At 34.2% G+C, this 72089-nt stretch overlaps 3 protein-coding genes across 4 annotated transcripts in view; all 3 read left to right on the top strand.

Moving 5' to 3' along the window:
- Positions 1-36833: 36833 nt before the first annotated feature.
- Positions 36834-45524, top strand: LOC114262803 (phosphoglycerate mutase-like protein AT74). The gene is made up of 2 exons (XM_028203210.2): positions 36834-37593; positions 44986-45524. The coding sequence occupies exons 1-2, from the start codon at positions 37119-37121 to the stop codon at positions 45381-45383; spliced, it is 873 nt and encodes a 290-aa protein (XP_028059011.2). The 5' UTR covers positions 36834-37118; the 3' UTR covers positions 45384-45524.
- A 16142-nt stretch (positions 45525-61666) lies between these two features.
- Positions 61667-64362, top strand: LOC145815439 (PKS-NRPS hybrid synthetase cheA-like). The gene is made up of 3 exons (XM_082912132.1): positions 61667-62739; positions 62819-64037; positions 64123-64362. The coding sequence occupies exons 1-3, from the start codon at positions 61667-61669 to the stop codon at positions 64297-64299; spliced, it is 2469 nt and encodes an 822-aa protein (XP_082768258.1). The 3' UTR covers positions 64300-64362.
- A 7641-nt stretch (positions 64363-72003) lies between these two features.
- The window catches only part of LOC114272563 (uncharacterized), a 7546-nt gene continuing 7460 nt past the window's right edge, over positions 72004-72089 (top strand). Inside the window, exon 1 of one of the 2 annotated variants that reach the window (XM_082915058.1) lies at positions 72004-72089. This exon is cut by the window's right edge and continues 554 nt beyond it. The gene's annotated coding sequence lies outside the window, so the exon portion shown is untranslated. The other variant, XM_028214285.2, reaches the window with a different exon arrangement.

Raw genomic sequence — 72089 nt, 5'->3', positions numbered from 1 at the left:
ACATTGTTCTTCATTTTTTAAAATTGGTGATCCAATTCTTCAGATTTATGGACAATTAAAGATAAGTTAATTTGATTTGCTCAAACTTGTGCTATTAGGGACCTTAATGACAAAGTTATTTCCTATATGAAATAGTAACCCTCGTCCACTTTTTAGAGGTCATAGAGGCTTTATTATGAAATTCAAACAAAAAGCTCATTTTCGCTCGTTCAATACCCATTTCAAAAACTTTTTCAAATTTTCTTAAGTTTTGTGAGGAAATTTTAATTTCTACTATAATGCTATTATATGGATTACATATTCAGCTCATTAAATTTTTTAAAATTTCCATTACAAGATTATAAAATTAAATGTTAGTATTTTATGATGAAATGTCTTCAAATTATTCTAATATTAAAGTTAATATTTTTTATAAAAATTATTAATTTTATTGAATGTATATTAAAAATAATACATGATATAGCGATTTGGTTTGATTTTTTTAATTATTTTTTGATTTTTTTTAAAAAATATAAATAAATTTGACAAAAATAAATTGTTTGCTTTGATTTTCCAAGTGATTGTAGAAGAATGTGGCACCTCCCAAAATTCAGTTTTTTTTGTTGGTTAGCTTGGAGGGGGCAGAGTGCAATCCAGTCTAACATACAATTTACAACTGCTTATGTGCTTATATGCAGACACCTACAATAAGCTATATCCTAAAGTATGGATTTAGATAGTTAACAACTAAGTGGAAACCTTTAGCAAAACCCAAATGAAAATAAATCCTAAGAATTTTTTATAATATTTTGGGTGTCTGCCCTCAAATACAGTGAAATAAACCGAACGAAACTAAACCAAACAAAGCTTTATGTCCCAATCAAGTGGGCTACGATACGTGAATCCTTTTTTCGTCATTTCGTACTATTAAAAGTTATATGCTCGGTTAAATTAAATAAATTCATTTAATTTTTTTACTATCACATCCCAAGTCAATTTACGTCTTCCCCTAACATTTCCTTTTACGGTGATCCTATCACATTCTTTTCTACCATTTCATCTGCTAGTCTATATTGTACATACGAAACCATCTTAGTTTGTTCCTCTCAACATATTTTCAATTGGTGCTACTCCTACCATTTAATGTATATTCATTTCTATTTCTCTCTGTCCAAAACTTACCAAACACCCACCTAGGCATCCTCATCTTAACTACACTCATTTCATAAGCTTGTTGTTTCTTAATTGTCCAATATTATGTGAACTGCAAAGTATCACTGGTCTTACAATTGTTTTATAAATTAATGTCAATTTTGTTAGCATCATTGATCACATAATATGCCAAAGGCACTCCACTTGAACCTACTTTGATTCTATTACAGGTGGGAATTTCTAACACAGCATGAATCGTAAACGAAATTAGGGGTTAGGGTTGAACATTTTCAACACAAACACAAATATGACACTATATAATAACATGATAAATAAATAGGGTTATGTCAAACCTGCATAATATGAAATTGACACAGATAACCCATTTAATAGATAATTAGTTACAAATTTTACTGTTATTTTCATTAAAGGATGTCAGAAATGTTTAAATCTCTTATGTAACCTACACAATTAAATAAAGAAAATACGTAAAATAGTATTTTCGGGTTAATATAGTCATTTTGTTTTTTATTTGAGAGAACATGATCTTTTCATTTATTATTTTGAAGTCAATAATTTTTTTTTTTGAATAAAATAGAGTCAAAATTAAATTTTTTTTTTTGAATAATTTCATTTAGTAGAGATTAGTTTCATGAAATTTAACTTAGGAAAAAACGTTAATCTTTCCATACACTTAGTATTTTTAATTGAAATTCATATTATGAAATACATATTTGTCATTTTTTTAAAAGATAAAATTGACTTTAACCCCCTTTGCTTTACTCCATGTGTGATTTACCTCTGATATTTGAAAATAAAAACATAACCCCCTTATGACCTAGCACATGTTTCACACTTGATGTTAACTTGGATTGAACGCCTGATGGTATACTTCATTTAGTCTACAAACCACAAGAACATTATAGTTATTTGCAAATTATATGGGTAGTTTACACATGCACATTGAAGTGAAATTTGACCTTTATTAAATATGCACAATGTTTTGAATTGAATAAATACACCTAGAGGGTAAAATAGTATAGTGAAATAAATCAGGTGACAAATACCATTTCTCATATAGTATAATAGACGGCAGATTCAAGTATACAGCCCCATCTTGATATTACCAAGTGAAATACTGAATAAAGTTGTATATATATCTAGTACTATTATAAAGAGAAGTCTTCTCTGGGTGTTTATGTCTCATATTTTGGGTTTTTCAAAAATACCCCTATATCAGTCATATAGGCAGTTATGCACTAAATTCATTTTTTTTTTTCAAATCTCTCAACTTTTGAATTTTTCAGATTCATTTCAATTTTCAGATTTTAAATTCAATCATACAGTTTACAGTCTTATTTTCTGAAACAAAATGATCATATATATGTAAGCATGTGGACCTCGAATTGAAATTGCCAGTCCACCTTAATTCTCAATTCATGAATTTCATAATATGAATTTCAATTCTCAATTAACAAGCAAAAAATAAGAAGCAAAATATGAATTACATATTATGAATTTCAATTCTCAATTCTCATAATATGAATTAGGGTTTTGAATTCACAATATGAATTTCATAATATGAATTTCAAATCTCAATTCTCAATTAGGGTTTTTAATTTCATAATATGAATTTCAATTCTCAATTCTCAATTCTCAATTCCTTTTATTAACAAGCAAAAAATATAATTTCCAATTCAAAATTCACAATTCAAAATTGCAAACCCTAATTTCAAAAAATATAGACAGGATTTACAATGCAAAATGCAAAAAATATAGACACGATTCAAAATTCAAAACCCTTATTTCTGAAACCACAAGCATAATTTCTGATTTCACAATTCAAAACCCTAACATTTTATGATTTCATAATTTCATAACCACACATTTAAAACCCTAACGCATTTCATAATTCCAAACCCAAACACATTTAACCACATATTTCATAATTCAAAACCCTAACACATTTATGATCATAACCCTAATTTCTAATTTCATAATTTATGATTTCACATTCAATTGAAAACCCTACAAAATTTTCACAATTCAAAACCACAACATTTTTTTCCAATTCAAAACCACACATTCACATTTTCACAAACACAATAAACATATAAAATAGAAATGAGACAGAGAGAAATAGATGCTATACCACGGACAGAGAGAGAGCAGAGACAAAGAGTGAGAGCAGAGGGAGAGCGAGAGTGAGAGTCTGAGAGCAGAGGGAGAGCGAGAGCAAGAGTGTGAGAGCAGAGCAGAGGGGAGAGCGATAGTGAGAGTCTGAGAGCGATAGTTTGAGAGCGAGAGTCGAAAAAAACGTAAGTGCAAAAAACGTGATTGCAAATGAGGGGGCTTGGAGGTCTTATATGAGTTGTAAAAGCGTGGTTTCAATCTACGCTTTCATTTATCAACAGTGAAAGCGTGATTGTGAATCACGTTTTCTTAACAAAACAAATATGCACAGTGAAAGCGTGATTCCGAATCATGTTTTCTTAAGAAAACAATATGCACAGTGAAAGCGTGGTTTGGAACCACGTTTTCTTCAGAAAACAAAATTAAACAATATGCACAGTGAAAGCGTGGTTTGGAACCACGTTTTCTTCAGAAAATAAATTTATGTTAAAAGCGTGGTTTGTAACCATACTTTCTTAATTAAAAGCGTAGTTTATAATAGCGCTTTTACTGTTCATCAAATTTTCTGCTCCAAACAGTGAAAGCGTGATTTGTAATAGCGCTTTAGCCTAGTTTGGGAATTCTGTCCAAACTAAGCCTAGTTTGGGAATTAAGATAGTAATTTGGCTTAATATGGAAAAAGCCTCAGCTTATTAATATATATAATTTTCTAATGGTAACAGTAAATTAAACAGTTCAACCAGTCTAAGTAATTCAATTCAAAAATATTAAAGTCAAATTAATTTTTTTATCTATTTTTATCCCTAGGATAAGCAATTGGTTAACAAACTTATTTATGTCAAAAATATTTCTCTATATGTTTAGACAATATTTATAAATTTATATTTTGGGAAAACATCGAAAAAGTAAAAAAAAAAACAATTTCAAATTCATGAAGGTATAAATAATTTATGCACTAAATTTGTGCAAATGAGTGTTGTACTTCATGAAATTGCTATTATTTTTCTTACTATTCACCTTTATATATATATATATATATATATATATATTTCCCCTTATATTTTTACTTATGTATAGATTGATTTCTCTCTCTCTCTTTTCAAAAATTATAGTGAGAATATTTAAATTAATTTATTTTCAAACTTCAAAGTAAAATGTATTGACTTGTATTGTTGGATTGGAGAAAGAAAATGGCATTAGATTGAATTGGGCCAAGACAAGTTGGCACAAATGTTGTACTATTCCGTTTGTGACCAACTAAAGTTATACTTGACCTTGGGTTTATATTTTAAGATAATTGCATATCAATGGGGCAAAAAAAATTTTTTTAAAAAAAAAATCAATATACATTCGGATAATTTTGATGTAAGTCTTACACAAAAATAATTTACATTAAACACAATAAATGGCTTGCATCAAATATAAGACAGATTTACATCCCGTGAAAATAATTTTTTTTTTATTCATTTTCCAATTGGTTTGAGATTTTCCCTAAATATTTTTAATAGTCAACTTAATTTTAAATTACAAGATATTTTATAAATTACATAGATCTTCTTTCAAGATAAACCAATAGATAATATTATTTACAAGAGATTATTTTAGTTAACGAGAATATAGATCATAGAATATAGTCGGTATAGACTCTAACAAAGTCCAATTAAAGGTTGACTGTAGGGTTGGAAATTATAAGGGTAGTTAGGGAAGGAAACTAAAAAAAAATGTGGCTAAGAAATGAATCTAGCAACGGGAATTACAAGTGATTAACAAATAACAAAATGAGTGAAATAATTTAAACGTGGAGCTTAATGCGAGTTAGAGAGGACTTTATTTGAGATGCTTGGGAAAAGAGATCAATGCTATACTCTCTATAAAAAAAAAAAAAAATTATTTCATTCACTAATTTATTTTCAATTTTAATAAATTTTAAATGAATTTCATTATGTAATTATAAATTATAAATTTTAGCTGTTATGTCCTTCAAAAAAAAAAAAAAAAAATCTAATATAAAAGTATATAATTGTCTTTTATGCTAAATGTAATAATTCACTGAATTTTTTGTTCATGTATATACACATATTTATTAGTTACATGACTTTAGTAGAATTTAAATGAAAACAAAAATTAGGGCACTTGGTTTATAAATTTAAATTTTGTTTGATCAAAAATTCACAAGCTAAAATACTGGGAGCTTCTATTTGCACACACTCATTCCACTCTATGCACATACTAAATGATACTTATTTTTTTTTACAATTTTATCCCTAAGTGAAATTATTATTATGGGCATCCACACACAATTCAAATAAACACAAGTTCTCAATGCACATCTACATCTCAGACTCACGTTGAACCTCTACATCCACATCTCAGACTCACGTTGAGCTTCCATACCCAATTTGCTAAACCTCCACATTCCATCATTATCCTTTCAAACCCTTCATTGTTAGTTTCCATTCATTAGTTTACACACTAAACACCCTCATTCTTGATTCTTAGCTTTTCATTAGTTTACACACTAAACCTCATCCTTATTCATCATTGTTATGGAAGATTTCCCTTATGAACATTCAGATTTTCAGAAGCAGATAAATATTTGTGAGAAAGATAGCCAAGGAAATGTGAGTTTTGCTATGTAAAAGTCTTTCTTTCTTTTTTTTTCCCAACGTTTTTCGAAAAAATCAGGGTTGAAATATATCAATTTATTCGATAGTCTACTACCGAAATAATTAGTTCATTTCGAAAGTTGTCTTCTGATATGAGTAAAAGTTTTCAGCATTCAACTTCTGAACTGTTAAAAATAATTTAGACTACTACATTCGAACAGTAGCATTTTTTTCGACATTATACTTCCAAATGAAGTAAAAAAAAAATTTCATTTTATATTCCAAATTTGTAAATTTCATAATAAATTTGTAGTTTCAAATTGCAAACTTGTCTTTATAATGCCAGTTCAAATTTGTAATGTTATACAAAACTTGCAGGAATATGTCTCAACTCAAGAAAGTCAGGTTTGCTCCGATAGTGTATTGGATTACACTACTCAATTCACAACTGAACAGGTTCACTCTACGAAATTATAATGATTGTGTTTTGAATTGCTCAACAAATGTAAATGTTTGATAATATTTATTTGACTTTGTAGGTATTCAAAAGTACGGATGAATTGCTCAACTGGGTACGTGAAGTTAGAAAGAGAAATAGTTTGGTCATTGTAATAAAAACATCAGACTATGTTAGAGGGAAAAAAAAGACCCAGAATGTATCTTGCTTGTGAGAGGAGTGGCCAATATAGAGCAACAAAGAAGTTAAAACATGATGGCAACAATACGTCAAAAATAACCAGTATGAAGAAGTGTGGTTGTCCTTTTGATATGATGGCTCATAAGTTGACCACAAATGATGAATGGACATTGACCGTAGTATGCTGATTGTATAACCATCCACATACGGAACACCTTGAGGGACATTCATATGCGGGAAGGCTGTCAAAAGATGAGAAACCATTATTAATGGATATGTCAAAGAGTATGGTTAGGCCAAAAGAGATCCTAGTAACCTTGAAACAATGAGATGCCCTCAATGTAAGCACACTTAAAACCATTTACAATGTACGCCATCGAAACAGGGTGGTAGAGAGAGCTAGAAGATCACAGATACAATACTTATGGGGTGAATTGGCCAAGTATAATTACATTGAGCGCCATCAATGCGAAGAGTCCATGATGACTGTGACAGACTTGTTTTGGGCACATCGTACCAGTTTGGACTTATTTCGATCTTTTCCATGTATATTGATTATGGATTGCACATATAAAACCAACAGATATCGTCTTCCTCTTCTTGAAATTGTGGGAGTGACATCAACTAAAATGGCTTTCTTGGTAGCTTTCGCATGCTTACAATTTGAGAAGGTCGATAACTATGCGGAAGTGTTAGCTACATTACATGATGTTATGGATGGTTTTGTTTTGCCGGTAATTATTGTCACTAACAGAGAGCTAGCTTTGATAAATGCCATACATAAGATATTCCCGAGTGGCAGACATTTATTATGTCGTTGGCATATCAGTAAGAATGTATTGACCAAATGCAAGAAAATGTTTGAGACAAAGTAGAAATGAGAGAAGTTCAACCATGAGTGGAACTCTTTAATGTATTCATCTTCTGAAATTCAATACAATGAGCGTCTTCAATCATTACATAAGGAATTCAATAGTTATCCCGATGCAGTCAACTACGTTATGAATACTTGGTTGGTTCCTTACAAGGAGAAATTTGTGGCGACATGGACAGACACGTGTATGCATTGTGGCAATGTTATAACCAACCGGTAAGATTACTTTTGTTCAATAAGTTTTTAATAAGTGCCATGTACTTGATTTTTATTTGACTTACATTGAATTGAACAGGGCTGAGAGTGCATATGCTGTAACAACTCGAAAATTTAAGTTGTCCCTTAAATTTTATAATAGTATTATTTAATTATAAATAATTTCAAAAAAAAATATTTTAAAAATTTATATTATTATTCAATATTATTTTCTGAGTATTATGATATTTTTATTATATTTTTCTCTATATTTTTTCTAAACCAAAATACACTGAAATATAACAATTTCGATACAACTACGATTCGTGCCCCTCAATTCACTTGTGCCGCACGCCTTCTCTTGCCTATATATATAGATGGTAAGCATCACCATTTTCCCCAACACTCTTAGTCTCTCCCTCCTCTCTCTCTCTCTCTCTCTCTCTCTCTCTCTCTCTCTCTCTCTCTCTCTCTCTCTCTCTCTCTCTCTCTACCTAATTGTTTGATTTATATATAAAACTTTTAGTTTAGTTTGGAGTTTTTAGTGGATCGGAGTGAGCGAAAGGTAAAAGTTGGAATTAAAGTTAAGGTGAGTTATATTATACCTTGAGTTACCATTATATGTTTTATGTATATTTTGAGTTACCATAATTTATTTTACGTAAATTGTATTTTATAAATTATATTAACATTTTTAATTTATGAACCTTATTTTATATAATAAAGAAAATCCATGGATATAATTGTTTATTAAAATGTGTTTCGAGTAATTATTTTATAAGTACCACCACGGAGGTCCCATGCCTTGGGAGACTTAAATAACCATTGGCTCTCTGATTAGTCACGTTATGACCCTCTGTCTATCATGGATCCACTGACACTCTGATTTCTGGTGTGGAGAAAAGTGCTGTACGGAGCTAAGTGCTACACTATTGTAGGAGCCACCTCTAAAGTTCGTACGAGACACCTTTTGAGCAAATACATCTGTTTTGTTCTGTATTGTGGTTATGATTTCTGGTGTGGAGCAAAGTGTTGTACAGAGCTAAGTGCTACATTATGGTGGGAGCCACCTCTAGAGTTTGTACGAGCCATCTCTTGAGTCCATACATCTGTTCTATTCTGTTCTGTACCGTGGTTATGATTATTCTATTTATATGATTTCTGTATTATATGTCAAATGAATTCCGTATTATATATTCTGTATTTTAATATCAAATTCTGTTTAGCCAATAATTATCCATGGTGAATTTTATGCCCTTATACTCTTAGTATAATAGTTCTCACTCTGCCATGTGCTTATAGCTGTTTACCAATTTTCATGAAACAATACAATTCAGAAGAGTCTTAGACACGGGACGGTGGAATAGACACACACAGCACTTTTATGGTATTTTTATATGTAAATATCGGCCTTTTTGGTCTATAAATTATGTTATAAAAATAGAAGCTCCTATGATTATTTTGGTACCCTTACTTAAATATTTTTTCACTCGCGTTTAGTAATTTGTTTAAGAATTTGCCGGAGTTAATTTCGATGCTTAACCCTTGGGTAAGGGGAGCCGGTTGTCACGACCCAAACCCGCCCCTATGGGTTTAGCACCGTAATCTGAGATTACCAAAGGCCTGCTTAACAGTCAAACAGAATTACAGAGTACAGGGGCTGGCGAAAGCCAATACAGTAATTAAAATATGTCCAATGAGCTGTGACAATCTGTATGCAAAAAGACTTTTCATATATATACAAACATTGAGGACAGGGACTTAATCCCTATTAGGATAGTACAATACAAAAACATTCAGTCTATACAGTAATTACAAAAACAGATACAAAAAGGAGAAAACTAAAACACCCCAAAAGCACTAGCTTGAAGGACTTGGAACCTCGCAGTGAGGCATAGTGGTTGGCTTTGACAAAAGGGAGTCTAACCCACGCTCCTAGCTCCGGTCTGGTGCCTGAACACCCACATATATATATGAGCAGTGAGCTAAAGCCTATTGAATAACATAATACGTAAAGAGGTTAAGAATGAATGTCCTTTCAGTATAGAAAACAGTCGATTGATTCAGTATATCAGTCATTCAGTCATAACAGTCATATGTGGTACATCCAATAGCAGAACAGTACAGTAAACAGTAGGTCTAGAAAGACCGAACAGTCAATGATAGCCATCATAGCAGTAAACAGAAGTTCCAAAATAGGAACTGACAGAGATCTCTGTAACAGTAACAGTAACAGTAACAGTAGTTGCTAAGGATGCCACAATACAGTTCAGAATAGAGGACAAACATTCATTCAGTTAGCAGTAAACAGTTCAGAAAACAGTTCAGTTGATCATTCAGAAAATATTCATTTTCGAACATATCTTTACAACATTGTTACTCACAGAGTTCTGGGCTACAGATAAGCTAATACGCGTCTCCGGATGCCAACCCTACACAGTTACAGAGTGAACACACACTAAGCTACACAGTCGGGAAACAATAACTTAATCCTTATCTAGACTCGATATGGTTCTATATCAATATCCTCATTAAGATGCCTTAAACTAGGCCTAGGAATGCCTAGAATGGAATGAGGATGCAAAGATGCACTTTAAAAACATTTTCAGAAAACAGGGGTCTTGCTTGAGCATGGGTTTACCCGCTCGAGCGTACAGGCAAAAAAAATACTCCGCTCGAGCGCGAGTTATAACGCTCGAGCGGACTGTAAAACATGCCAAAAGTATTGGATGTGCGAAAATCACACTCGATTGGGCGCTCGATACCCCCTCGAGCGTGTGAAACAAGTCCTCGCTCGAGCGTCCAATACCCCGCTCGAGCGGACTATAAAACAGTGTAAAGTGTTGGATGCACGAATTTCATGCTCGAGCGCTAGTCACTCCGCTCGAGCATGAGTCCAAAATCTGGAATTTTCAGATTTGAACCTCAAGCTCAAAAACAAGTTTCAAAATACCAAATTCGATCCATTTGGGCTAATTTTCTGGAAAACACTTCAAAATTCATAATATAACATGTTTCAAAGATCAATTTGAGAAATCAAAGCCCAAAGGTAGTTCAATTAAATCCAATTTCAAACAAATTTTCATGAACATAACTCAAACATGACATGCATGAGTTTAAACCAATTCAAAACTTCAATTACATGCTCTAATGAGCCAATTTCTTCCAAAACATGGTAAAATCATGAACTATGATCAAAAGATGAACATGCATGAAGCAATCTCATGAACAATAATTTCAAAATTCAATAATGGCAACATGCATGCATGATTTGAGCTACAATTCAACATGCTAGAACCAATTCATGACTTAGCTCTTCAATATGACATGAACCATGCAAGAACCAACTTAAAGACACAATTAAGAGGTTGAATTTCTTACCTAAGTCTTCAATTTAAGGTATGGAAGTTCTATTCTTGCAATCTTCCTACAATTTCTCCAAGTCTCCAAGCAAATATGAGATGAAATCAAGCTCTCTCTCCTATCACTCTCTCTCTAGTCGGCTATAGCAAGGAAAAAGGTTGAGCAAATGTGTGTCTAAGTGTAATCAAGTCTCAATATGTTTGGTGTAGTGGCCCACTAGGATGGCATATTGGTAATGAAGCCAACTATTGCAATTTATCCTTATTTAATCTAATTAAATCATACCAAATCACATTTCAAATAAATATGCCATAAAATCACATTAATTCTAATTATCATAAATCATTAATCAATTTTAGATTCGGCCGCCGATAAGGCCTTCAATTTGCAGTTTAAAGCATACAACATAAACAGATAATTTTAACAGTCAATAGATAGGTATGCACTTAAACAGATACACTTAATCAATCAGTTCAGTATTTCAATTAGTTCAATGACTATTTATAATCAGTCTCAGTTTAGTAATAATCAGTGGTTAATCAGTAAACAGTGGTGAGGGTTGTCACAATCTCCCCTCCTTATAAAGAGTTTGGTCCTCCAAACTCGAATTACCTTCGTTCTGGAAGAAAACAGGATTCAACGGGAACAATTCAGGATATCTCTTGGCCATGTCATCTTCCCTTTCCCAAGTGGCATACACGCCACCATGGTTTTGCCAGTCAACTTTTACTAACGGAATCTCTTTGTTTCTCAACTTCTTGATCCGTCTGTTTACAATCTGAATGGGCCGCTCTTCGTAATTGTAGTCATCACTTAGCACTACATGGGTAGGCTCAATCACATGGAAGGGATCCCGAAGGTATTCCCTTAACATTGAAATATGGAAGACGTTATGCATATGCTCCATTTCAGGAGGAAGCACTATTTGATACGCCACCGGATTGATTTTCTCAATAATCTCATACGGTCCGACATATCGCGGCACTAACTTGCCTTTAACTCCAAAACGAGTCTTGCCCTTGATCGGTGTCACTTTTACAAAAACGTGATCACCTACTTCGTATTCTCTGTCTCGCCTTCTAACATCCACATAACTTTTCTGTCAGCTCTATGTGGTTTTCAGTCTCTATTGGATCAGTTTTACTTTCTCAGTCGTTTCATATACAATCTCGGGCCCAAGCAATGGCCCATCTCCAACTTCTGCCCAGCAAATCGGAGATCTACATTTTCTGCCATACAAAGCCTCAAAAGGCGCCATACCAATACTTGAATGAAAGCTGTTATTGTAGGCAAATTCAGCCAACAGTAAATGACTTTCCCAATTTTCCTAGAAATCAAGAACACACATCCGCAGTAAATCCTCTAGAGTCTGGATGGTTCTTTCTGACTGACCATTTGTTTGAGGATGGTAGGCACTACTCAGTCTCAGTTCAGTACCCAATGCAGTTTGCAGACTTTGCCAGAATCTCTATGTAAACTTCGAGTCCCTATCAGAAATAATGGACACATGCACTCCATGCAATCTAACAATCTCATCAATATAGAGTATAGCCAATTTGTTCGCATTATAAATTGTTTTGATAGGTAAGAAGTGAGCAGATTTAGTCAATCTATTAACAATGACCCAAATTGAATCCATACCTTTATTGGAGCGAGGTAAACCAACGATGAAATCCATGGTAATATGTTCCCATTTCTACTTCGGTATAGGTAAGGGTCGCAGTAAACCTGCGGGTCGTTGATGTTCGGCTTTAACTTGTTGGCAATGAAGACATTTTGACACAAAATCAGCAATTTCTTTCTTCATTCCCGGCCATCAGAAATTTAATTTCAAGTCTTGATACATTTTCGTATTTCCTGGATGGATAGACAATTATGAATTATGGCCCTCTTGCAGAATTCTTCTTTTCAGTTCAGAATTATTCGGTACACACAATCTTCCCTTGAATTTCAACACATTATTCTCAAACTTGAAATCCGACCTCGGTTTGGATTCCCGTTCATCGATGATCTTCTTCAAGAAGTTATCCTGTTGCTGTTTCTCTTTAATTTCTTCAATCAGTGCAGGTTGAGCAGAAATAGCAGCTATTGTTCCACCTTGTTCTCGCAAAACAATCTCAATTTCAGATTTCTCAAGGTTACAAAGCAACTCTTTCTGTCCGATGAGTAAACAGGCTAAGTTTCCAATCGATTTCTGACTCAGTGCATCGGCAACGATGTTAGCTTTCCCCGAATGATACAAAATCTGTAGATCATAATCTTTTATCAGTTCTAACCACCTCCGCTGCCTCATATTCAGTTCTTTCTGTGTGAAAAAGTATTTCAAACTCTTGTGGTCTGTATACACCTCACATGTCGCCCCATAAAGGTAGTGACACCAAATTTTCAGTACAAACACTACTGCAGCAAGTTCTAAATCATGGATCGGGTAGTTCCTTTCATGCGGTCTCAGTTGTCGGGAAGCATAGGCAATAACTCTCCCATTCTGCATTAAAACACATCCCAAACCCTTATGAGAAGCATCACTAAAAATGGTAAAACCATCCGTACCTGAAAGTAGGGTAAGAACCGATGCAGTCACAAGTCGAGTTTTCAAGTCTTGGAATGCTGATTCTCTTTGGTCAGTCCAGTCAAATGATATCCCCTTCCGAGTCAACTGTGTTAGTGGTAAGGAAATTTTGGAGAAGTCTTTGACAAATCTTCTATAATACTCGACTAACCCCAAAAAGCTTCGGACTTCTGTAACATTTGTTGGTCTAGGCCAATTTACCACCGTTTTAACTTTCTGTGGGTCAACTGAAATGCCATCTCTACTAATAACATGTCCCAAAAATATAACATGATCAAGCCAAAATTCATATTTAGACAGTTTAGCATACAGTTTCTGTTCTCTTAGGGTCTGTAGGGCAAGTCTCAGATGATGTTCATGTTCTTCTCTACTTTTAGAATAAATCAGAATGTCGTCTATAAATACAACAATAAAGTCATCGAGGAATGGTTTAAAAGTTCTGTTCATAAGGTCCATAAATGCAACAGGTGCATTGGTAACTCCGAAAGGCATAACTAGGAATTCGTAATGTCCATACCTCGTTCGAAAAGCAGTTTTGTCAATGTCCTCTGGTTTAACTTTCAGCTGATGATATCCGGATCTGAGATCAATCTTAGAGAACACTTGAGCACCCTGTAACTGATCAAATAAGTCATCAATACGCGGCAATGGATATTTATTTTTCACAGTTACCTTGTTCAGTTCACGGTAGTCAATACAAAGTCTCAGTGAGCCGTCTTTCTTTTTCACAAACAAGACAGGTGCGCCCCATGGTGAAGTACTGGGCCTGATGAACTTCTTATCTAACAGTTCCTGCAGCTAAACTTTTAGTTCTTTCAATTCGGTAGATGCCATTCTGTACGGAGCTTTAGATACTGGCTGTGTACTCGGAATCACATCAACGGTGAACTCAGTCTCCCTATCAATCAAATCCCCTAGAAGATCATCTGGAAAAACATCTGGGAATTCTCTGACTATAGGAATACTGTCTACATTAGCGTTAACATCAGTAGATACAGTCAATACAGAATAGAAATACCCTTTACACCCCTTTCTAATCAATTTAAAGGCTTTCATGGAGGAAATCAGATACGGGTGAGGTACTACTCCAACTTCATTAAACACAAATTCAGGTAAACCAAGTGGACAGAAAACTACTTGTTTCGTTACACAGTCTATGGTAGCATGATATTTCGTTAACCAGTCCATCCCTAATATTACATCGAAATGGTCAATATTCAATGGCAGTAAATCAATATACAGATGTATATCCCCAACAATAATTTCACATGCAGGGTACATATAAGAACAAGTCACAGATCCCCCAACAGGTGAAAATACAGCTAACAGATAGTTCATGGGTTCTAATAGTCTATTCAATTTTCGTGAAAAAGCATGCGAGACATATGAATGTGTAGACCCCGAATCAATCAGAACATATGCGTTTTGAGTACAAATTGAGAGTATACCTGACACGACGGTCTCGATATTTTGTACGTCTCCCGGTACGAGTGCAAACACTCGGCCTTGCCTCATAGGCTCTTTCCCAGTAGCTTTGGGGTTGGGTTTTGGTGGAGCAGTTGATGCTGCTACGCTTAGTGCAGCTTTACTATTGCCCTGAGAAGTGGAAGGGCAATCTTTGACCATGTGACCCACCTTGCCACACCTGTAACAAGCACCAGAAAGTTTATAACAAACCCATTTGTGTTTCTTACCACATTCAGAACAGGGCGCTATGGAACCACTTCCCTGACTGGAGCTGGTTGTTGACCCTGAGTTTTGCTTTTTGTTCAGTGGGTTGTTTCTACCTTTCTTGAATTTAAAACCCCGTTTCTTATTGCGCCATTCAGTTGCCGGTAAGTCAGTCTGTTTCAGTGCTTCAATATTTGATTCGGCCATAATGGCTGGGTCAAGAACATCCACATATTTCAGTAACTTTAGCTCATTGATTCTGTCTAGTATTTCTACATTGAGGCCACCTTCAAACTTCCTGGCCTTCTTGTAGTCGGTGTCCACCATGTGTGGTGCATATCTAGCAAGTTCGGTGAACTTTGTTTCATACTCTCCTACGGACATGGTACCTTGTTTCAGTTGTTCAAATTCAGTCACCTTTCTGTCACTGACACACTGAGGGAAGTACTTTTCAAAGAAAGACTCCTTAAATTGAGCCCAGGTCATGATAGTATTTGTATCGCGGATCAACATCTACCACCTTCTAGCTTCTTCTTGTAAGGCGAAGGTAGCTAGCAACACTTTGTGTGCTTCAGAACATGGAAAAACTTCAAATAACTTTTCAGTCTCAAGAACCCAAGCTTCAGCTTTTAGCGGCTCGACGCCTCCCTAAAAGGATGGCGGTTTCATCTTATAAAATTTCTGTGTCAGAGCTATGATATCATCATTCATAGGTGGCTCTGGTTGTACTGGAGGAGGTGGGGGCTGTTGGTTCTGTTGTTGTTCTAGTCTTTCAATTAGTAGTTCCACCATTCTCTATAACCTTGCCATTCTTGCCTCAGAGGATTCAGTTTCATCAACATTTCTTGCGTTGTCCATCTCATTATAGACAGTTATAACAATTATGAACATAGGCAGTTGCATACTTAGACAGATTATCACATTAACAGTTATATTCATGTCTTAGCCACACACACTTATCATGCTCATGTAATGCCCTAATCACTTTTCTAGGACATCCTATAGCTCATTTGGACACGTGTGTGCGGTATAACTCGTGATTAAGTATCGCTCTGATACCACTCTGTCACGACTCAAACCCCTCCTATGGGTTTAGCACCGTAACCGGCTAGTAATCCGAGATTACCGAAGGCCTGCTTAACAGTCAAACTGAATTACAGAGTACAGGGGCTGGCGGAAGCCAATACAGTAATTAAAATATGTCCAATGAGCTGTGACAGTCTGTATGCAAAAAGACTTTTCATATATATACACGCATTCAGGACAGGGACTTAATCCCTATTAGGACAGTACAGTACAAAAACATTCAGTCTATACAGTAATTACAAAAATAGATACAAAAATGGGGAAACTAAAACACCCCAAAAGCCCTAGCTTGAAGGACTTGGAACCTCGCAGTGAGGCATAGTGGTTGGCTTTGACAAAAGGGAGTCTAACCCACGCTCCTAGCTCCGGTCTGGTGCCTGAACACCTACATATATAAATGAGCAGTGAGCTAAAGCCCAGTGAATAACATAATGCGTAAAGAGGTTAAGAATGAATGTCCTTTCAGTATAGAAAACAGTCGATTGATTCAGTATATCAGTCATTCAGTCATAACAGTCATATATGGTATATCCAATAGCAGAATAGTACAGTAAGCACTAGGTCTAGAAAGACCGAACAGTCAATGATGGCCATCATAGCAGTAAACAGAAGTTCCAAAATAGGAACTGACAGAGATCTCTGTAACAGTAGCAGTAACAGTAATAGTAGTTGCTAAGGATGCCACAATACAGTTCAGAATAGAGGACAAACATTCATTCAGTTAACAGTAAACAATTCAGAAAACAGTTCAGTTGATCATTCAGAAAATATTCATTTTCGAACATATCTTTACAACATTGTTACTCACAGAGTTCTGGGCTACAGATAAGCTAGTACACATCTCCGGATGCCAACCCTACACAGTTACAGAGTGAACACGCACTAAGCTACACAGTCGAGAAACAATAACTTAATTCCTATCCAGACTCGGTGTGGTTCTATATCAATATCCTCATTAAGATGCCTTAAACTAGGCCTAGGAATGCCTAGAATGGAATGGGGATGCAAAGATGCACTTTAAAAATATTTTCAGAAAACAGGGGTCTCGCTCAAGCGTGAGTTTACCCGCTCGAGCGTACAGGCAAACAAAATACTCCGCTCGAGCGCGAGTTATAACGCTCGAGCGGACTGTAAAACATGCCAAAAGTATTGGATGTGCGAAAATCACACTCGATTGGGCACTCGATACCCCCTCGAGCGTGTGAAACAAGTCCTCGCTTGAGCGTCCAATACCCCGCTCGAGCGGACTATAAAACAGTGTAAAGTGCTGGATGCATGAATTTCACGCTCGAGCGCCAGTCACTTCGCTCAAGCGTGAGTCCAAAATTTGGAATTTTCATATTTGAACCTCAAGCTCAAAAACAAGTTTCAAAATACCAAATTCGATCCATTTGGGCTAATTTTCTGAAAAACACTTCAAGACTCATAATATAACATGTTTCAAAGATCAATTTGAGAAATCAAAGCCCAAAGGTAGTTCAATTAAATCCAATTTCAAACAAATTTTCATGAACATAACTCAAACATGACATGCATGAGTTTAAACCAATTCAAAGCTTCAATTACATGCTCTAATGAGCCAATTTCTTCCAAAACATGGTAAAATCATGAACTATGATCAAAAGATGAACATGTATGAAGCAATCTCATGAACAATAACTTCAAAACTCAAGAATAGCAACATGCATGCATGATTTGAGCTACAATTCAACATGCTAGAACCAATTCATGACTTAACTCTTCAATATGACATGAACCATGCAAGAACCAACTTAAAGACACAATTAAGAGGTTGAATTTCTTACCTAAGTCTTCAATTTAAGGTATGGAAGTTCTATTCTTGCAATTTTCCTACAATTTCTCCAAGTCTCCAAGCAAATATGAGATGAAATCAAGCTCTCTCTTCTATCACTCTCTCTCTAGTCGGCTATAGAAAGAAAAAGGTTGAGCAAATGTGTGTTTAAGTGTAATCAAGTCTCAATATGTTTGGTGTAGTGGCCCACTAGGATGGCATGTTGGTAATTAAGCCAACTATTGCAATTTATCCTTATTTAATCTAATTAAATCATACCAAATCACATTTCAAATAAAATATGCCATAAAATTACATTAATTCTAATTATCATAAATCATCAATCAATTTCAGATTCGGTCGCCGATAAGGCTTCAATTTACAATTTAAAGCATACAACATAAACAGATAATTTTAACAGTCAACAGATAGGTATGCACTTAAACAGATACACTTAATCAATCAGTTCAGTATTTCAATCAGTTCAATGACTATTTATAATCAGTCTCAGTTTAGCAATAATCAGTGGTTAATCAGTAAACAGTAGTGAGGGTTGTCACACGGGTCGTGACACATGCAAAACTTAAAAAAATACATAGTCTACTTGAGTTGCAACACACTGATATCAAGGTTTCGTTTAAGAAAAGTCTAACTGTTGTGCAACATTAATTCAAGCCTTATTAGTTCAGAGAGCTACGGGGTAATGTGTCTATTTTTGTATTAGAGTATTTGCAACTCTGGTATGGATCCCAAATAACCTGTAAACGTAAAGTGTTTTTGAATTAAAGCATATAAAGGGTAAGATAAATAGAAAGTGTTAAAATTATCTCAAGACGAGTAAACATACATCAGTAACTACCAAACTGTCAAGCTCTGCTCGAAAAGATTTCAAATAATCAGTGGAGGAACCCGCTTCTCTCCTAGATATCTAATGGTACATGTGTGACATGTTTTCATTATAGCCCATGTTCTGGTGAGGTCGGAATGCTCGGAAGTGCTCATAAATCCATGCCTCTAGAAGAGTTATCTAACCATCGATCTGCTTAACACCAGACCGGCTAGCATACCTCAACTGTCTGTATAAAAATGCTAATACAGTAACACCCCAGGCGTAAGTATGAATGGATTTCAAATCCATCAATAAGCCAAGGTAAACAACAAGAACCCTGGTACCACTTTTGTCACTGAAGAGCGTACTTCCCAACAGAAACAACAATAAGCTCTAACAGCGCACTCTATGGCCTCCTTTAGGTTTGAATCTATGATACCAGCAAACTGACTTCGCAACCACTCAAGCCTGACTGAATTCTCACCAGCAGTAGAAACCTTGTCATGTGCTACACGTTCAGTAATCCCCAAGCCAGAAACCAGTAGTGTAACTCCATGAAGATTTGTCACATCTGGTACGCTGACTAATCTGCCTATAATGGAAAGGCTAAAAATAGTGTCAATATCATCCAAGGTCAAGGTCATCTCACCAACTATCATATGAAATGTGTTCATCTTAGGTTGCCATCTCTCAACGAAATTGGAGATTAGAAGCTTGTTGATAAACCGATAAGTGCAACGAGTTAACAGTGACAGCCCAGACCACTCAATAATGGCTTTGAATTTGGTGTTATTGTCTATTGACCACCATGTCCATGCAAGGATCTTCGAAGAGTGATTATGACACTTTAGGGGCCCTCGTTCCTATAAAACAAATTAATATCTCATTAGAAACTACCATATAACACCATAAAAAATCATATACAAATGAATTTAACTTCTACTCAGGAATGTTTACTTCTCTTTGCCAAACAACTGCAGCGACATGACTATTGATACTCCGCAGTATTGATGGATCAGTCGGTCCACCTAGAAAATCATGAGTAAGGTCCTCTTCCTGGACAGTATGAGAATCGGGTAAAGGAGCATCCTCCACGGCAATGTCAAGCATATCATCACCTTCAACTTGTCTTCGACTTCGGCTACGACTTTGGCTGGCACTGGGGATATCATATTCTATCGGAACCGGATCATGACCTGGACCCCGACCCCGATCTCGACCTCGACCTTGACCTCGTCCTCGCCCACCCTCCCGTCCCCGTTCATGGTCAACATCCAATTCACGACGTCTTTTATTTGAAGCAAAAGGTGTGACACATTGTTGACGTTTAGAATCCATATTAATTGCAAAAATTAATATATTTAATGAATATACAATTGTAAAAAGAATACACAAAAGAAGGGGGAAAAAATACCGTTCAGAAGTTGAAAATCGAAAATATCTATTTTGTTCGGAAGTTGAAAACCGAAAAAACACATTACTTTTGGAAGTTGAATGTCAAAACAAATAAAAAAATTCGAAATGCTACTATCGAAATAAATGATAATTTTCAGAATTCTACTTCTGAACAAGTAGTTTATTTTCTGAAAACCAGTTCTGAATGAGGAACAGAGTGCTCAATTACGGTGGGCTATGCGTTCGTTTCGAAGATGGTAAAAACAAACCCTACATTACAAATGAAATAGGAATAATGATTAAAATAAGTAAACTAACCTAAGTTCTCCAAATATGAAGAATTCCTTCAATGATTCACTTGAGATGTCTTCAATGCTTCACTGAGATGTTTTCAATAGATGGATACAGCTTTTGGGGACAAAAGGTAGAGTGTGAGAGATGTGTGTGTGTGTGTGAGAGACGAGTCTGGGGGTCAGAGGGGTTTGTGTGTGACAAATAGGTCTAGGTATGTATGTGTGTGTGTGTGTGATTTACATTTGGGGGTAGATATGAAATAAAAAGTGTGTGGAGTGAGCAAACTAAATTGGGATTAATTTTTTAAGTGTGTGCATTGAGAAGAATGTATACAGAGAGGAATCAATGTGTGCAAATAGAAGCTCCCTAAAATACTTTATCTATAAGGACATGGTTAGACAAAATAACCAAAATACCTAGGTATATATATATATATCACCATTATTTTGATTTATTCCCAAACTCTCTCTCTCTCTCTTTTGCTCTCTACTTTGATCTAAACCCTAGCCACCATCGTCTCTGCTATCTCTCCACCGCCACCTTTAACGTTAGTGACTCATTGCTCATATGTTTGTCTCTCTCTCACAGCTCCGAAGACCCTAGGTTGAGGAGGATGCAGAATATAGGTGGTGGTGGTGGGGGATTCGCTGCTGTTGCAAATCGATCCAAGAGATCTATATAGATCAACACCACCAATTTGGCTCTCTCTCTCACTTAGGGGCCTTTAGCGTCGTCGCCACCATAATCACCACTACTAATGTTCTTGTAACAACCCCGACCAATGATTAACGTTAATCCATGCTTAATTATGCCTAATAAATAATTAAAGTGAAATGCTGCAACATATGTTGCCTTATATGTATTTATATCTGTTTAACGTAAAAAGATCTGTTTATGTTCCCGTTTCGGTTTGCGAATTGAAGGCCTTATTGGCATCCGATTCAGAAATTGACTTGATTTATGTTAATTTGAATTTTTAGAATTTTGTGGTAGGTTTAATTGAAATTTGATTTGGAACGATTAAATTATATTAATTTAATGCCTATTTGATTGGCTTTAATGAACCACCACTAGGTAAGCCTATATAAGGCCACCCTCATCACCTTTTTTATACTTTATACTCTCATTCACTCATATCTTTGAACTCAAACGTAGGGGAGAGAGAGAGAGAGAGAGAGAGAGAGAGAGAGAGAGAGATGGGGAAGGAATTGAAATCAAGAGCTTGAAAAGAGAGATTTGCTATGAATTGTTGAAGAATAGGAGTGAATCTGGAGATTGAAGCTTTTACACTTATGAATCTAACGCTCTAGATAAGAATTCTAGTCTTTGACCTTGTAAAGTAGTTGATTAATGCATGGAAACAAGTGAATTAGGTGAATTCATAGGGGAATTGTGCTAGAATTGAAGAAAGTTAAGTCATTCCATACATGCATGCATATATCATAGCATTTTGAGTTTGAATTTCAAACAAATCCTCTATGCATATGTCTATCTTGATTTTGTTTTGAGAATTTATCACATTTCTTACCATTTAACCTTAATTGATCATATTTTGAAAAGCCTTAGTTCAAGAAATTTACATGCATGTCATATCTATATTATGTTTTCATAATTCAAGTTTGAGTTTACTCAATTGTCAAGCTTAGGGGCCTTGATTTCATGAAATGATCCTTAATTCTTAATATTTTTAAAGTCTAGACATGTTTCCTTGAGTTTTGGCCCAAAATAATAAGATTTGTGGTTTTGAAATTGAGTTTTAAAGCTTGAAAGCAATTCTGAAAATTCTAGAATTCTACTCCTACGCTCGAGTGAAGGAATCCATGCTAGAGTGACCATTCTGAGTGCATGCACTTCCGCTCGAGCAACTAGAAGTCCGTTCGAGCGTGAAATGTATGCTCCCAGAAGTTCTTATGTTTTGCAGACTGCTCGAGCGACAAAAGTTAAGCTCAAGCGAGGGCATGTCTCTCACGCTCAAACGAGCGTCGAATGAGAATCGAGCGAAAAAATTAAGCAACCAGCACTTTTACAAAAGTTTGCAGACCGCTCGAGCGAGATCTTGTGCTCGAGCGACCACTCACATTTTGCATGTCCACTCGAGCATAGGAAGTTACGCTCGATCGAGGACCCTGTTTTCAACAATTTTTGTTAAGTGTTTTCAAGTGCATTTTTGCATCCTCTTTCTATCCTAGGCATTCCTAGGCCAAGTTTAAGACACCATAATGAGGATAGAAAAGTAGAAACACACCAAGACAAGAAAGAACTAAGTTAATGATTCCGGGTATGTAATTCAGTACGTATTCATCCTGTATCTGTGTAGATCACGTGCCATGAGATATCTAAATTACCTACTTTGCTCGTTTACTAGGAGCCATCTGTTATTTGTGAGTAATAACTTAGTAAAGCTATATTCAAGTTAAATTATTTTATGTATATGGAATAAGATTTGTTCTATGAAATGCTATGTTTTGTACTATGAATGATTGTCCAAACTCTGACAAATATTTGTGGCATTAATGCTGTGATTCAAGCATGCTGTCTATACCCAGGCCAGAGGTTTTTTATGGAACTGGCAAGTTATCTGCACCCGGCTGGAGGTTCCTATATGGAACTGACAAGTTATTCGTTCCTAGTCCGGAGGTTCCTTTATGGAACTAACAAGTTATCCGTACCCAGTCAGAGGTTCCTCTATGGAACTGACAAATATAATCTTTGATACTTTTTATGTGATTTGTTAGCGCTAACGAATGAACTATATATGATCAAGCATGAATTCTGAATTCTGTATATGAATTGAATAAGAATACGAACATGAATATATTCTATGTACAAGCTTAGTTATGAGACATCATTCATTTAACCCTTTTACTCTATTATTATTCACTAGACTCTCGTTCACTATTTATATTATGTATGTAGGTGATCAGGCACGTAACCAGGTTCAAAGTTGAGGACATGGTGTTTCAGTTTTTGTTAGCCAACCTTTGTGCCTCTCGAGGAGGTTCCGGATTAAGTCAAGACTAGTGGCTGTGTTATTATAAATGTATAAGACTTTGTTCCTTTTGCTTCATGAACAAGTTTTTCTGTTTTTATGTACATGAAGTGATGTGTAAATACTGTATCTTTTGACATCATTTGTATGTTTATAAAAGTTTAAGATTATCTGTCCCATGTATGTCTTCACAGCTCGATGGACTATGTATATTTTTTGTATTTGCTTCCGCAGCCCCTAATTATATATTATCATGTTAAGAGGCCTTTGGTAATCCAAGGATTACTGGCCGGTTACGACATTAAATCTATAGGGACGGGTTTGGGTCGTGACAGTTCTTGTTGTTTATCGGCATAGAGAGATAAGACGATCTAATAGCTGAGAGGAACACAACAACTACAAAGATTGTCACAAATCAAAGATCTAGCAACAAGAGTCAAAAAGAAGACCATAGCTCCAAAGATTGGATCTCTTCGACTAAAGCTTTAGATTGAAGCCAGATCTTGATTAGTGCTGCAAATTGAAGTTAGATCTTGGTTAGGGCTTCATATTGACGTCAAAATAGTCCGCGAGATTCATATTGAAGTCAAACTAGAGTTGTGAAGAAAAATCATGAGTCGCGAAGGAGTCCAAGGTTAGATTGAGTAGTGATTTTCCAATAACTATCACTGATGATCAATTTGACTCTGGATTATGATTTTGATTTTGATGATCCGAAAGCATATTATGATTTTTATTTTGGTTTTTGTTTTGATTTCAATTGCTAAGGACAATGAAGAGGAAAAGTCATGTACCACTCTAATTTATTAATCTGTTCTGAACAAATCACAACATAGATCTGTTTGAACGTATCTAATAATTTTATACATTTCTCTCTGAATCTCTCTTTATTTGTGTTCTATCTATTGTTGTTGTTGTTGTTGTTGTTGTTTTCCCAAAGGATATATCTAAGGAGCAAAGGATTCCAATAGATAATGGATCCAAAAAAATTTGAACAGATATTTTCAACAGATAAGAGATAAAAATAAAAATTTAAACAGATAAAAAAATTTGGACAGCTAAAGATTTGAATAGATAAAATTTAAATAGATAGGTTTAAAAATTGAACAGATAAAAAAAAATAAATAGATAGGTTAAAAAAATTTAACAAATAAGTTAAAAAAAATTAGCAAATAGATAGTCCAACAGATATATACAAATTTGATAAATAAGTTCAAAAAAATTAAACAGATAAATTAAAGAATAAAATTGAAAATAAAATGTTTCCCAAAATAACAAATAGACTTTTCACCGCAATATTTTATAAAAACTGGACTTTTCACCAAGAAAAAATACCCATATAACCTGGTATCTTATATCTTCCTTAAATTTAATTTTTTAACATATTTCTCAAAAACTTATTCACATGATTTCAATTATTTCTCAAAAATAAAATTTATAATACCCCACATTTTTCATTAATCATAACTAGAATTATTACCTGTGTTATGTACGGGTATAAATAAACAATCAAAAATTAATTTTTAAAATTAAATAATAATCTAAAAAATTTATCTAGAATATTTAGTAAAAATAATTTAGAATCAATTAAATTTTATTAATTTTTATCACAGTTACATATGAGAGAATTTTTTTTTATTCTTATGTCATTAATTGTGTGCTTTAAGTTGTTAATAACAAATACATGTCATAATTTAATTGGTAAAAATTAAAAAATAAATTACAAAAATTTTATTTATGATAAAATATAAATATATTTCGTCTTATGAGTTTCGTAAATTTAATTTATCATATGATAATGGTAAATTACAATTGTCAATATATTAATTTTTTCATGTTTTGTAAAGTCTAAAAATTTGTCTAGCATCAAAATTATAATTTATCTTATGTTATAAGATTTACGTAAAAATGGATTAGAATTCATTTGTGATATTAAATTTAGGCTAAACATTAGATTTATGCCAAGTTGTCCTTCACCTAATCATTAAAAATTATCTTTATCTATTCCCAACTTATATGAATCATTTGACCAATCTATTTATTAAATTAGTAAATAGATATTTGTAAGTATCTTTTTTATAATAATTAAAAATTTTGAACTTAGTTTAAAAAAATTATATATTTATGTTTAAAACAATTAAATGAATAGTTATATATATATATATATTTTTTTTTTTATGGATGAAAACATTATCTAAGATAGAGCCACCTAAATTGTAAGTCATCTTTTAGTCCTAATAAATTTAAATTTTATTATAACTTATCAATTCGTGACTGATATGAACAAATTTGAGGGGTTTTAATATTGGATTAAACATTAAAAAATAGCTAAGAAAATTTAGTTCAAGGCGATTTTTTTGCCAACAATTCTTGATTTACGCCTAGTCCTTGGAGAATCGTCTAGTTCACGTCCAATTCATGAGTTAGTAGACCTACCTATTTATTTAATTTTTAATTAGTAAATATATATTTTTTAAAATTATAACAAAAATAGGAATTTTGTACATATTTGTTTGGTATATTTATTAAAAATTTTAAAATTAATTAAGAGATTATGTAGTTATTCTTTATAGCGATCCCGGGTTTACCCTTGTTGTACAGTGATCCGGACATGTGTCTGTGGATGTTGGTAGTTGGTTATTATTGTGTTTACATTCCTTTTTCTTCATATTTGAGTTATAGGATGTGTTGGGCAGGTTTGTTACAGGTTGGTTGTGTTTGGGAGCCTAGTGTTGCTGCCCAGATTTTTGGTCCTTCGCTCGAGCGAGGAGTTTGTCGCTCGAGCGAGAGTTGTGTTGTACCTGGTTCTGGACCTGAGAGCTGTCTTTCTTGGCTCGAGCGAGCTTCCTTCGCTCGAGCGGTCTGGATTTTTCTTCGCTCGATCGAGAACTTCTTGGCTCGAGCGAGAGTTTTCTGTGTCTGGTCGCTCGAGCGACGAAGTCTTCGCTCGAGCGAGCGTGTTTTATATCAGCGGACAGCAGCGTCTAAAACATCACTTTTTCACCTTCTTTTTGATCCAAAACCCTTAATCCGAGCCTCTCTCTCCCTAAACTTGCACTCTCTCTAAGATTTGATCTCCCTAGGGTGTGAATCTAGCCTAGGGCCTTTGTTAAAAAGATAGAGGGCGTTGAGAGCTTCGATTTAATCTGAAAAAGTTTGGATTTGGAGCACGTTGATCTTCGAGTCTTCATCTCCTTTTTGGCTTAAACTTCAAGGTAGGGATATCCTACTCCTCTCCATGGGTTTTGTCTTTAAATTTTGGTATTTTGAGATATTGGGCTTGGTTTGGTAATTTTGTGAAAGTTTGGGGCTTTTGTGTAATTTTACAAAAGTTGGGGTTTTATTCATAATAAACCTAGATGCATGTTTGGCATAGAAAAATGGAATGATTGTTGAATCATTGATGAAAATGGGACCTAAGGGTTGAAATGTTAATTATGGGAATTGACCTAATTACATTGTTTAATTAATTGGGATAATTAATTGAGAAGAATGAAGAAATGAAATGTTGATTGAATATCCATTGTGCATTTATTTTCTGTTTAGAAATAACTGCTTTGGGCTATCGGTGGAGGATAGTCGTGATTGTTGTAGACAATGCATGATGATTAGGCAAACTGAAACTAATCAATGAAGTGTGTCATGGAATTTGACGGTTGATAGAATACATTTATTGTATGTATTGGGTGATTGTATATAGAACCAATGTGTTTGTATACGTTATGTGTAGAGGAGGAGATAGGGGATGTACTCCGCGGTTTAGGGGAAGATAGGGGATGTACCTCTAAACCGGATAGTGTTGGGAGAAGATAGGGGATGAACTCCGTAGATACAGCTCATATGCTTGTCTAAAGAAGTGAAGATAGGGCTTATATGCTTATCTTTGTGATGTGTGGATATAGCTCATATGCTTATCTGTGGATATTGTGGTTATACATATCTGTTGTAGAATGTGGATATAGCTTATTTGCTTATCTGAGAATGTGGATATTGTTGTTATATATATCTGTTGAGAATGTGGTTAGTGCTTATATGCCTATCTGTTGAAAAAGGGAAAAAGAAAGGTAACTTAGACTCATAAGTTGTATGACATAAATATGTGATTTATGTGATTGTTTCAGTGTTGGCCATCTATCAATTGCTAATGTTTTAGTCATTGTTCATGGTTGGTTTAGTGTATTTCTACTGGGCTGTGGCTCACCCTATATGGGACTATCATTTTCAGGTACAGGAAGCATGCCACCTCCAAGGACATAGCTTGGGAGGCTAGAGGCGGACATATTTTGTCGTTTTACTTTTGATGTATTACATGTAACTTCAAGCCAAGGGCTTTTTGTGTAAACGAGTTAGTACTCTTTGTTTGTAACCAAGTGTTAACTTGGAAAGCTGTAAGCCCGTAGGGCATTTTGTTATGATGTTAACATGTAATACTTATGTAATGGAACTCTAAGGAATAAAGGAATGTGGTTAGTTTATATATAAATGAATGTCTTATCTGTTGGGTTTATTGTTATTATTTTAAGGGCGTTACATTCTTAAAAGAATAAAATACATTGGTAGTCCTTATATTTTAACTCTTGTGTTATTTTTGTCCTTGCAATTTTAATTTGCTTGATTTTGATTCTGAATTTATAATTTTGTCTCAGTTTGGTCCAATTGTTATAATTGCTAGTTTTTTTTTTAATTATTGAAAATACACACATGAGTAGCATTTGTTATAATTTTATTGATAAAATTATAAATTTTTTCAACTCAGTAAGTTAATGTCAACCAACTCAATAGTTATTTTATTTTAAAAACCTTAACTGACATTATCAATTAGACCAAATTGATACAAAATCTAAAATTAATGATTAAAATCAAGCTAATTAAAATTACAAATATCAAATTTACACAAGAGACAAAATGCGGGGACTATCGATATAATTTACCCCTCTTAAAATATGTCTAATATTGATTGTATCAATATTAAGATATATTTATATCTGAAAAACTATTTAAGATCAGATCAGGCTAGAACTTGAATAAAAAATTGATGACTTATTAACAATGTTTAATAATTATAAATTTAAATTTGATTAATTTTTCATTTAATTGTTTTTTGTAATAGAATTAGGTTGTTCGATAATTATAATTTATAGTTCCAATTTTTCTTTGTATTTTTTTAAAAATATTTTAAAATTATATATAATTATAATTTCTTTTGGAACTTTCCTTCTCAATCTCAAATTAGTTATAACTTGAATTATATATAGTTTATTTTTGACTTCTCATCTACAAAAACTAACAATGAACATAAATTATTTTTTGAACATAGTAAAAAATAAATAAAGAAATATATTATCAATAATAATAATAACAAAACATATTTTTATTTATCATATGACATCTCACCACTACATTAATAATAGGCATTAATAATAAAACTCATTACAATAATACAGTAATAATATATCAGATGATAAATAATATGTGATCACAATAATTTTTTATAGTTATACAAAAGTACTCAAAATGATATATAAAAAGATAATATATGATCCATATTCCATTTTTATATAGTAAAATTCACACTTATCTCAACCACACATTAGTTTTCTAAATCAATTTATTATCCAAACTATCTACTGTTCTTTTAGGTAATATTCACTTTTTCAAAACACACCCAAACAATACTCTGACTTAGCTCATCATCATCTTTGTTGTTGCCATGCTCACCACCTCAACTAACCACTATGCAACTCCGGTATAATTTTTTTATCTTTGCAAATTTAAAAAGACAATGTTGGAGAAATAAAAAAGGTACCGTTAGAGTTTTAAAGAGTTAAAAATAAAAATTGAAAAAAATGTGCGGTTTTAGTTTTTCTTATTTCATATATGGGTGATAATTTTTTTTTAAATCCATAAATTATGGAATAGTGTTCATTATTTTAAATTTTATTTATTGATGGGCAAGTCAATTAAATGTTTTTAATTTTTTACAAATAAAAAAAATTGAAAAATTCGTTTAAGAAATTTAAAAAATGGCCAAATCATAAAGAACAATATAAGACGCCATATTCTATTAAAAAACTCATAATTGCATTATCAATTTACATATATCATAAATAATAATAACAACAGTATAAAAAATATACAAATATCCACCAAAAAAAATAAAAATAAAGTTTCAAATTAACTCCCAAAACAAAGATAGTTATATATATATATATTTGTTATCAATTTAGTTGAAAAAAAGTCATATAGAGAGAAGGGGAAAAAAAAACTTACATGAAAATAGAATTTACAAAATATATATATATACAAATAAACAAACTTGAAATAAGTTTGGACTAAGAAATAGACTAATTTTTGCATCATTACATTTGGAAAGGAGTTGGTTGGACTAAAAAAGGATCAAATATTGACTATTCTAAAGAGAGAATTGATTAAAAAATAAAATTACGTATATTGTGATAATATTACACATTTCTGCGGTGATGTTACAATTTTTTTTTTTTTATCCAGACATTTTTGAACCACAAAATGTATAACACTATTACAAAAATACGTAACTTTATTTCTCAATCACAAATTATCGTAACGTCTATAAATATATATATATATATATATAATATTTACTAAAAAATATGTAATACACATCACAAAAAGTATAACAAGTTGCATATAATATGTGTATACCTTAAAATGTATACCATAAAATTTTTAATTTTTAATTTTTACGTCGGACTACATAGTATGAATGCATACAACTTTAAGATTCAACCAAAATTATTCATAGTGATTTGATCCATGATAGATAATTGTAAATATTATGTATATCAGTATAGAAGCAGACATAGGAAATAAGAAAGAGTAATTTTTTGTTTTTATTCTTCAATCATTATCAATGTAAAAAATAGGGAGACGACTTTTTTTTTTTTTTTTTTTTTTTTAAAATAAGAAGGGAGATGGTTTGTTTATATTTATATAGTAGTCTTGTAACTAATTCTCTCTCTCTCTCTCTATATATATATATGTATAATATTAATGTCAAATCTTCTTTTTATAAGGCTTAAAATTTCCAAAAATAAAGAGAGAGTTGATTTATATAGGACACTTCATGACTTCTAAAAAATATAATAGATTTGATAATGTAAATTGAGATTTAAAAAAATAGAAAATATATTGTGTAATGCCCCCAAAATAATACCATAAATATAATCCAAAGCATAAACAACAATTACATAAATCAGAGTATGAGTAATCATTCCATTATATGAGGTTGATAATACAAGAGGGTTTAACATAAACAAATGTCCTTTGGGCTTACATCTTTCCAAAACATTACTTGGTTACAACAAAAGAGAGAGTCATAAGCTCAATACATATAAAGCCCTTGACTTGAATAAACATTTAAACATCTAAACAACAAAATAACAAAATAGAGCCTTCAGCTCCTAAATCCTGCCAAGCTACATCCTTGGAGGCATGTCACCGGTACCTGAAAATGGTTTCTCAAGTAGGGTGAGCCAAAGCCCAGTAGAGATAGTCTAATACAATATATGAAGTTTAACTAAAATATAAGTGCCAGAATAAAGGTTCGATATACACAACCAACTTACATTCTTCTCAAGACCATTCAACAAAGATATTCACATCTCAATCCATTTTCATTTGTTAATTTCAAGTTAATTCAATTCAATTCATTTCAAGTTATACAACGAGTATACATAACTTCCCAAATAACCCAATTGAGACTACAACTCAATGATGTTCAATCAACATAGCTATCATGCAAATACTTCAATCTTGCCATTTTATGGAATTTTCGTCCGAGGGAATCGGCACCCATATGTACGCAAGATTTCAGGACTTTCACCCTGGACACTCCGGCCAACTTAATTTTAATGGAGTCCATCCCCTATCTCCTCCCAAACAATGGAGTATATCCTCTATCTCCTCCCAAACAATGATACATATGCAATGTATTTAAAGGCATCGTCATATGCAATAACTATTCACAACAAATATTCAATGTTTTAATCATACAGTCATATTCAATGACATAATTCAAATGATTAGTTTCAGTTCACCTAATCCTCATGCAATTTCTACAACAATCATAGCTATCCTCCACCGATAGCCCAAAACAAATATTTCTAAACAGATATACAATCTATGTAACAGATAATTCATCAAATTTCCATAGGTGAGTGATTAAGCCAATCTAACTACACCATTCATTCACATATCTTCCCAATTTCATATTTCTCATACCAAGTCCATCATTTATACAAAATAATTATTTAACTCATATTAGGGCAAATTTCCTCCTTTATCAAAATACTAACACAAAGATCAAATTCATCTATTTCAACATAAAATCACCTCATATCCCAACCCCATGGTCAAATATACAACAACACATAAAAACCCCTCTTTTATAAATTTGAACCTAACCCTAGGTTTTTCTCCAATCATCCCAAATCTCACCATATATTCATAATAACAAATACCTAGGTTAAAAATCATGAACAAGTGTAGAAAATCCCTACCTCAAGTGTAAAAGCCCAAAGAAGAAGAAGAAGAATTTCAAAAATTGCCCAAACTCGCTTCTACTCAGATCAAAGGGAAGCCCACAATATGCTTTAACTCTTTATCAAAGGGAGTAGGGTACAAAGATCCTTAGATCTAGGTATATTCATAGAGAGAAGTCAAGTTTTAGAGAGAGAGACAGCCGATCTAGGGTTTTTAGAAGAAAAGGGATCAAAAAGTGATATAAAACTGCTCTGCTGCGAACTGATATACGTGAGGCTCGTTCGAGCGAAGAAGTTGTCGCTGGAGCGACCAGAAACAATAAGTGACCTCACTCGAGCGCAAGAAGCGTCGCTCGAGCACAGAATAGATGCCTTCAGAAGTTTTACAGACCTCTACTGTCGCTCGAGTGTAAGAAGCCTCGCTTGAGCGAAGAACGATATTTTCCCAAAATTTCTGCAGATGTGGAGAAAAATACTGGGAACTCTCAAAGTTCGTTCGAGAGCAAGAAGGCTTGCTCAAGCGAAGAAGCAAATCACTAAAGCTCGCTCAAGTGAAAAAGCAAATCACTAAAGCTCGCTCGAGCGAAGAAGCAAATTTCTGGACAGCAACAACTTGAACAACAAGCAACCAACCTATCCCTAACATGCACAACACACTCCAAAACTCCAACTCAAAGACAATGAGGGAAATCAAGACATGGATAAGAATATTAAACCACGAAACCCGAGTTCGAAATACATCAAAGGTCGGGTCAAAACCCGGAATCGCTATATATAGGACTCTTGGAACTAATTTTCTATCTTTCTATATATATATATATATATAATTAATGCCAAATCTTCTTTTCATAAGGCTTAAAATTTCCAAATAATGATAGTTGGTTTATATAGGACTCTTCATAACTTTTAGAAAATATAGTAGATTTGAGAGGGTAAAATTGAGATTTTAAAAAATAGAAAACATGGTAAGCTCTTCACACTTTAAAATTTTCAAAAATAAAGAGATAGTTGGTTTATATAGACTCTTCATGACTTTTATAAAATCTATCTATCTATCTATCTATTAATATATTATACAAGGAAAATTATGTTTTTAGTGAGGAGCCTTGCGAGAGCTTCAATATCTTATACTAATGTTCTTGATTTTCTTAATTTTAAATAATAAGAAAATCTCCATTGGCTACCTTTTATTTGATAATCCTACATCAGGAAAAGAAAGAAAGAAAAAGAAGTTGTTTTACTCATATAAAGAGAATTTTATACTCTCATCCCATTTAGTAAGGAGCCTTGTGAGAGTTTCAATATCTCATATTAATTTTTTTGATTTTCTTAATTTTAAACAATTAAAAAAATCTCCATTGGTTAGTTTTTATTTGCTAATCCCACATCGGGAAAAGAAGAAAAAATGAGTTATTTTACTCATATAAAGTAAATCTTATATTCTATCCCATTTAATATTATAGTATTGTGCATGTTTTAATTCAATATAGTTTAAATTTTAAAAGTTTTAATTAATTAATTATGACTTAACCGATTAGGCTAATCATTTTTGATTTGATTGATTTGTTGGTTTAACTGCGATTTTAGCGGTTTTATCAAAATATATTGATTAGATTTGTTTAATTCGAAATAAATTAAAGATTGATTTGATTAAAGATTGACAGACTGAGATTTCTTGATTAGAAATAAACTTTCCGTCCAAATAATTGTTAACTTTTATTTTATAATCCCACATCGAAAAAAGAAAAAAAAAGAAGAGTTGTTTTACTTATATAAGATGAATCTTAATAGTGTAGTATTGTGTATACTTCAATTCAAGACAGTTTAAATTTTAAAATAAAAATAACATTTAAAAGTTTTAATTAATTAATTTTTGTATAAGTTGGTTGGTCATTTGACTTAACCGATTAGTCTGAACCATTTTGGGTGTGACCGATTCATCGATTTAATCGCGATTTCTCATATTGATTTTATTAATTTTAAATAATTAAAAAAACCTCTATTGGCTAACTTCCATTTAACAATATAAAAATAAAACTATAATTAGTTTATGATTTATTTTATAATCCCACATCGTGAGAAGAAGAAAAAGCAAAGTTTGTTTCACAATCTATCTATATATTATATAAAGAAAATTGGGTTTTAGAGAGAAGTCTTCTAGGAGTTACAAACCCTTATTCTAAAGTTATTGAATTTTCTTAATTTTAAACAATTAAGAAAATTTCCGTTGACTAACTTCCATTTACCTTTTATTTTACAATCCTACATCGAAAAAAGAAAGAAAAAGTAAATCGTTTCATTTACATAAAATGAATCTTATACTCCCATTTATATAAGTAAAAAAATATTTTTTGTGAGAAACTTTATGATCCATATCTCATATTCATTTTTTTGATTTTCTCAATTTTAAATAATTAAGAAAATTCTCATTGGTTAGCTTCCTTTAACTTTTATTTTATAATCCCACATACTTTTGATTTTAAAAATAATTTTGTATAAGATTTTGAAACTCTCAAATATTGAACTTTAAAATAATTATAATCTCATATCGAGAAAAAAAAAAAGGAAAAAGTAAGTTGCTTCGCTTATATAAAGTGTTACAATCTCAAATCGGAAAAATAAGAAAAAAGTGAATTGTTTCACTTATATAAAGTGAATCTTATACTTCCATTTATATAAGTAAAAGAAGATTTTTAGTGAGAAATCCTATAATCAATACCTTTTTTTTTTTTTTTGTTTTCTTAATTTTAAACATTTAAGAAAATCTCTATTGGTTTACTTCCATTTAACTTTTATTTTATAATCCCACATAAACGTTTTGAAACTCTCATAATATTTAATTTAAAAATTATTACAATCCCACATTGAGAAAAGAAATAAAGAGTGAATTGTTTCACTTATATAAAATGAATCTTATAATACCCTCAGTTTATTATAGTATTGTGCATATTTCAGTTCAAGATGGTTTAAATTTTAAAATAAAATTTAAAAGCTTTAATTAATTAATTTTGTTATAAATTGGTTGGTCTTTCGACTTAGCCGATTAGGCTGAATCGTTTTCGGTTGGACTAATTCACTGGTTTAATCACGGTTTTAGCTGCTTTATCAAAATATAGTACTTAGATTTGTTTGATTTGAAATAAACTAAGATTGACCTTATTAAATATTGAACGATTGAGATTACTTGATTAGAAATGAACTTCTCATCCAAACAACTGTTAAGTTTTATTTTACCACATCAGGAAAATGAGGAAAAAATGAGTTGTTTCACTATATAAACCTTATGCTCCCATTTAATATTGTAGTGTAGTGTTTTGTATGCTTCAATTCAAGACAGTTTAAATTTTAAAATTAAAATAAAATTTAAAAGTTTTAAGTAATTAATTTTTGTATAAGTTGGTTGGTCCTTTGACCTAGCTGATAAGGTGAACCGTTTTTGGTTTGATTGATTCGATGGTTTAACTGCGATTTTAGCGGTTTTATCAAAATATATTGTTTAAATTTGTTTGATTTGAAATTAATTAAAGATTGACCTAATTAAAGATTAAACGGCTAAGATTGCTTGATTCGAAATAAACTTTCCCCCCAAATAATTGTTAACTTTTAAACAATTAAGAAAATCTCCATTGGTTAACTTTCATTTAATTTTTATTTTATAATCCCACATCGAGAAAAGAAAGAAAAAGTGAATTGTTTCACTTACATAAAGTGAATCTTATACTCTTATTTGTATAAGCAAAATGAGATTTTTAGTGAGAAACCTTATGATCAATATCTCATACTAATTTTTTTATTTTTATTTTAAACAATTAAGAAAATTCCGATTGACTAATTTGATTGGATTTTTAAAATTTTAAGATTTATATTATTTTCAGAAAGGATGAGGGTGACTTACCATATTATTTTGAATTTTGAAATTTAAAATCATAGATAATTAGTGCCTTTATTGTTTATTTATTTGAATTGTTTTGATTAATATTACTTTTGAAAAGAGTGAGAGTGATTTATCATATTATTTTGAATTTTAAAATTGAAAATCATAGATAATTAAAGTTTTTTAAATTTTTTTTTTTTTTGACTTGAAGAACTAGCCAATAATTTTTTTTTATTTCTTTAAAAATTAACAAAATTAGTTTAGGAATTTGAAACTCCCACCATTAATATTCTTAAAAAAGTCATTTTTTCTTATATATATACTAGCCTATCACCCGTGCTATACACGAGATAATTATAGATGTTTATATTTGTTTTAGATTTTTTTTAATATATAAATTATATTTTTTAAGATTTTTTATAAAAATAATTTAACAATTTTATCACTAACCATAGTGTATGAGAGAAATTGAAAATGGTATTACAGTAACTATACACGGGTTGTATCTATAATTATTTGTATGAGGGGATTTTAAATGCTGATGAGAGAATTTTGACCAAATTAATAAATGTAGGTATGTGAAAAGACATGTGAATTGAAAAAAGTTAATAAATATTGATTATGGGATTTTGACCAAACTAATAAATGTAAGTTTTTTTAAAAAAATAAAATTTAAAAAATTCAGATTGAGATATTAAAACCCTCATATACCTTGGAGTTAAAAAAATCCCTAAGTGGATTATAATTCACTCTCCAAATTATAATCTATTTCTTTTTTCACAAAAAAAATTATTTATAAATAATTTTTAACCAAAAAAATTAATTATAATAATCTTTTCAAAAGGATATAGATATCACAGACCAGACCATACATCCGGACCCACAAAATATTCCCCCACAAGGAAACTCTCTGAAATGTGAAATCGTTTGATTCCATTTCAAATTCAGCACACCCAATTTTTTTCAAAGTACGGAGATTTTGACGACCGCACCGCACGCACGCTTTTCTAACAGATAAGCGTTCCACTCCATCATTCCCTGTCAATCTCCTCTTCCTTCACAAGCAAGCCCCCACAATCCCCATTTCCCACCTCTACATATATATATATATGTATTTGATAGATAGCCCTAGATAGATAGATAGAGAGAGAGAGAGAGAGAATGATACAGCATCACCATCACCAGAACCAGAGGCATCACCAGAAGACACTACCAAAGAGGATAATCCTGGTTCGTCACGGAGAGAGCCATGGAAACCGAGATGGGTCTGCGTACACAACCACACCGGACAACAAGATCCCTGTGACCCAGGCAGGGATCGACCAGGCGAAGTCTGCTGGGGCCGAGATCCGGCGCGTGATATCGGAAGACGGGCGCCTCCACAACTGGAAAGTGTACTTCTACGTCTCCCCTTACGAGCGAACCCGCACCACCCTCCGCGAGATCGGCCGCTCATTTCCCAGGAAGAGAATAATCGGAGTGAGAGAGGAATGCAGGATCAGAGAACAGGATTTTGGGAATTTTCAGGAAGAGAAGAGGATGAAGATGATTAAAGAGACTAGAGAGAGGTTTGGCAGGTTCTTTTATAGGTTTCCTGAAGGAGAGTCTGCTGCTGATGTCTATGATCGTGTTTCCAGTAAGATCTCTCTCTCTCTCGATTTCTTTTTTTTTTTTTTTTAATTGTTGGTGGTGGTGTTGTTCATCAATTTTTAATTGTTTTTGTTTGTTTGCTGATTATTGTTGTTAATATAGTTTACTGTACTTTGCCAAAAGTAGAAGATTGAAACTTTATAGGCTTAGAGTTGAGTGAAATCTTTGGTGTTAAAGTCAAATAAAATTGATAAAGAATTCAAATTTTCTCAAGTAAAAGGCCTTTTTGTTCCCTGAAATGTGATTTTTTCAAGATTTTGTTTAATTGTTTTCCGGTTTCTATTTTGAAAGATGCTGCATTTTTTGTTGTTTTAGTTTTGAGAAAATGAAAATGTTGCTCTGTTTAGGCTTGTAAAGTCGTTTTGTTTAGGTGAAGTTCACTGTTTTTGTGAAGAAATATGATGTCAAGTTAGCTGTTTTTGAAAACTTTTCTCCTACTTATTCTGGTTCTTGTTCATTCATAGAAGTGAAATTTCTTGGGTTTTTGTCATTAGAAGTCACAGTAAGTACTTATAAATTGCTACTAGATGCAAGTTGTATATCTTAATTATAGAAAGGAGATTGAACCATTATGGAGATTGTTTCACAACTCAAAATGAGACAACCAACTTATGGATGAGTAATGGAGGGTGTAAGATAAATTGATATAGAGAGAAATTGTATGTATTATGATTGATGTTATTGATATTGTGTGTATTTGTTTACAATGATCAAATATATAGAAGAGAAGAAGGTAGTAGGTGAAGTGGTAGGGGGTGAAGTGGAGGTGGTAGGTGGAGTGAAGTGGAGGTGGTAGGTGGAGTGGTGATTTATTATTTACAATTTACATTAACAGCCCCCCTCAAACTCAAGGAGGATATGTACTAGCCAACTTGAGTTTGGAGAGAGTAACAAAACAGAAAAATAGGCTGACAATTAAAAATGGGATAAGAGACACTGTATGGTCGTGTCGGACCGTTGTAGCAGACAGTTTACGGGGTCATGTCGGACCGTTGTAGCAGACACTGTGTGGTCGTGTCAGACCGATGTAGAAGACAGTTTATGGGGTCATGTCGGACCGTTGTAGCAGGACAGTTTACGGGGTCATGTCGGACCGTTGGAGAAGACAGTTTATGGGGTCATGTCGGACCGATGTAGAAGCTGACCGGAATCAATGTCGGGACAGTTTATGGGGTCATGTCGGACCGGTGTAGCAGGACAGTTTACGGGGTCATGTCGGACCGTTGTAGAAGACAGTTTACGGGGTCATGTCGGACCGATGTAGCAGCTGACCGGAATCAATGTCGGGACAGTTTATGGGGTCATGTCGGACCGGTGTAGAAGACAGTTTACCGTTGTAGCAGAGGTTGTGGTGATGCACAGTGCGCCATGAGCGACTTATACATGATACTGTGTATAACCCCCCCTCAAACTCAAATAGGTGTGAAGATAAAAACCTATTTGAGGTTGAAAAGGGATTGATAAAGCTGACCGGTGTAAAAGACACTGTATGAGTGTGTATATAGGCTGCCCAAAAGATATACATGGATGTAGATATCGAGCCCTCAAAAGTCGTGCCCTCAAAAGGTGTGCCCGCACCCTCAAAAGGCGTGCCATCAAAAGGCGTGCCCGATTCATCAAAAGGCGTGCCATGAAAAGGCGTGCCAGGTTGTCGGCGGCAAGAGGCGCGCGATGCGCGTGGCTACCTCGGCTATTTAACCAAGACGGAGCTGAGGCCGAGGCAGAGGCTGAGACAAGAAACTGAGAGAAACCTCTGAAAAATTCTGCGTTGTGCTGAGAGAGAGAAGCTGTAACACTGTTGTGCTGAGAGAGAGAGTCTGTAACACTCTGTTGCGAGAGAAAATGGCTTCGTCGTCCCGTGGTCTGCTTACTCTCTTTCCCGACCTCAACGAGTCCACAAGAGAGATAGCAGGTGCGGTGTCCCGTGAACCTCAACCAAACACCACTGGGTTTGCTCCGTTGAACTTTCCGATGCAGTCGGTAGAGCAAAAAATGGCAGTGCAAACGGATGTGGAGGCTAATCAGTATACTTTGAAGGCATGTGTGGAGTCCATGACGGCGGTCACAAACTTGTCGCACCGGCTGCAGAGTAGGACAAATGAGGTGCAGCAGTTAAACTCCCAGCTGGCTCTGCTCCAACGCATGTATAAGGATGCGCGAGCAGAGATAAGCGTGCTAAGGGCAGAAAACAAGGAGCTGAAGCGGAAGGCCACCGTGATGTTTCGATTTGGAGGGCCGCCATATGCTGCAGTGGAGGAGCAGGGAGTAGTGATCATGCCCAGTGGAGTGGGAAACACGGAGGCAACACTGTCAAGGGCCGCCCAGGACGGAGGCAAAAAGAAAAGACCGGCGGCAGAGTAGAGAAGGGAGAAGGAAAAAGTTCCGCCTGTGGGTGGTGGTTGTGGATTTGGTTGTTTGTTTGTTTGTTTGTTTGTTTGTTTGTTTTTTTTTTTTTTTTTTGGTGTAGAATGGTGAGCGGGGTGAATCCCTGATATGAATAAAATAAGTGTGTTGTGCAAACTCGAATGGGAGGTGTGATAAGGCAGAAAAACCAACTGGAATGAATGTATTTGTGGTTTTGTTTTTTTTTTTTTTTTTTTTGTGTTTGTAAAATAAAAATGTAATGAAAAATTATTTGAAAAGGGCTGGCTCACTTTCCGTGGAAAAGTAGGTAAAATAAATAAATAAAAGAGGGAAGTGAGTGCTGGTGTGGGGTGGTGGGAAGTGAAAACAATTATGGTGGGGGGACAAAAGTGGCTAAGTTGGTGGGTTAGATGAAGAGAGAGAGAGTAATAAAATATGAGAGGGAAAGAGAGTGAGTGGGTGCCCCCATGTGCTGGTTGTTTGGTGTGTGCTGGTGCGTCCATGGTGTGTGTATCAGTGTGTGCAGCTTCCAAGGGTGTGTGTTTGTCAGTGTGTATGTGGGCTGTGGCTATGGAGAGAGCCGAGAGGGAGAAGGAGCTCAGTGAGCTCAGTCTGTGTATGGCCGTGGGTGTATGCATCTGCTGGGTGTCCCTCTTGGGTGTGTATCCATGAAAGAGAGGAATGTTTGTCCCCTTTCCGCCTCCAATCGAGACCCAGAGAGAGGGAGAGGTGCCTCCGCTGTGTGTGTTTGTGTGATAGCCAACCGAGACCCAGAGAGAGGGTTTGGTGTGTTGGATGGGTTTAAGGTTCGGCCTGAGAAGACTGTGGAAGGAACATGAAGCAGCCGAGTTGAATGAGCTGGGTCTCTTGTGTATGAATGAGTGTATGGCCCTGTGTGAGTCTTAATGCTTGTGTGTTGTGGGTTTGCCGAGAGAGAGAGAATGAGATGGCAGTGTGTGTGTGTAGCTCTGATTGTGCTGTGTGTGAGAAGTGTATGGTGACGGGGTGTGTGCATGGGTGAGTGGCGTGTGTGAGAGCCGTGGGTGAGAGAGAGGTGGCTGAGTGTGCATGGGTGAGTGGCGTGTGGGAGAGCCGTGGGTGAGAGAGAGGTGTGTGTTAGCTGGGTGTCATGTGCATGGTGTGGGAAGATCTTGGGTGTGTATGGAGTGGGTGTATGGTGCTGGGTGTGCCGTGTGCGTGGGTGGCTGAGTGGGAGAGAGGAAATAGAATATATGGAGAAGCTTTTACAGGTTGTATCAGAGAGAGAGAAGAAGTGGGGTGGGTGGGTGTGTGCCATGTATAAGTCTGGGAAGGAAGAGAGGATCTCTGTGATGTTGGAGCTCCGGCGAGGGTTCCGGAATGTGTTTTCCGTAGGACTGTCGCCGCCGGAATCCATTGTATGAGGTGTCTCCCACTGAAGGGATGGCTCTCCTTCACATTCATGGTGATACGTGTATGCTGCATGAAGCCCGAAATGTAACAAGGGGTGTTAAGTATGTGTTACGATCAGATGTAGCTTTTGCTTGAACAGTGCAAGGCTTAATCAGATCAGATCCAGCAACCTTGGTAAACTCTTCATTTCAAGTTTATCTCCTGAGAAGAACATGAAGCAGCCAAGGTGAGTGAGATTTGGGTTTGTCCGGCGGGCGGCCAAGGCGAGATTGCCGCCCGCCGGTGGAACGAAAATACTAGGTTCTCAACCTAGCTCTGATACCATGTAAGATAAATTGATATAGAGAGAAATTGTATGTATTATGATTGATGTTATTGATATTGTGTGTATTTGTTTACAATGATCAAATATATAGAAGAGAAGAAGGTAGTAGGTGAAGTGGTAGGGGGTGAAGTGGTAGGGGGTGAAGTGGAGGTGGTAGGTGGAGTGAAGTGGAGGTGGTAGGTGGAGTGGTGATTTATTATTTACAATTTACATTAACAGAGGGAATGAGAGTTTTTAAAGCACAAAAACAAATATGATTACTTGGTGAATTATACCGCAATGTAGTTGTTGTTTTCCTCCTATATGCCCTTAGCCATTTAGATTGTCCTAACAAGGCTGTAAATTGCAATGAGCGTGATCAATTAATGGTTCTAGAGGTCTACTTTTTATAAGGTCGTTGAAAATACTGACTAACTACTGGTCGTGTTGGTCAGGTGGTGTTTAGTTGAATTCCCAATCTAAATGTAAGGGCTCAAGTCCCTTTGTTGCATGTCAAGAAAGAAAACCCCCAAACTAATGATTCTTGTTTATAGGAGGAAAACAAACACAGCTGAACAATGACAACCAGTTCTGGGGAAGTGAACCCTATGATATCCCCTGCAATAAGATTCCCACTTAAGATTTGGGTCTTTTTTCATTTGTTTTCTTTGATTGAGGGGTGACACTCAGTGTTGCTAAATTGTGAGCTACTCGGTTTGCTTCGTCCTAAACTTAACTGAGTTTGTATGTCTCAAGTTGGCTTGGCAGGGATTTAATCTCCTTTAACAATTTTGGCAAATTTTCAAGAAACAAAAACCTTGCCCTCCAATTTTAATCACCATCTTCAGACGTCCTCATTGAACAAATATTTGAAGTTGTTATTGTTAGCCTAAGAGGCATGAACGCTTCTAAGAAGGTGGCGTGTTCGTGTCAAACATTTCCCGAAATGTGACAGATACTTGTCCATAACATGTCCTACATTTAAAATTAAAAAAAAAAACTAGACCTGGACACTCTTTGACACTTTGAGAATATACATGTCCATTGCTTAACACCTATGAATTATAAGTTTGAATAAAATAGCTTAGGATACGATTATAAAATAAAAACAACATCAATTTATAGGAATTAATGTTATGTTGTATTTTTTTTTATTGTATTCGAATGATATATTTAATAAATATATAAAACCATATACTTTGTGTGTGCACCCACATGTCGTGTCTTGTATTTTTAAAAATATTTTGTGTCAACGTATCTGTTTTGTGTTGCTTGTCCGTGCTACTTACTTGGTAGCCATAAAGGCTATCTAGGCTCTAGCTGCTGTAATAAATTGCGGTGGATTGGTGATCCTAATTCCTCAATAACCCCATTAGCTGCTTTACCAGCCCCCATGTACCTGAAAAATCTGGACCCTCTATAAATGGTTATGTTGCTTATGTGCTTCTGGCCTTGAATTTCTATTTAGTCAATGACAGGCTTATGATAGGCACTTGGCGAAAAGAAGTCATGCATTATATGAATCCACATGAACATGGAAACTCACTCAACTATAGTTCAAACTAAATTTTAATCCCAATTACATGTTTGATGAAAACGAAATTTGGAAAAATGATGTTGGGTAGCTTCCAATCTATGGATCATGAAATGACAGACTTTTCCTCATGCATTCCTTCTGAATTCCACACGGCATTTACTTTGGCCAGGACCTTTGTATACTAATATCTGAAATCCAAATTAGACTTAAAGCCTTCAGATGCTTAAAATTCTCGCTCATGTATCAGCATCCTATATCTCAAAGATCAACCCTAGTTCTAGAAATCTCTTTCTCACATGGAGCAACATGACATTTACTTTGGCCAGGACATTTGTATGTAATATCTGAAATCCAAATAAGACTTTTAAGCCTTCAGATGCTTAAAATTCTCACTCAGCATCCTAGATCTCATAGATCAACTCTACTTCTAGGTTACAAGAATCAGAAACACCATTTTTTTGGATTAAGCACTCATTAAATCCATGGCAATATCATTCCATTGGCGGTTAAGAACTTTTTTACTTTGGGAAATGGCTCAGTATTATGACCTCCATTTCTCGTCTTAGCAGAAGTTGCATTTAACAAATGCAAATTTTCATTTTATTAGTAGAAGAAGAAAACTAGGTAGATTCACGTGTGTAGCTTGTTTCGTTATCCCACTGAGGTACGTGTTTGGTGTGCTATCTTTGGCATGTTTGGGCTAAATAGACATTGTAGTCTTTTGCACTGTGTCATGAGTCCAACGACTTCCACATGGCCATAATACACTTTGTGGCTGTCAGTCTTGCAGCTCATCCGTTTACTCTCCCAAGTTGTTTGCAATTCAACATTTTTATTCTGCATGAAATTTTGGGCCTAGTTTGCATGAAGATTTGGTAGCTTCAACTCCAGTTGTTTCCATTTTCTTTTGATTTAGTTTTCTCAGGGCTCGTATCCTTTGCACTCTAGTCCAGGAAATGTAAAAAAAATCATTGCTTCTCTTTGTTGTTATTGAGGAACATTTAATGTCTGAAACAAATGACTGAAGTTTTGAAAGGCTTTACTGAGACTTGCCTTGAGGCTAGGCTATGGTAAAACACATTGAGGTTTCGATTTTTAGGTGGTACTTCCCAAAGGCTTGTGCATCATAGTCTAAGGGGTGCACCTCAGTTGCACCTTGTACGCTTTTTGTGCACAAGCATATAAAAAACTTGTCCTGGTTTCTTGTTAGTAGATGGTTTAGACATTGAAGATAAATAAATAAAGAATAACCTCTGCGACTATATTCTGTAGGAAAAACCAAGTCAGTGACCAATCAAGAAAAAACATGAAAGTTATGGCTCAAGTGAGAAAGTCAATAACTGAAACTAAAACTGTTGATTTCATTTTTGATGAGGGCAAGTTTCCTTTTCTGCAGTGAAATGTTTGACGCATTGAGGAGAAAAGTATTGAAACCTTTATATTTAATTTTCAATTTTTTTTTTTCTGTTTAAAATATTTATTATTTTCTAAATCTAAAAATAAAAAATTTGAAATGCTTATGTCTTGATGCCTTAAGGCTTACTTCTCGCCTCACGACGGGTAAAATGCCTTGCATTTTGCATTCACCTTTAAAAATTTTGCTAATGAGCAACGTTTCTATCCCCAAATCTATATCATAGAAGTAATACATATTCATAATTCATGCATTTCCTCCATTCAGTTGAAGAAGCAATGAGACAGGTGAAAAGATAATATTTTTTTTTGGCTATTCACTAGTATTGGAAATGAATATATACTAAAAGCCCAACTGAAACATGCAGGTTTTCTTGAATCTTTATGGAGGGACATAGACATGAACAGGCTTCACCATAACCCCTCTGATGACCTAAATCTTATAATTATATCCCATGGTCTAGCTTCACGTGTTTTCCTTATGAAGTGGTTCAAATGGACAGTCGAGCAATTCGAGTACCTAAACAATTTTGGGAACTGTGAGTTTCGAGTGATGCAATTAGGACTTGGTGGAGAATATAGCCTGGCAATCCATCACACTGAAGAGGAGATGCAAGAGTGGGGACTTTCGCCTGAAATGATAGCTGACCAGAAGTGGCGAGCATGTGCCAATAGAGGTGATTGGAATGAAAGTTGTTCCTGGTACCTTGATGAATTCTTTGACAAATTAGCAGACTCGGATGACGATGTTGACCAAAATGTTTGATTCTTTTGAGTATACGTGGGCTGCCCGGATTGGGTGCAAATTCTTTGTATTCATACCTTGAGTGATTGTAATTGGCACATAGTATTTTTTGTTATTGACAAAACAGAAATTAATCCAATGTTCAGAATGGTGTTTGAATTATGGACGAGTCATCAGTGCTCAATCCAAGTCTAAGAATGAAAAACATGTGAGAACTGAAATGGAAGGCTTCCTTTTCTGGGGAACAAAAGAAGAAAAAAAGAGAACTGAATTCCAGGATCTGGTGACATCTAATGTATGAATTTAGGAGAAATATATGGTACGCACTCCTAAAAGGGTCACATTGTAAAAAGGTCGTGATTTTTTGTAGCGAAAGCTATGAATATTTGTATTGTTATGTCACTTTGTAGTATAAGTTGTGCGTGACAAATTTATGGTGTGCAACCCTAAAATCATTGTGATTATGTGACAAATTTATGGTGTGCAACCCTAAAATCATTGTGATTATGTTATCGACGGTGTGGTTTAAATGTTACATATCATTTGTGTTGAGAATTGTTACAAATCAATATGGTGAAAACAGTTACAACATGTTGTGGTGTTTTGGTTATGATATATGTTATGAATGTTATCATAAAATATATATGGTATGCACTTTTTTAGAATTGCATACTGTAGCAACTACCTTGTAAATTTTATTTATCAAATAGGATGAAAACAAACAAATTTAACTAATGTCATTTTATTTTATTCTTTTCCTCTTCATTCCCATCCCCCTCTAAAATTTATGATGCAAACATAATTTGAATATTATATATAAAAAGAAGGTAAATAGTCAAAATGTTCAAGCTATGGAATTTTGGAACATGCCTTCCTATAATTTTGCAACAAAATGGTGCTTGCACTTTTATTTCCTCTAAATTTTTTGCTTTGAAAACCAATTCTTGGATACTACCTGTCCATGCTGCTTGATAGAACATAATTTAGATCTCAAGCTCACTCAAGTCCATCGGAAAACATTACACATCAGATTCAACTAGCTTAGGAAATAGTTTGTCTCGGTCTTGAAGCACAACCAAACTAGTTGCCTTATTTTAATCTTGAATTTTCTACTTCATTATTTGGATTTGTTTGATACAGTTTATTGAGTTTGTTTATGAGTATTTTTTTTCTTTTATATTGAAAATTTGTGTTAGAATATTTAATAGAACTCCTGCTTGAAATTTATAACTAAAAATAATTTTAAAAAACTAAAATAAATTTAATTATCTATACTATATATTAAGTAAAAGGGAGTTTTTAACCCCAAGCCTTGTAGGAGCTCCAATCTCCCAATCTGATTTTTTTTTATTTTTTGATTTTTTTTTTTAAAAAAAACCTTAGCATTTATTAACTTATCCCAACTCTCAAGTCCTACCCTCATAATAACGCTTTAATGTATTAAAAACAAACATAAAAAAAAATTCTTTGAAATCCAACACATATGAAAAGTCTTAACACATATGATTATTAGCCCTCATAATAACACTTTAATGCATTAAGAACAAGCATAAAAAAAATTCTTGAAAAGTCCAACACATAATCAAAATATTAAACTTTAATATAATATAATAAAAAAAAACATTTAATTTCTTGAAAAGTCTAACACATATGATTATTATCAAAATATTAAACTTTAACATAATATAAAAAAAGAAAAAAAAGAAGGCATTTAAACAAAAAAAGACATTTAAAAATCGTAATTCACATATATAAAAAAAAAATTGAAAAGTCCAACACATAGGATTATTATCAAAATATTAAACTTTAATATAATATAATAATAAAAAGACATTTAATTCCTTGAAAAGTCTAACACATGATTATTATCAAAATATTAAACTTTAATATAATATAAAAAAGGAAAAAAGAAGACATTTAAAAAAAAAAAAGACATTTAAAAATCGTAATTCACATATATAGATAATTGTAAACACAATCCGTGCATAGCACGAGTGATATGTTAGTACTATATATTAAGCAAAAGGGGGTTTTTAAACCCCAAGGCCTGTGAGAGATTCAATATCCCAATCTGAATTTTTAAAATTTTTTATTTAAAAAAAAAAACTCAGCATTTGTTAATTTGGTCAAAATTCTCTGATCAGCATTTATTAACTTTTTTCAATCTACATGTCTTTCCGCATGCCTGTATTTATTGATTTGGTCAAAAACTGCCGATCAGCATTTAAAATCACCTCATACAAATAATTATAGATACAATCCGTGTATAATTACTGCAGTACCCTTTTCAACTTCTCCCATACACTATGGTTAGTGATAAGATTGTTAAATTATTTTTATAAAAAGTCTTAAAAAACATAATTTATATATTAAAAAAAATATAAAAAAAATCTAAATATCTAAAATTATCCCGTGCATAGCGCGGGTGATAAGCTAGTTAAGAAATTAAAGGAAAGATACTTTTAATTTTTAATTGTTATTTTGCCCTTTAAAAAACAATGCACAAAATAAGAACTTTCATTTACCTTGGTTAGGAGGGTCCTATTTATTGATCATCACAAGTTATAATGGCTAGGATTATTTTGGGACCTACACCCATAAATAGTGTTAGATTTATGTTTAATATGTCAATAATAAATAACTACTCAAAGGGAGTTCCCTTTTAACTAACATTAATGGAGATACTATAACACTATGTTTGGGAACTTAGGAGAGGAAAGAAAAGAAATAATTACTTGAGTAATAAGAGAAAAGAAAAGAAAAGAAATGATTGTGATTTCTCTCATTTTTGTTTGGATAAGGAAGAAATAAAAGAAAAGAAATTATTGTGATTTCTCTCATTTTTGTTTGGTTAGGTTTCATTAAGAGAAAAGAAAAGAAATTATTTTATGTTATATTACCAAAATAACCTTTTTATATTTTCAATCATTTTATTTCTTTTATTTTTATAGGGACAAAATTAGTGTTATGAAAATAGTGGTTTCTTTTCTCTCCCAATCTCTCCACTTTTGGAAAGATTGAAAATGAGGCTTATAAGAGAAATGAGTTTCTCTCAATTTCTCTTCATTTCTTCCCATTTCTCTCTACTTAGATTATCCAAACAAATAAGAGAAATATATATCACTCCATTTGTTTTCTTTTCTCTCCAAATCACTCAATCCAAACATAGCGTAAGTGAGCCTGCCTATAAATATGCAGTCATCTCAGATTTATTTTAGTTTCCATTTAAGTGATGGAAAATTTTAATATACATAATACTTGCAAGGGTATTTATATTACACTCTTAACTATGTCATTTTTGTTTTAGTTATGATCATTATTATTTTTTTTTTATATTTTCTTTTTAAATTATGACATTATTTTAATTATAACTCATGAGATTTAAGAAAAATTATATAATAGTCTCATGTTATGTTGTGCCTCATGTTGTGTTTGTGATTAAATTATCACCAGTTAGTTATGTCTCATATTGTTTGTTTTAGTTATAAATCAAAAAATATGAAATTATATAATTTTCTTCTAAAATTATAAAGTGCATAACCCTTTGAAGGGTGTGTACTATAGTGTTTTCTAGTTAAAATATCTAGTTATTTTTTATTTTAATTAGTCATTTTTAAATGTATGTATCAACCTCCTATTTTAATCATTTTTTTTAAATTACTTTTTTTTCATTGTTATTTTTTCCACGTACGATTACCTATCATATTTTTTCAATGACTATATTTTTTAATGATATCTTTTATTGAACATATTTTTTTATAACATATTTTAGCCATCATATTCTTTTTACCTAATATGGAAATTTAACTTCATTTATCTATTAGGATTTCGCTTAAAGGTGATAAATTGATACAGCAATGCTAGGTGGCCACAAATTCTGTGGCTCGAATGGCTCGAAACACTCAAAACGACGTCATTTTGGGTGCAAAACGACGTCGTTTTGACAGTTTCGGGCCATTTGAGCCACAGAATTTGTGGCCCTCAAACATTTTTCAAATTGATAAGTTAAAACGGGTTATACATTAAATCAATTCAAATTTGAACTTATTGATTAAATAAACATATTTAAGCTGGTTGAGTTTAATTAGATATAAGTTGGACAAATCTGCAAAATCAACATATTTACTTTTTTGAACTCTTTTTTCAATAAATACAAATTTTATTTGAAAAAAAAAAATGGATCACAGAAATTGGCTAAACTTAATGATTCAAATCCCATATTTTAAAAAACATTGTATTATCTTGAGTATTCATATATAAATCAGGATGATACATATATACATATATATATAAATGTATGTATGTGTGTGGGGGGTGACTTCGCACCGACACGTAATGTTGCTCTGCAATAATTCCTTCCTGAAAGCGTAGATCTGCAAGGCAAAGACAATGTTAGAGTTGCTCGGTCGGGACGTGGTCGGAAACCCCTCCAACGCTAAAGTTAGGAACTTAGGAAAGAATGTAGAGGGAGAGTAATGTTGAAGAGTTAGTGATTCAGATCCTTTCTCTAGAGGAGAAGTGTACCTTTTTTTCAGAACTAGAAGTGTACCTTATATAGGCAAAATTGCCTTGCTCTCCAAGGTGCGCATGGTTGAGCAGACACGTCTCCTTCCTTTAGCCTTACACTTGCATGTGCGAACCACCAAGCCGTTAGGCACGCATGTTGAGGGGATTCATGTGGCATCATCATGATGTATTGTTCTTTCTAATTGCTTTCTATTAGACCTCAAAGTTCGTCATGACGAGTTTGTTGGAAATACAAACTCAATTTGAGTTTGATAATGGTGAATTCCAGAAAAGAGAAGACGCTGCTAAAGGATTCCAGGTTGAAGGAGAGAAGTTCAAAATGAAGAAGAAAATAAAAGCTGCTAGAAGAAAATGAAAGCTTCAAGAAAGCCCCATTGATGAAGCTTAGCTTTGAAGAAACACTATAGCACACATGATTTACACACGGTTGTGAAGTCTATAAATAGATGGGTTGATAGATTGTTTTAGATAGAGTGAGAGAAAATGTAACCTCCCGGAAGTAATATAACATCTCCAAACAAGGACAATTATAAGAGAGTAAAAAGATAGCTCTGTTTTGTATAATTTGTCTGTGACTGAATAAAATGAGTATTTATTTAATTAATTCCTCTCTTTGTATACCATCACAACCGGTATACACCCCTCTCCCATTTTCAACAGTGATATCAAAGCTAGAAGAGTCAGTTTAGGCCAAAATTTCAAAGAAATAGAGAAGAAATAAAGAGTTTTCAAATTTGCCCAGATTTCAAAGGTGTCAAAATCGATATCTAAATATACCCCAGAGGGTTTGTGTCGATTAGAGGAATCCAGAACCATTAACCAGAAGAGCTAAGAAGTAGCTGAAGTTCGCCGATTAATGCGACATTCGAAAACAGAAAATTTTCAAAATTATCGAAATTTAGTTTTGAGTATACTGGATTAAAGCACTCATCAAGATGATTCCAACGACATAAAGAACGGCTCAAACGAATTCTGAATGAACCTATACGGCTGCCGAGAAGTTGAGCGCATATATAGCACTCGTCTTCTCCAGAATTCTGAAGTTGCAAAACATTCAAGAGAAATTATTTACTACTTCGCGATTGAGTTGCAACCATTAATCTGAACCGTCCAACATATTTTTGCTAAAATTAAGCCATCTAGAATCCAATCGCAACGATGTAATACTGTTTTTCAATTATTTGGAATATTTTGGACACATCCGTACAGTCAGATTTTGCCAATTCCATACCTGTAATTTGCAGATTTTATTTGAAGATATGAAGTGAAAAAATATTCTTCAAAGCGAGAGTCAAAGAATACAACAAAGAAGACATCACAGAAAAGTGATAGAAGACATCCCAGATATCATAAACGAGACAAGCAAGCAGGTGGTTGTACCACACGATAGACAACAGACTCCTGATTTGCAAGAGAGAAGATATCAATAGGAGGTTGATAACACCGAACAACATGAGGTTGTTCTGAGAGAGATAGAAGTAAATAGAGGTTTGACTACAAAGACCAGACAAGAGGTCATCCACGAACAGATATGAGGCATCGTGTAGAGAACCAACCAAATTGAGTTTGAGAGGGGATGTTGGAAATAAAACTCAATTTGAGTTTAAAGATAGTGGATTTCAAAAAAGAGAAGAAACTACGAGAGGATTCCAGGTTGAAGAAGAGAAGTTCAAAATGAAGAAGAAAATAGAAACTGCTGGAAGAAAGTGGAAGATTCAAGGAAGCTCCACTGAGGAAGCTTCATTGATGAAGCTTAGCTTTGAAGAAACACTGTAGCACACACGATTTACACACGGTTATGGAGTCTATAAATAGATGGGTTGATTGATTGTTTTAGATAGAGTGAGAGAAAAATGTAATCTCCATGGAGAAACATAACATCTCTAGATAAAGAGAATTCTAAGAGAGTCGAGACAATTTGAGAGTTATAGAGAGTTGCTCTGTTTTGTATAATTTGTTTGAGTTTGAATAAAAGAAGTGTTTAGTCAATTAATTCATCTCTTTGTATACCATCACAACCAGTATACACCCCTCTCTCACTTTCAACAGAGTTTTGCATGTGTATCTCTAAGTGTGAGATATAAGTTCAATTTATATTCAGGTCATACTTGGTCGGTTCGGATCATCCCAGATGTTTGTAGAGAATTTGACCCATTGAGCTTTGATAGATCAATCCAGCCTAGTCTTGCTCTGCCCAAGTTGGTACTTGGGCTGCATGATTTGGACCTCCAACTGTGCTTAGCCCATAGCTTTAGGCTTGAGGTTCAAACTATCAGTGCTGCTCGGCTCAAGTTGGGCTCTCCTTCTTGTTTTGGCCTTACTCAGCCCAGAGTCATATATGATCACTTTCAATATATGTTATAATATAATTATTATTATTTTTGTATAAAAAACATATATATAAAAGAAAGTATATATATTTTAAGTAAAATAGAAAATAAAAGAAAAGGCAAGTTCTAAGATCAAAAGAAATTTAGGAGTAAAGTGAAAGGATAAAAAGAGAAAACAAACAATTATACGTATAGATCTTACCATCTTATATCTATGATCAAAATGATTTTATGTGATTAGTTTTTGTAATTAATTCTATATTTGTAATCTTATTATAATGCAATATATGATCAAGAAATTTGCTAGTTTTCCCACAATAACACAAACAAGTATATACTTTAATAACTATCATATTTCCATCGAAAGATATCATTATATATTCACGATTTTATCCACTCCAAACCGGAACAAAGTTGTGATTGATTAATAGTCATAAACTAACAAAAGTCTAACTAAACAAAACATATAGTACTTCTGTAATAAGTGGGGTAAAACTCGTTTTTTTTTTTTTTTTTAGTAGTGGAAGCCTTTAAGTTCTTTGATTTAACTATTCATAACATTCATTCAGAGCAAGTACACAAGTATATGGAAATAAACATTTAACATCTTTTATTACACCTTTTAAACATTTGTAAGGAGTACAACTTTACAACAGGATACAAATCTCTTCCTAGCTAAAATGTACAAGTTCTAGGCACTCGAAACACAAGCTTCCATATAATTTTACAAATGCACAAAGCTTTAACAAACCAAACCTTTCTTATCATGTCCCTTCACCTATGTACATATAGTATTATGACAAAATGGATGGGCCAAAACCCAGTAAATAGAATTAGGACAAAATGGAAAGATGAATGAATGTCAATCATTTTTCCAAAACAATGGTTTATCGAAACAAAAGTTTTAGTTGGTTCAAAACATAATGTATTAAGAACTTTAATCAACTTAAAGCATATTATAACTGCAAGTTTGTAGAAAAAAATTTTATTTGAAAAGCAATTTTTCAAAGAAACACCATCTGATTACACAATCTAAAATATCTCAATCCAATCGTGTTGTTGATAATATATCACCAAGTGATCCAAGTGTCTCACCTTCAAAGCGATTCACCTTGCACCCTCTTGAATTTATTTTTGTGTATATTTTTCTACAGACCTTAATAATTCTGATGGCCAATTTTTGTATCAAATACATCATATATACATAACAAATGATAGAGTTTTCATGTAGGTGTGATCTTTAGGGATCTCTATCTTTTAGTTGTGGAGATAAAATAAAAGCTGTATCTTTTATCTTAAATATGTAGGATATAACTTATTCAATTTTTCATTAATTATCTTTTAAATAGATAATATAGAACTTCCATTGTTTGCAATAATGTCCATCAACACATTACAATTAAACCCCTAAAAGTAGAGAATTACAAGTGAGGCCCTTTCTTACAATTAATCACAAACTTCCTTCCACAAAACTATATTCCACATGAACTACTAGGTATGGACAAATTTATCACTATCAATAACCTTAACTCATGTAACCGAATTCTAAATTTTTCCTTATTCTAATTGGACCTCAAAAGCATTTTTTAAAAATAGTACTTTTGTAATTATACATATATAAAAATATTTTTATGAAAAAGTTAATGCCGGTTTTCTTTTGGTCCAATGTTAGTAGGAAAAATTGCTTGAGTATACTTTCTCACTTTGAGAACGGTGGATTCCATGTTAAGCACTTATATAAATCAATTACCACTCACATAACCCAACATGTCCATGTATAACCTTTGGTTCGGCGTCACTGATTGACAATATCAAAGTTAAATGAATAGTTAATTAATTTATACAAGACTCTCAGGTCAAAGGAAAATAAGTGCATTGTAATAGAACTACCTTTTAAACTGACAGTACTGTTCATTAGTGATCATTCCATAGGTGTTCTCAAAACCGATCTTATTCAGTGCTTGTACTTATTACATAACACCTACCTATTTGCCTAAAGTTTCTATTATATAGCAGCAAAACAAGTGTAGGCCATAGTAATGCGATACCCAATCAACACCTATAGCCCAGAACATTAATTGGGTCTACAAGGCATCGAAAAATCATAACTCTCAGCCTTTGGTTCATTAACTATTAGCATGTTTTTCTACAATGTTACCCAAGGGACCTTATGTTCACATCATATGTTACATTAAATATAACATTACCCAGAATAATATAAAAAGTGCAAAATAAAATGCCAAGCAATTTATTTAACTAGTTAATAAAGTCAACAAATTAGTTTTTGAGGACATAAATGCTAATAATAACTATATGTTTGCATTTTCAAATCATGATAATGTACGTCCATCATAACTGTCACGACCCAAACTCGGCCCTATGGGTTTAGCACCGTAACCGGCCAGTAATCCGAGATTACCAAAGGCCTGCTTAACAGTAGTACAGTAAAACAGAGTACAGGGCCTGGCGGAAGCCAAAACAGTAAAGAAACAATGCCCAATGAGTTGTGACAGTCTGCATGCAAAAAGACTTTCCAAACATATTTACATTCAGTGGAAAGGTATACACAATATATATACAATCATTCAGAATAGGGACTCAATCCCTATATAACGGTACAGTAAACATTCAGTCTATACAATTCATTCAGTTATTACAAAACAGTAAGACAGTACAGAAGGGGGAGTCCTAAAACACCTCTAAGCCTTAGCATGATAGGCTTGGAACCTCGCAGTGAGGCATGGTAGTTGGCTTGACAAAACTGGAGTAACCCTGACACTCCTAGCCGCGGTCCGGTGCCTGAACACCTACATATATATATGAGCAGTGAGTTAAAGCCCAGCGAATAACATAATGCGTAAAGAGGTTAAGAATGAATGTCCTTACAGTAATGAAAACAGTTCATTAAATCAGTAATTCAGTCGTTCAGTCAGTACAGTCATATGTGGTACACCCATTAGCATAACAGTACAGTAAACAGTAGGTCTAAAAAGACCGAGCAGTAATGATGGCCATCAGTCAGTAACAGTAGTGGTTCCAACAAGGGAACCGACAGAGAATTCTGTCACAGTAACAGTAAACAGTAGGTGCTAAGGATGCCACAATACAGTTCAGAATATAGGACATACATTCATTCAGTTAACAGTAATCAGTTCAGAAAACAGTACAGTTCAATTGTTCAGAAGATAATCATTTGTGAACATATCTTTACACAATCGTTACTCACAGAGTTTGGGCTACAGTATGTTAGAGCGTGTCTCCCCAGTCGCCAACCCTACACAGTTAACAGATTAAACACACACTAAGCTACACAGTTGGGAAAGATAATAATTTAATCCCTAATTTGCCTCGATGTGTTCTACATTTATGTCCTCATTAAGATGCTTAAACTAGGCCTAAGAATGCCTAGGATGAAATGAGAATGCAAAGATGTGATCAGAAAACAGTTTCAGGAGTTTTCAGAAAAACAGAGTCCCGCTCGAGCTCAGGTTTCCCCGCTCGAGCGGTCATGCAACAAAGGTACACGCTCTAGCGTCAAATATCCCGCTCGAGCGTACTGTAAAAGTATTGGATGGGTGAAATCTCCGCTCGACGGACGCTCGACGCCCGCTCGAGCTTGAGACACATGACTCCGCTCGAGCGCCCAATCCTCCGCTCGAGCGGACTGTAAAACAGTGCAGAGATACTGGATGCTCGGATTCCCCGCTCGAGTGTCACTATCCCCCGCTCGAGCGGAAGTGCAGAATCTGGAAAACCCAGATTGCACCTCCAAGCTCAAACCAAATTTTAACAACTCAAAACTCGACCTCTTGGGCTAAATTTCCAGAAAACATTTGTAAACACACAGAATAACATGGTTCAAAGCTCAATTTTGAGAAATCAAAGCCCAAGGGTGTTTAATTCAAATCCAATTTCAAACAATTTTTCAAGAACAATCCTCAAACATGACATGCATGATCTTTAAATAACTTTCAAGCTTCAAAACATGCTCTAATGAGCCAATTGATTCACAAACATGATGAAAACATGGCCTACACTCAAAACATGGACATGCATGTGACAATTTGCCATGAACTCAACTCAAAATCCAACAATACTAACATGCATGGATGAAATGCTCTTCAATTCAACAATAATGACCTAAAACATGACTTAGTTCTACAATGAAGCATGAATCATGCAAGGACTAGCTCAAAGACAACAATAAGAAGATGAGTTTCCTACCTTAGTCTTGTATTCAAGGTTTAGGAGCTCAAATTAACAATCAGCCTTCAATTAGCAAGCAAAACTCAAGATGAAATCCAATTTCTCTCACTCTCTCCCTCTCTTCTCTCTTGGTCGGCTATGGCAAGGAGAAAGGCTGAGCAAATGTGTTATGTGGTCAAGTATAAGGCTCAAATATGTTGTATTGAGTGGGCCACTAAGGGTTAGTTTGGTAATTAAGTCCAAAACTTGCAATCCATCAATATTTAATCTAATTTAATCATACCAAATCAAATTTCAGATAAATATACCATAAATTCACATTAATTCTACTGATCAAGGCACACTAATCAATTTCGGATTCGGCCACCGATAAGGCCTTCAATTAGCAGGTTAAACACTAAAACATGAACAGATAGTCAAACAGTCAAACAGATAGAATACAGATTAACATACATACTCAGTCAATTCAGTTCTAGTTTTCAGTCAGTCAGTTCAGTACTTTAATTAGTTCAATTATCAGTCATAATCAGTTCAGTTTGACGGTGTTCAGTACTTTAATCAGTTCAATTATCAGTCATAATCAGTTCAGTTTGACGGTGTTCAGTACTTTAATCAGTTCAATTATCAGTCATAATCAGTTCAGTTTGACGGTAATCAATGTTTATCGGTAAGCAGTGGTGAGGGTTATTGCAATAACAAAATAAAACAAAAGTAATCAATTACTGACCTATAGGTACCAATTAAACAAATCCACCCACAAGTGGTAACAGAGATCTCTAGTAGCACGCTTATAGTCCCCTAGTAGTTAGAATCAATCCGAAGGTACCTTTTTTTGTACATTTTATACATGAACATACTATATCCATTCATAACAAAGCATTTCAATATGATTTGATTTCCAAAATGAGAATTTGAACATAACTTTGAGATAATACTACTCACCAATGTTTTGCATAATTGGAGATGATCCACAAGATTATAAATCTACACAAGTACAAGAAACAATGTCCGCAAAAGCAATATTTTAGTTTTTTTCTTTTCTTTTTCCGACTCATATGAAGTGAAAGCGAGCATTCACAAAGAAATAAACATAAAACACAAAATAAGAAGACTATTTCGTCTCATAGTTGACTCCAATCATGTCAACAATGACCAGTGCTCTAACTTTTAACGCCCCCCGGGGGGAGGGGAGGGGAGGGGGTCTTCCCATATCACAACATGTTCATCTTGATTCACTCCTAGATTTGCTAGCTTATCCACGCATGTATTTGCTTCTTTCAAAGTATCGCAAAAGGTGTATTTACATCTCTTCAACAGAAACTTAGTATCCTCTATGTCTGACTCAATCTCCACTTCTGTATTGCCTTTTTGGAAAATGATAGTAAGCTCTAGTTGATATGAACTCCAAGTTATTTAAGATTAATCCAAATGTCCTTCCTATTCCAATTCATTTCCTTTTAATACCAACTTTGAGTTACTAATTAAAGTATTCCCTAAGTCCTAAAACAAATCTAAAGTGTCTTAGAATGTGCTCCCAAATTTCGGGTGTCTAAATCCATTAAAGAAAAGGCTAAAAATCATATTTAGTCTTGGCCAGTCGATCGGTTGTCCACTTTTATGTCTAGTTAGGTTGACGGACAACTTCAAATGGATATATCTCCTTCTCCTGAATTCAGTTTCTACCAAAATTTATGTCTCAATTCGAACTTCAAAAGTCTAATGTCTAATGGTGGTGGTCTTGCATCAAAATTCTAACCATGGAGGGGCTATATGGCCTATTTAGTATAGGTTGTTCATTTTATTTTGATATAAACATGGGAAAATTTTGTATAATTAGAAACTCAAAATCCTAAATTAAACTAAAAGACGTTGAAAATGGTGAGTTCCTTACCTTTTGATCTTTCTTCTCCTTCTCTTCATTCTTCTTATTCTTAAGTTTTCTTTCTTACTCTCTATTTCCTTTATTTTCCTTCTTTGTTTTCTTTTCTTACTCTTTGTTTCTCTCTTTTCCTTCCGCGTACAGAACTTACACACATAAATATATACAAAAATTCGGTGGGTTTACATGCTAGGGGACATTTGGCCTACAAATTCAAGGGGCAAATTACAACACTTTGACCCAAATGTTTATAATAATTACCCATTTCACAAAATTATACCGAACTACATTTTATACTTCTCATGTTACATAAAAGTACCATACATTATTAAATTCTAAAGTTTACTCAAATTATGATTAGTTAATTCTAATGCATAACTAATTTAAGCTAGGAAGTATCAAGCTACCTAGTAAGGTGGGGTCCCCTTTGACTAATCATTCAATTAGTTTAATTAATCAAATTTAATCATAATTAATTAAGGTTAGACCCTAAATAATTAATCTTATTTAAGCTTAATTAATTCTACTTAATTATACTAATCATAATAAGATTTTTCACAAATTCATAAAATCATCTAACACATTAGTTCAAAGCCTTCAAGCACCATCATTAGGATCTTACAATATATAGCATAGTACATTTAAAAAGGAAACTATCCTTTTAACTATTTATCACCAAAAAATGTAGTTTACATTTTTGAGACTTCCAAAACTATAGCATTCCTAAGTTCAATTTAGGTGGTGTTTTAGGAAATTGGTAAAAAGTTAATTTTTTAACTTTTTTGGTGATTTGTTTGGCAAAAAACTGGGTTATTTTAGGTTAAAAAAACTGATTTTTTTGACTAAAAAAAGTACAAAAGTAAAAAAACTAACTTTTTACTATTATTCCCAAAAGATTCCATATGTTTTAGGTATTTTATGTCATAAAACTATCAATGCAATGCAAAACAATTAAATATGAATAAATATTTGCCCATGTTTTATAAGAATGTCTCCAATGTTGCAATATTATATACGATTTATATGATATGGGTGTAAGTGACCACCAAAAAGTTGGGCAAGCATATTGAAACTTCATTCTCAGGCAATAGAGCGTTAAAAAACATATATAATCTAATACGATTTCTATATGCCCATAATATTTAGAAGTATGAAATAAGTTAGCAATTTTGATTTCTATCATATATTCAACATGTTTTATATATATATATATATATATATATATATATATATATATCTATACTATATATTAAATAACAGAAAATTTTTAACCCCCAAAATCTGTAGGAGTTTCAATATCTCAATCTGAAATTTTTAAATTTTTTATTAAAAAAAAAAAAAAACTCAACATTTATTGATTTAGTCAAAATCTCGTGATCAACATTTATTAATTTTTTTCAATCAACATATCTTTTCACATGCCTACATTTATTGATTTGGTCAAAATAAAATCCCCTCGTACAAATAATTATAGATACAATATAGTTACTGCAGTACCCTTTTCAACTTCTCCCAAACACTAGGGTTAGTGATAAGATTGTTAAATTATTTTTATAAAAAAATTTAAAAAATATAATTTAATACCCTCTACAAACCCTAATTCGGTGCCGCACCAACGTCTTTCGACACCAATATCTCCTTTTCCACCTCCTCTCATCAATGCCATATACTGCCCCAACCCCTCTGCTTTCCTCCGCCTCAAACTGTAACCCCCGTGCCTTACCTACTATCATCGCCACTAGTGCCTCTCCTAGCCTCCTTTGATCTCTTATTCCTTTCTTCCATCCATTTTCTTGCTATTCCCAACCCTCGCCCAACCTACTTTGACCTCCCCAACTCTTCACTTAGTTTCTTTTCTCATCTGACCGCAGCTATGAGAGTGAAAGAAAGATTGTTGGAGAGAGTAAGATCGAGCATGAGATTGTTCAAAAGATATAGTGAGAGTGAGATCATGATAGAGACTACGATTGATTGTGAGTGCGATAAGATTTGGTTTCGCCAGATTTGGTTTTTCGTTTTGCAAAGTATGAGAAAAGAGAGAGGATAAGAGAAAAAGGGAAATGAAGATTGAGATTGGCAATGGCGGTAGTGATGGCCGATTAGAAAGGGGCTGGAGAATGAGTTGACTAACGGAGGTAGGGTTGGCAATAGTTGAGAGGGGTGGCCAGTGACTAGAAATGGTGGGGAAGGAGTAGTAGCCTTCCCAAGGAAAAGGGAAGAGAAGAGAAGAGAAGTGACAGAAAATTAGGATAAAATATAATAGGGGTAAAAAAGTAAATTCAGTTTTTTTTTTTTTTTTTTTTAGTGTTACTGTAGGGGCCTCTATTTGCACACACCAATTCCACTCTTTGCACACACTTAATGAATTTTATTTTTATTATAATTTTATCCCTAAATAAAATTACCATTATAGACATCTCACACAATTCAAATAAACACACATCCTCTCAATACACACACAGACGTTGCAATGCTTCTGCTTCCTCATTTTGCTAAATGATCCACACACACACACGTTACTCCATACCAGAGCTCCAAAGTTACTCCATTCTTCATTAGTGTACACTCCTTGCACAAGCTCCACACTCCTTCCACAAGCTGTCTTCCTCATTCTTCCTTCCTCATTCTTTATTACTTATTTGTGATGGAGGATTTGTCTTTTAAAAATCAGCAAATAAGTATTCATGTGAAGCAGAGCGAAGGAAATGTGAGTTTAATTTTTTTTTTTTTCGCAGCGTCGTTCGGATAACCAGTGCCGAATTTTGTTATTTTGTTCGGAAATGTACTACCGAAATAATTATGTATTTTCGGAAGTTGATGTCCGAATAAATTGATAAATTTCGGAAGTTGTTGTCCGAAAAATATATATAAATTCGGAAGTTGTTGTCCGAAAAATGTTAACTTATACAACATTCTACTTCCAAAATTTGAAAAAACATTCGGACAACTACTTCCGAATGAAGTAAATTTTTTTTTCCGCATTTTATATTCCAAATTTGCAAACTGCATACCAAATTTACAGTTTCAAATTGCAAATTAATCTTTATAGTGCCATTAAAAATTTGTAATGTTATACAAAACATGCAGGAATATGTGTCAACTCAAGGAAGTCAGGTTTGCGCGAATTTTGTGTTAGATTACACCACTCATTTCACAACTGAACAGGTTCAGTCTACGAAATTATAACGATTATGTTTTGAATTGCTCACCAAATGTAAATGTTTGATAATATTTATTTAACTTTGTAGGTATTCAAAAGTAAGGATGAATTGCTCAACTGGGTACGTGAAGTTGGAAAGAGAAATGGTTTGGTCATTGTAATCAAAACATCAGACTATGGTGGAGGGAAAAAAAGACCCAGGATGTATCTTGCTTGTGAGAAGAGTGGCCAATATAGAGCAACAAAGAAGTTAAAACATGATGGCAACAATACATCAAGAATAACCGGTACGAAGAAGTGTGGTTGTCCTTTTGATATGAGGGCTCACAGGTTTACCACATATGATGAATGGACATTGATTGTAGTATGCGGATTGCATAATCATCCACCTGCGGAGCACCTCGAGGGACATTCATATGCGGGGAGGCTATCCAAGGATGAGAAAGCATTGTTAATGGATATGTCAAAGAGCATGGTTCGGCCAAAAGAAATCCTAGTAACCTTGAAACAGCGAGATGCCCTCAATGTAAGCACACTTAAAACCATTTACAATGTACGCCATCGAAACAGGGTGGTACAGAGAGCTGGAAGATCACAGATGCAACACTTATTGGGTGAATTGGCCAAGTATAATTACATTGAGCGCCATCGGTCTGAAGAGTCCACGATGACTGTGATTGACTTGTTTTGGGCACATCCTACCAGTTTGGACTTATTTCGGTCTTTCCCACGTATATTAATTATGGATTGCACATATAAAACCAACAGATATCGGCTTCCTCTTCTTGAAATTGTGGGAGTGACATCAACTGAAATGACATTCTCTGTAGCTTTTGCATACTTACAGTATGAGAGGGTCGATAACTATGCGTGGGTGTTAGCCACATTACATGATGTCATGGATGGGTTTGTTGTGCCAACAGTTATTGTTACTGACAGAGAGCTAGCCTTGATGAATGCCATACAGAAGATATTCTCGAGTGCCAGACATTTATTATGTCGTTGGCATATCAGTAAGAATGTGTTGACCAAATGCAAGAAAATGTTTGAGACACAGCAAAAACGGGAGAAGTTCAACCATGAGTGGAACTCTGTAGTGTATTCATCTTCTGAAATTCAATACGAGGAGCGTCTTAAATCATTACTTAAGGAATTCAGTAGTTATCCTGATGCAGTCAAATATGTCATGGATACTTGGTTGGTTCCTTACAAGGACAAATTTGTGGCGGCATGGACAGACACGTGTATGCATTGTGGCAATGTTACAACGAACCAGTAACATTACTTTTGTTGAATATGTTATTAATAACTGCCATGTACTTGATTTTAACTTGACTTACATTTAATTGAACAGGGCTGAGAGTGCACATGCAAAACTTAAAAGACAATTGGGTTCATGTCAAGTCTCATTTCAGGCATCATTTGAGAAAATACACAGTCTGCTTGAGTTGCAACACACTGATATCAAGGCTTCATTTGAGAAAAGTCTAACTGTTGTGCAACATCAATTTAAACCTTCTCAATTCAGGGAGCTACGGGGGAATGTGTCTATCTCTGCATTGGAGTATTTGCTTGTCGAGAGTAAGAGAGCCAATTCCATTGGTATTGATGTTGAAGCTTGTGGATACGTCCTTCGCCACACTCATGGTTTACCTTGCGCCCATGAGATTGCTGACTACATCAGACAGGATCGTCCTATACCACTTGCTACCATACACTCACAGTGGAGGCAACTTCATATCTCCATATGCAAGAAAGAAGAGGAAACAGAGGTGACTTGTCATGCAGAAGTAGAGTTGTTTGTCAACAAGTTTAATGAAAGTGATAGAACCATGCGATTGGAGCTTTTGAAGAAGTTGAAAGAGATTGTATATCCGGAAAGCACTTTTCTTGTTGAGCCGGAGGTGAAGCCCAAAACACGTCCTCGGGATCATAAGAAGATCAATGTTTCTACCCGTCGTGACTCGTGTGCATTTGAGTTAGTGCAATCTGGACATGATTCCTTCTCACCTAGGGACACTCAAATCACTACATTAGTTTCTACTCTGCAAACCAAGAAGAAGCGACCTGTTAAGGGAAAGGAGAAGGTGAACCCGAAAGGGAAGGCATACATTACTAGAACAGTGAAACCTTGTGCATATGTTGATGCTTTCCCTACTGGGTTAAAACCATATATTAAGTTTGTCAAGGATGTAGCTGCAGATGGGAATTGTAGTTTCAGGGCTATAGCTGCTTCAATTGGTCATACAGAAGATGATTGGGCTCAGGTTAGGCGTGACCTATTGGGTGAGCTGCACACACACAAAGAGGAATACATTACACTTTATGGGTCCTATGAAAGGTTTGAAGAATTGACAAGCATATTGTCATACTTTGAAGACAGTCCTGGATACTCACATTGGATGACTATGCCAGACATGGGCCATCTTGTTGCATCGTGCTACAATCTTGTGTTATACCACTTGTCTTCACAGCAATGTCTCACCTTTTTACCTCTTAGAACCGTGCCAGTACCTCAACTTGATAGACGTGAGATTGCCATTGGGTTTGTCAACGGAAATCATTTCGTGCAGGTATAACAGAAACTTATCAATTGCGTTTATGCATGTAGAAGAAGTTATGAGGTATGACCACTAAGTCAATTGATATTTGGTGCAGGTTTTGTTGCAGCCAGGCCATCCAGTTCCTCCTATTGCCACTAATTGGAGAAAATACCGTCACCCTTGCGCTGTGGACTGGGATGATGCATATGTGCGTCGCATTCAACATTTCAAGGACATTATTCATGATAATGTAGCTACTCGAGAGACTTTTGATGTTGTTGATGTCGCATGACACATGTATGCATTTGACAATGTTACAATTATGGAAGAAATTAATGAATGTGTTTTTAATGTTGATGTGTTATATTTTGCAATGTGGATTGAATGTTATCGACCATGGTTACCATTCCATTGTAATAAGAAAATATCATTTACAAAATCAACGACCATTGTTACCATTTCATTCTAATAATAAAAGGTCATTACAATACCATTGTTGTCATTCCATTCTAATAAGAAAATATTAACCACTGTTACCATTACAACAATGTCATCTTACAAAAAACACCAAACAATATTCATCAACTAACAAAATAACATGTAACAACATAACATGTCACGAATCAGCTGTATACCTACGCCGAGGCCTACGACTGTATGTCAATGTCGAAGATGGAAAGTGACCTCCAGCAGAACTAGGTCCAGCTTCGTCAATGTGCTGACCTTCAAGAACATGTGTCATACTCTCGATAGCCTGGTAAAGTCGATAAGGATGGCGAATCCCCTCCTCATAACCAGCGTCAATAATAGGATGTGAAATCTGCAGTGCATGTGCAATACGCTGCATTTGAAAATAATATCACATTTTAGGGAACATATCAAAAAAAAAAAGAGTAAGTTACATATGCATCAGAGAGGATAATAGATTACATCCGCATGTTCGCTGAAATCCTGATGGTCATGGACACGCGGTTCATCAATGTGCTCGACATATAGGTGCGTGATATTCTTATACCAATCCATGTAACCCGGTACACATTGCCAAGGCTGACGAACTGGTGTGCTCCTCCGTTGCGCAGACAACACGTGGTTATCCCAAGCCTCCCACATCCTATCCAAGTATCTGTACATGACGGTATATCGTGCAGATATGTTGCCTCGTGCACCACGACTAGGAGCTAACGGTGCATCTGGGATGGTTTGAACCTTGCCAAACTGCCTCAAAACTCTATCTGGATGATACGGTTCGACAACGTCTAAGCACTTTAAGCATCCATGGTAGAACGTAACCGGGTTACATGGATGCCGGTCTCTGCAGCTGTGGTATGGATCCCAAATAACCTGTAAACGTAAAAGTGTTATTGCATTAAAGTACATAAAGGGTAAGATAAATGGAAGTCTTAAAATTATCGCAAGATGAGTAAACTTACATCAGTAGCTACTAAACTGTCAAGCTCGGCTCGAAAAGATTTCAAATGGTCAATGGAGGAACCCGCCTCTCTCCTAGATGCCCAATGGTACACATGTGGCATGTCTTCAGTGTAGCCCATGTTCTGATGAGGTCGGAATGCTCGGAAGTGCTCATAAATCCACGCCTCCAAAAGAGTCATATAACCACCCATCTGCTTAACCCCAGACCGGCTAGCAAACCCCAACTGTCGATATAAAAATGCTAATGCAGCAGCACCCCAGGCATAAGTATGTATGGATCCCAAATCCATCAACAAGCCGAGGTAAACAACGGGAACCCTGCCGCCACTCTTGTCACTGAAGAGTGTACATCCCAACAGAAACAATAAATAAGCTCTTGCAGCGCACTGTATAGCCTCCTCAGGGTCTGAATCTGTGACACCAGCAAACTGACTTCGCAACCATTCAAGCCTGACTGAATTGCCACCAGCAGAAGAAACCTCTTCATATGCTGCACGTTCAGTAATCCCCAAGCCATAAACGAGTAATGTAACTCCATGATGATCTGTCACATCTGGTATGCTGACTGATTTGCCTACAATGGGAAGGCCAAGAATAGTGCCAACATCATCCAGGGTCAAGGTCATCTCACCAACTGTCATGTGAAATGTGTTCGTCTCAGGTTGCCATCTCTCAACAAAACATGAGACTAGAAGCTTGTTGACGAACCGATAAGTGCAACGAGCTAACTGTGACAGTCCAGACTGCTCAATAATGGCTTTGAATCTGGTGTTGTTCTCTACTAACCACCATGGCCATGCAAGGATCTTGGAAGAGTGATTATGACACTTTAGGGCCCCTCGTTCCTACAACACAAATGATATCTCATTACAAACTACCATACAACACACAAAAAAAAAAAAAAAAAACTCATATACAAATGAATTTCAATTTTACTGAGGAATGTTTACCTCCCCGTGCCAAATAGCTGCAGCCACATGACTATTGAAACTCCGCAGTATTGACGGATCATTCGGTCCACCTGGAAAAGCATGAGTAAGGTACTCTTCCTGGACAGGAGGAGAATCAGGTAAAGAGGTATCCTCCACACCAATGTCAGGCATATCATAACCTTCAACTCGTCTTTGGCTTCGGCTCCCACTTTGACTGGCACTGGGAATATCATATTCTACCGAAACTGGATCACGACCTCGACCACGACCTTGACCTCGTCCTCGCCCACGCCCTCGTCCCCGTTAATGGTCTACATCCAATTCACGACGTCGTCTATTTGAAGCAGTAGGTGGGACACGTTGTTGATATTCAGAATCCATATTATCTGCAAAAAATACTAAGTGTGTGTAATGAGTGTGTATGTAAATAATAACGGTCTGTGTGTGTAAAATTAATGAGAGTGTTTTAAAATAGAATAATGCTTGGGACCCCCTTTTGGGGGTCACCCTCTCACCCCCTTTGCCACGTGGCAGGTGGTGATTGGAGGAGCAGGAAAAAAAAGAAAAAGAAAAAGAAAATGTAACCAATGAGAGAGAGAGGGGGTCAAAGGGGGTGGGGGGAAAAGGGGGGATGAATCATTGTTGATTAAAATATAAGTGTGTGTGTAATGAGTGTGTGTGCAAAATTAATGAGAGTGTGTGTGTAAATAATAAGTGTTTAAAATTATAATGAGAGTGTGTGTAAAATTAATGAGAGTGTGTGTAGTGAGTGTTATAATTAAGTGTTAGAAGGAAAAAAAAAAATTTATTTTCTGTTCGGAAGTTGTTGTCCGAAAACACCTACTCTGTTCGGAAGTTGTTGTCCGAAAATACCTGTTCTGTTCGGAACTTGTTGTCCAAAATTATAGCTCATATTCGGAAGTTGAAAACCGAAAAAATAAATTATTTTCGGCACTTGAAAGCCGAACCAAGTCAATATTTTCGGAACTATAGTGCCGAATGGAAGCAGAAATTTCGGAACTCTACTGCCGAACAAAAACAAAAATTTCGAATAACCAGTTCCGAATGAAACACGGCAATCACAGTGGACTGAAAATTTCAAAAATGGTAAAAATTAACCCTACATTACAAATAAAATAGGAATGAGAAGATTATAATCTGTGTAAACTAACCTAAAATGTGAAAATTTCAATGTTCTTCAATGCCCTTCAATGCCCTTCAATGGCAAAACTTCAATGATGCCAAAACTTCAATGACACAAATGGATGGATGAAGCTTTTGGGGAGGAACGGTAGAGAGTGTGAGAGATGGGTGTGTGTGAGAGAGGGGTTCTCAGATGGGTGTGTGTGTGAGAGGGGTCTCACGAGTGTGTGTGTGTGTGAGAGGGGGTGTGGGTGTATGATTTACATTGGGGGTATATGTGGAATGATAGGTGTGTGTAGTGAGTCAAATATATTAGGATTTATTTTTTTAGTGTGTATTAAGAAAGATTTGTATAGAGAGGAAAGGGTGTGTGTATATAGAAGCTCCCTGTTACTATTAGCATTCCATTAATTATTTTGGACCTCCATTTATAAATTTATAAATTCTTAAATTTCTTTTTTCTCCTCAAATAATATCAAAATTATCCTTGTAAAAACATTCCATACATTCAAATATACACCCCCACACCCCAAAAAGCCTATCTCTTAAAATCCTAACAAAACTCACGACAGTAGAACCTCCCAAAACCAATGGAAAAAATTTGTGGTGATGAAGAAGTTTTTTTTTTTTTTTTTTCTGTTTCATTACGAGGTTTGTCAATCTTTTTATTTTTATTTTTATTTTTTTTATTACATCTTTCCACACACAACACAATACAATCCATTTTTATTCTTCTTTGGTTGGATTTTTGTGATTCATCTATGGTCTCATTATACTTGTATGCTCTTTGTGTGTGTAAAATTAGGCAGGATTTCACCTCTGGTCAATCGGCCGGTTGGCCATCCAAGGGTTGTCCAACCTCTTTTGTTTGCCTTCTTCTGCTGCTGTTTCGGTTATCTGTTCCCGAAAAAATAAGAAATGTACTTGTTCCTAAACAAATAAACAATGTTCGGACCTATGTTTTCGAGTTTCGGTCATATGTTCAGGAGTTCAATCCCGAAAAAATAACAAACATTTTTTTATTATTTTTGTCATTTTTTTTAAAAGAAATTTACGCTTATAAGGCCAATCTTCTTTGAGCTATGAGACCATCAAAATTATGAATCTCTTTTGAGCTTTTATTGTTGTATTCCTCTTGTCTCATGGAGTTGTGTTTGCTGGAAGAATTTTCACTCATTGTTATTACCGGAGAAGTGTATATAATCAAATTTTGCTATCGTTGCCGTCGGAATATTACTGCCAAAGGATTTTCAAGGTTTTGAGGGTAAGATTTGAGGGAGATGGATAGGTGGTGATGGAGGTGGGTAGGGCTGCAAATGAGCCGAGCCGAGCCGAGCCGAGCTTTAGTATGTTTGGGCTTGTTTATTAAGATTTTAACGAATTCGAGCTCGAGCTCGAGCTCAAGCTGAATAAAAATTTAACGAACTGAGCTCAATCCGAGTTGGCTCAGGCTTGACTCGAGCTCGAGCCTGTTTACGAGCCTTAACGAGCCAAAAAATTTATAAATTTATACTTGCATGTGAGACTAAAGTTACAATTTAAAACTTTGATTATACAATTATATATACAATATATATAAACATATTAAAAAAAAGTCCATATTTTACTAAAATAATAATATCTACTACCACAATTATATAAATGTACCATCTATAGTTAACTATTATTTACATTTATATTTTTTAAATATATAAATAGCATATTTCTATTACTTTTTATACATATTTTTATATTATTTAATATATAAATAATAAACATTAAACGAGCCAGCTAACGAGCCGAGCTTTAGAATGTTTGAGTTTGTTTATTAAAAATTTAACGAGCTCAAACTCGAGCTTAAATGCAAAAAAAAAATTAACGAACTGAGTTCGAACAAACTCTTACCGAGTCAAACTCGAGCCTTTTCACGAACGACTCTGTTCATTTGCAGCTCTAGAGGTGGGTGGTCTTATAAGTTTTAACTCATGATGTAGTGGGTGCGTAGATTTAATTGTAAGATGTATCTCAATTTTTTTTGTCCTTTTTAATAATTTCATTTAAGATTATTATTGTAATAAAAAAAAATTTAAAAAATAGAGGATCCAAAGTTATTGATAGAGTGCTAATAGCAACATTCTTTTGTTGCTTTTTACTAGTTTCCATGCTTGATCCAATTAATTTAGATTCCCACTTCTTTACAATTACTTCTATTACTTTATTTATTTATTTTATTTATCTGTAATTTCTCCTTATACATAATTAGCTCAAATACATGTACTTGTTTGGGAAGGTAGGATGTTTAACCAAAAAAAATTATTGGACCATAAATTGTCACATTATTTTTTTACTTTTATACATATCTTTTATTAAAAAATTAAAATACAAAGAAAATAGCCAATTAGATCCCATAAACTTTTCTTGTATAAATTTCTAAAGTATTTAGATCTTCTTTTGCATGATATCATCACTGAATTAAGTCTAAAAAATTTTATGTTAAAATTAAAAAATCTTATGGAAAATTACACATTTCTTAAAAAAGAAAAAAAGAAAAAAAAAGAAGAAGTGAGAAATTTCTAGTGTGCTTTTAGAAAAATCAAACCTATTTTTTATGAAGAAAAACATAAAAATGCCTAAAAAGAAAACTACTTTTTGTTTAAAAAATAAAAGGTAAATTATACTAATCTTTACTGAGATTTGAAAAAAATTCAGTTAGGTTCACAAATTTAATATAATTACAATAGACACCCTTAAAGTTTTGATTCACATAATACTTATCTAAATTTCTTGAATAATTCGTTAATAGTATGAAATCAAAAAAGTACAATTTTGAAGCCTTGAGACATGTCTAAAAATACTTTCTGGAGAACATAATTTGCCCTCACTTAGATTAAAATCTGATAATGGTTATAAGCGAAGTCGTCCGTACTATGCAACAAACATTTGACTAAAAATGACAACTAGCAAAATTGAAGTACTTTCAGAATTTCTTTTATTTTACTATCTATTCAGCGAGAGAGTTGACGGATTTTTGTTATGAAAAATCGTTGGCTTGTAATATTTTTTACAGTAATGTTACATTTACTGAATTTAGTGTCGCTTGAATTATTTAAATTTATGCATGTTGGTCGTCCGACGGTCATTCGAATGAATGTCGGTTGACACTGAATTTAGTCTCGCTTGAATTATCTAAATTTATGCATTTCGATCGTTCGACGGTCATTCGAATGAATAACGGTTGACACACCGATTAATAAGAGTGATAGCTACAGTTAGACCAAGTTTGGCATGACCTAAATAATACAAAAAGTCAAAAAGTTACTATCTTATTTAAGTCACATCATCTTATTTAAATCACATCACCTCTCTAACACATCACATCAAACATAACCCAAACCCAATCCATATAAGTCAATAAGTCAAAAAGTACACTTTTTTAAAACATTCCAAACCAATCCTTAATAAGGGTGACAATAACAATTGATAACTGTTAATAAAGGTGACAATAACGGTTGATAAAGGTGACGTCAGTCATCCGACCACGTCATTAGGATAGAGTGCGATTCTCTCTATTTCAGTAGACCAAATATTTTTCTAATTTTATAGATATGGAAATGTTTTTAAGAAAGATATAATCCATATAAAAGACCCACTCATTTTAAAAAGACACCTATTAAACCTATTCATTTATCCACTCCATTGATAAACCATCTACAAATAAAACAAACCAATTATGGGTTACAGCACTTCTTGAGTTGATCCAAGCCATGAGCCAGGTAAGTCTTAAAAACTCAGTTGTATAATAAATTCATATATAAAAAAATAAACAAGCGATATGGGACCAACACAGGGACAATTATACAATCAAACAATGAACTTTGCCTCAACATAATTTTAATCAAAAAAAATAAAAAATAAAGAAAGTCATAAATATTTGATTGCTATTTGCCAATGACATTGTCTATGCCAGCTTGGTTGGTCCAATCCAACAACAAAAAAAAGCTCATCAGGGGGCGTTCACATTAATTATCAAACGACTTTTGCTCAATTATTCTGTATTTAAAAGAGTAGTATTATATGTAATAATATATTAAGTAATATATTAATTGATGATGTGATATAATTTAAAATATTTTTAATATTTATAATTTATATAATGAGTGGATTCAATTGTACCGTCATAATTAATATTGGTACGCGTACACTAAGGCCTATTTTGGAAAGTGGGTTATAATCCACTTCTCAGATTATAACTCACTTCTTCTTTCACAAAAAAGCTGCTTATAAACAATTTTTTACCAAAAAATTGATTATAATTATCTTCTCAAAATAACACTTAATTAGTGCAAATAATATCACTATATTTAAAAACTAATTTACCACAAAAAAATAATTGAGTGCTCTAATGAGTTCTAATAAAAATGAATCGCACTGTAAACTTAATTTTATTTTATTTTTATTCTCTGTCGTATTATTAAAATTAAATTAAAATTTTAAAATTAAAAAGATGTATCAAATAAACAAGAAAGCAAGAACTTCCTCGTCACTCGAGTCTTCGTCTTTCGCTATTTTTTTTCTCTCGCATCTGCACCTACATTCC

This window comes from Camellia sinensis, chromosome 2, assembly GCF_055761805.1.
Source record: "Camellia sinensis isolate YWXY chromosome 2, ASM5576180v1, whole genome shotgun sequence".
NCBI lineage: Eukaryota > Viridiplantae > Streptophyta > Magnoliopsida > Ericales > Theaceae > Camellia > Camellia sinensis.
The sequence above is the reverse complement of the archived record's forward strand: the minus strand, read 5'-3'. Positions and strand labels throughout refer to the sequence as shown.

Bases quoted from the DNA above. Each gene is read 5' to 3' on its own strand.
- LOC114262803 (XM_028203210.2), top strand. From the start codon at position 37,119: ATGATACAGCATCACCATCACCAGAACCAGAGGCATCACCAGAAGACA. The intron at 37,594-44,985 runs GTAAGATCTCTC...TGAAACATGCAG, and splicing joins TGTCTATGATCGTGTTTCCA to GTTTTCTTGAATCTTTATGG.
- LOC145815439 (XM_082912132.1), top strand. From the start codon at position 61,667: ATGTATCTTGCTTGTGAGAAGAGTGGCCAATATAGAGCAACAAAGAAG. The intron at 62,740-62,818 runs GTAACATTACTT...TTAATTGAACAG, and splicing joins GGCAATGTTACAACGAACCA to GGCTGAGAGTGCACATGCAA. The intron at 64,038-64,122 runs GTATAACAGAAA...TATTTGGTGCAG, and splicing joins ACGGAAATCATTTCGTGCAG to GTTTTGTTGCAGCCAGGCCA.